The sequence below is a fragment of the Phaenicophaeus curvirostris genome, chromosome 5 (genome assembly GCF_032191515.1).
Source record: "Phaenicophaeus curvirostris isolate KB17595 chromosome 5, BPBGC_Pcur_1.0, whole genome shotgun sequence".
NCBI classification, from domain to species: domain Eukaryota; kingdom Metazoa; phylum Chordata; class Aves; order Cuculiformes; family Cuculidae; genus Phaenicophaeus; species Phaenicophaeus curvirostris.
Genome location: NC_091396.1, coordinates 31677778 through 31738725, shown reverse-complemented (window position 1 = coordinate 31738725; position 60948 = coordinate 31677778). Strand labels below are relative to the sequence as shown.

Genomic DNA, 60948 nt, shown 5'->3' with positions numbered 1-60948 from the left:
AGCTGGAGCTGCACTAGCACAGCCTGGGATGAAGCAACCCAAGAGTTGTGGGGCACCAGGTGAGAGCAGCAGTGTACAGCTGCCCTGCTGCAAGGCCAGCTTTGCCCCATGCATTTCTTTGTACAGGAATGGCAGAGAGCAATTCTTTCCTCGTTGAGGGTAGGGTCTAATGAGTTTTTGTCATAAGCTTATAATCTAGCCTCCTGTCCAATTTAAAGTTCCCACAGAATGATGAATTTGTGAATGGGTGGGGATGCTAGCCTGAGTTTTTCCAAAGTAATTGCTCCAATTTGGAAACTGTTCCCTGGCCAAATGTGTTGACCTTCATGAAAATCTTGCTGATGAACTGAAATGTTCAGAAAGCATGCAGAAATGCAACATTCTCAGTGTTGCTGGCCAGTTTTTCTGTTAGGCGTACTTCATTTATCACTCTAAATTGTTGCAAGTAAAATCGATTTTTTTAAAACTTCGGTTACCCATCGATCACCTGAATTTTTCCTGATATCATTGAACTGCGCTGGGGGGCATCTGGCATCTGTTTACTCTTGTCCTGTAAGCTTGCTTAAGTGAACTGCTGATGGAAGCATTCGGCATTTCGCTGCTCATCAGGGCTGGTTTATTTGTTTAATCAGCATCTCTGTGCTCTTGGCTGTCTGTACCCTGTTAGGCAGTGCCTGTGCTTCTGTGTCAGTATTGGATGAGGATTACACTGCAATTCAGCTTGATCTTCAATTCAACATGCAGTTACTTTTTTATTTGCATTAGGCCAGGCTATCACACTGCAACTGAGCTACATCAGTTTATGTCTGGAGAAGGGCCTTGCAAACGCAGCATTCTTCAAAATGCTGCCAAAAGGAGACACTGATAGATTAATCGCCTACAGCACTAGCAATGATCAAAGCAACCACTCTCAGGTGAGGTTGTGACGAGAAATAAGGAGAAGCCATGATGATTACACCGTTGCTTTCAGGAATAATGTGTGTGTGTGCGCCTCACTGAACTCTTCAGGGTAAACAACCACCCCTGGAGACTTGTTTTAGTAATGGCAGAAAGCTGGATAAGAGGTAAGAGAAGATTTGCTGCCTGCTTTCCCTTGCTGCTTGTTGTATTTTTAAGAAGTTACAGCAGGAGCTGGTGTTGAAGATGAGTGTTAAGACAGGGTGAAGAAAGAGATCTGCTGCTTCAATGAGGGTGTAGTTTTTAATGGGTCTTGTAGCAGCCATATTAAAATACATATATTGAAGAAAAAAAACCCCAAACCAGTACCTTCAATTTTCTCATTGCAGAAGGGGCAGATATAGAATAAATTTTAAGAGGCATTTAAATGCAGAGTTTGTTAAGGTACAGAGAGGGCATTTCAGACAGGACTGCAATGCTATGTATCCATAACAGATACAGCCTTCTAGACAAAAATTAATTCTTTGTGCTTCATTATCAAGTCCCACATAGATATCTGATGTCTGATCGTTGTGCTGATATTTTACTAATTCTTTTTGTGCCTAATTGAGGCTTGCTATTATCCTAGAGGAAGGCTAGGGGACATGGCATGACTAACAGACTGATCCACTGGGTTTTCTGTATTCATGAGGCTCCACTTCCATAAAAAGGAGTTGGAAATCCTTTTCACCAGGGAATAATATATGAGGCTCAGAGTGGATGAAGTTTGTGTGCTCTTTTTGATAAGCACTGCTTTTCTTTCTGTAGACACTCAAGCTCCCTGAATTGGAGCACTGCCTGAAGGGACAGGTATTATGAAAAGAGCTACCAAAGCTTTTTTATGTCAGTGGGAAGCCCCTGATTATCACAAGAGGATCTAAATCGAAAGGTGACTTTCAGAAAGCCATTAAGATAAAAGCCAGGGTGAATTTCTCTCCAACCTCACTTAACAGAAACTTTTGTTTAAATTCACCTTTCCTGAGAGAAGGGAGGGAAGTCTGATCTATGTGATTTGATACAGACAGCTTACTCCTTAATTGGGTACAGTCAGCTGCTTAAGAAAGCAATAGCTTAGCCAAGAGAGGTAATTAGATTAATGACAGAGGTAATAAGAATGTCAATATATGTGACAAATAAGTGTTTCTAACCTTTCAGCCATGGAAGCCCAATGGAGAACATTGTACCAGCTACTTCCAGATGGTCTTCCAGGACAACAGGTACAGACATGATATAGATAAAATTGCCTCCACCAGGACAGCTGGCTTTCCTTGTGCATGGTTCTGTGGAACTTTAGGAAATTGAAACAGGTGTTTTTATGTCTACTTTTCTAATTTCTGATTGATTGTCCTGTGGATGCCCTACAAGATTCTTGCTGACAGTGTGTTATCCAATGCTCCTAGTTTTGAATGGAGTATGAGACTGGGCTGCGTCCCTTCTGCCTGAAACCTTTCCCACCCTTCAACAGTTGTCACTGCTTGGCCAGGGCCTGTAGCAGAGAAATGTTTCAGTTTTGTTCCATTTTTCCTATTCTAACCTCATGACTTTTCCCAGAAAAATACATAGTGGGGGGATGGTGTGTGTGACTGGTTCTTTTTTCTGTGAGCCTGAGACTTGAAAATGTGGATTGAGGAAAAATCAATCACAATCACTGTTAATAGTGACATTTGCCAAGCATAAAATTTATTAGGCCTGATTTCCACCTGGCCAGTCCTTCACGTGTACAGTTGGCAATGCTATAAGCCTAGGTGTTCCCTGGGAGCTGCTGCTGACTGAAGTTATCCCGCAGATTCAAGATGACTCTGGCCAAGATCTCAAAACCTGGACTAGTAACTAAACAGTGCTCTTCTCTGCTCTGATAACAGACACTTGCAGCAGTACAAATCTACCTTGCTGTGTCTTTGCTCTCCCCTCATATGCTAGCTGTGTCTAAGTCTCAGTAGCAGCAGAAACAAGCAGTAAATGGGTTGCTTAATTTGCTGAAGTCAGATCTGTCGGTATCTGCTTGGCTGTATGATGATGTGTGGTGCTGCACAACTGGGCCTCATAGTTCCCAGCTATCATTGAAGGAAATGTACTAAATGAGTAGATTGTATTATGTAGGATACGTACCAGTTCAAAGCTGCCTGCTGCCTTTGTGAGTTATAGCAGGGTTTTTTTTCATAATAATTTCTTTTTTTCTGAAGAGTTGTCTCTTTTTCTTGCAATGCTGGATGAGAGGTCCTAAAGCCCCTCCACCAAACCTGCAAACAGGTACAGAGACAGATTCGTGGTGTGTTACACTGTGCCTTAATTCAGATGCTGCAGAGGGTGTTTGCAGAGAGCTGCCCTTGACCCCTGCCTCCCACACAACTTCTTGGTTCACCACCATGTTAAGGCTGCTTGTAATTCAATACCTGGCTCAGCTTCTTTTCAAGGAAGCTGTTTTAACCTTTGGCAGTTTAAATAGTCATATTAAATTCTAACCATGGTAGGCTGTGATTTTTACTAACTGCACTTCGCTGTAGTCCCTGTTTCTGTGCACGAAACTTGTCTGCAGAGGAATTTGAGCACGAGATATAAGATGAAGCACACTTGGCAAACAGTCCTATTCCCAGTCATGTTATCAGGGTTGCTTCTGGGGAAGACAGAGGGAGTGATTTTGGCTTGTCCAGGAACTCAGTGATAGAGCCCATTACAGCCCAGCCCTGCTGCCTCTGTTGCCACAGGAGAGAGACTGTTTTGCAGCCTCTCATTTACAAAATACCTAGTTTAGTCTGGGACCAGAGAATATTGATAACACATCTCCATTATAAGAAGGACATCAAGGCACTGGAGTGCATCCAGGGAAGGGGCTGGCATACAAATGTTATGAGGAGCAGCTGAGGGAACCGGGGATGTTTAGCCTAGAGGAAAAGAAGCTGAGGGGAGACCTTATTGCTGTCTACAACTACCTGAAAGGAGGTTGTAGAGAGGTGGGTGCTGGTCTCTTCTCCCAAGTGACGGGTGATAGGATGAGAGGAAATGGCCTTGAGTTGCACCAGGTGAGGTTCAGATTAGATATTAGGAAAAATTTCTTCACTGAAAGGTTTATCAGGCACTGGAATGGGTTATCCAGAGAAGCAGTTGAGTCACCATCCCTGGAGTTATTTAAAATACAGTTAGATGAGGTGCTCAGATATATGGTTTGGTAGTGGACAGGTACATTTGGACTCAACGATGTAAAGGTCTTTTCCAACCAAAGGATTCTATGATTCTACATGGCACACTAGGGGCATATCAGCAATAGTTCATAGGTGTAAATTCCAGTTAGAGTGCTATAACGACTGTCTGTTATCCAGTAAACCAATTAGATCACCATATAAGTGTATATAACCTATTGTTTTCTTTTCCATCTGCTTCTAGATTTCTCTCTCACACAATTTTTATTTTAGATTTTTGCATTGTGTTAGCAACTCTTCAACTCTTGCTTTAGCAGAGTTGAAGAGCAGTCTCAGCCCTCTTGGTTTTTCCTATTCTTCATAAATCTGTCTGGCAAAATGCCAGAGCTAGTAGTGGGCACAGGTGTGACTCTTACATTCTATGGGGCGAACACTTTTTGTTTCCTGCTAAGTAAAGATCATACTAACAGCCAGCTCCAAGAAGATTAAAATAGCTTGAGCCTGTCTTCCTGCTGAAGCAGAACTGTTATCTTGTATTCACTCCCTATCGCTTTGTCCAACTTAATTTTAAATGTACCAAGCTGTGGAGTTTCTGCCGCTTTACTCTTGGGAGATAATTTTGCATATCTCACTGCCTCAAAGTCCTTCATGATACTCTAAGTTTTCCTTTCCTGTATTTACCCTTGAATGATAATTCTATCCTGGTCTGTTTTTCTAAGTGGCTCCTTGCTCTTCGTAGTGTTTAAAGCCTGTCAGGTCTTCTCTGTCATCACTTGATTGTGCTACAAGCATTAACTCTTTGAGCCTTGGTCTTTTTCTGCTTGCAAGCAATTAAAGTTTTTGCCACTGGCTTGGGAGGCAACACTGCAAATCTTCAAACCTGCCTCATAGGCAGAGTGGTGAACATTATTCATTGATTCGCTCTTTGTTACAAAAAAAAAAAAAAAAACAGAAAAAAAGAAAAAAAAAATCATGTCATCATAACTAGGGCAATTTCCTTCCATTCAAGGAATAATATATTCAATCATCATGTATATAAATTTCTCATTAAAATGTTGATTTTAATTGAAAAACAAAACTACTTTGCTTTTAGCAGTCCATTTGGATCTTCTTTGCAGTCATTCACTGCATTCTGTTTCATTCGTCCATGCCTCTCCACTAACTTCCAGCTACACGAGCTATTGAAAGGAGTGCTTAGCCATGCAGATCTTTAAATGTTTGCAGTACTCACAGGTAAGAAGGTTAATAGCCAAGATGATTTAGTGTTCACAGTCACCTACAGCATGAAAGATTTCGTTTGCTTTTTTATTGAGAAGCCACAATGTATCATTGCAAATACTGCAAGGAGATGCTTTTGGCATGTCTTGAAGGACACGCCCCTGTAGTGCTGAATGTGGCTGGTTTCTAGGGGCAGGTATGAAGCTCATCAGGGGTGTAGAGACTGGAGCTGTCCTAGTGACTGTTCACTGAAGTAGCTGGCTGAGAGAATTGGTCCATACCTACAAAGCTGTATTCAAACAGAATCCCTCAAACTGCTGTCAGGGAAGAACAGACAGAGGACTTGGGATATTTAAAAGTAATCTTCCGCAAGTGATTCTGGTACATCAAAAGTGCTGTCTGCACAGTGATGCATTCCTTTTGTCACTAACTGCTCACTCTTTCTGTGTTCAGCATCTGAGTATTTAGTGATCTGCTCTTCTCTACCAAAAAAATTTCTTCCCCTCTGCCATCCGCTGGGTCTTTCTATCACTTCCCAATTAGGATATCTGAATGCCTGGCAAACCATGATCATGCTAGGTAGACATATCACTTGGGAAGTGCAAGGTAGACACATCCTTCTCTCCTCACAGGGTGTACAGTTGCCACTTCAACATGCATCTACCATGGCCAAAGGGCCACCAGACCCAGGGCTATAGTCTGTCACATTTCAGTAATGTGGCTGTTAAGAGTTTAAACCATACTGTTATTCCTCTCTATTTGGCTATTTCTTTCATAGTTTTTTACACCTGGAGAGCTTTTTTAATTGGACTACTCTCTGAATAACAGAGCTATCTAAAGCAACGCTGAACAATTAATGTTTTGTACATATTTACAGACAGTCCAAAGCTTTTTCCTAATGTCCCAAGTGCTTAAAGAAAAGGATGTGTCTTCACTGGCATCAGATAAATATGTTAGTAGACCACCCATGTAAAGCTGTAGCCTAGTCTTTATTCCCTAAGGCAGGTCCTCTGGATGCTGTTCATCTGCCTGACTTGAGCTACCATGAGTTCCACGGCAATCACCAGGGCCAGGGAGAAACTGGAGTTCTTGCAGGACTCAGGAAAGTGGAGGATCAAGGTTTGGAACTTGCAATCACAATTGATTATATAGAATAAGCAGAAGACAGGAGTCTTTAACAAGCCTGTGACCCATCAGAAGGCAGCATTAAATTTGCAAACAGAGGTGAAATCGCTTTTAGTTAGTGAATCACCACAGGGGCTGGATGTGAACTAAACTGTGTTGGACTTCAGTCTTCAGACTTCCCAGTAAGAGGAGCTTGTCTAAAAGGCAGTTTCCTCAGTATATGAGATAAGCAGTCTAACAAATGTATTCAGAAAAATGAATTTTAAATGTATCTACTCATAAGCTTAGTAGATTCAGAGGGCATGTGGTAAGGTGGAATATATTTGGAACATTTCAAAAGAGTTCCTCAAAAATCATTCAAATTGCCTTGGCTCTGACAGAGACTTAGCAATTTTAAAAACTGCCCAAAGCATTGCTAGTAAAGGGCAGACTGTGGCAAGATATCAGTGGAGTGCACAAGAGAATTATGGAGTGGTGCCAAGACATGCAATGTTAAATAGTCTGCAATCTATATTGAAAAATATTCCTTTGCAGGAGCCAGGTGGAGCAATAAGCATTACCTGGCTGCTCTTACTGTGGAGTATTGGACAGGGAGGAGCTGTGGGCTCAGAGAAAGGAAAAATAGCTAGAAATAACATAGTGAAATTTGTGGAAAATGCAATCTGATCCCAAGATATAGCTACTTACTGGAGCAAGTCGGGGGGCAGAAATCCCAAAAGAGGTTTAATCTTGGTAACAAATAGTGAATGATACATAAAGCTGCAATGCAACAGGCTTGCCAAGGTGTTATTCTTTAATGATTTCCATGGTATCAGAGCACTGCAGAGATTATATAAATGGATACTTTCTGGAGAAACTCTTCTCCCTACTAGGTTATATTAGAAATTTTATTTACCAGCTTTCATGTTTTGCAGTGGAAGTGTGGGCTAAATTGAGGAGAAAGTGACTTATATTCAGGCTTGATTGCAGCCAGATCATCGCATTCTTGCAGAAGAAAACTGAAGGCTGTATTGAATAAATTGCTGGCAGCACTTTTCTGTCCTGAACCCACACAAGCTTCACACCAGTACAGAGAGGACCACTGCCCCTGGTAAATGCTGCTGATGTAAACGCTTGTCTCTGAAGCACGGCTCTGCTCTGGAGTGAGAGCTTGAATCTAATCTGCTACTGAAGGATCAGCCAGAGGACTGCCCAAAGTACTGGCGTGGTACCTTAGCAGCAGCATGTGTGGGAGAACCTGTGGGCTGCTGAATTTTCAGGCAGATGACACGATATTTTATTTCACTCTATTTTTAGAAACTCCAAACTTTCTTTCCTAAGTGGTGTACAGTGCATTAGTGATAGTAGGAGGTGGCAAATGCATGATTCAGTTTTGTACCCTTCAGTACAGGGCTGTCATACATGGAGGAAAGAGCTTTTAACTCAGGGTGGGAATGGGTTATTTGGCTGTAAGAGAGGTCCAGAAGGATGCTCCTGGGAGAGGGGCATGTGCCTCTGCATACCCTCTGGCTCTGTCCTGTAATATGCCCTTCTTCCTGACACATTACACCCCCTCACCTAGTTTTCAGTATGTTTTAGACCTGTTTCCTTTGGTAGGAAGTTTCATGTGATCTCTTGGACTATCCATTTTGTCAAGCCTGTTAGCCAATTTCAACCAAATTTGACTAAGGGGGCCTCAAAGATAGAAAAGGTACTGTAAGTTTCACCAAAAAAAGTTGCATGAAGGAGAGAGGAGGCATTGTTCCCAAGTTTGCCTCTGAATCTTCGGTGCTGCAGTGCATGTCAGCCTGCGAGTTGTCTCCAAAGCACTCTCAGGGATGAGCTGTAAGGCAGCAAGGAGCTGCATTTTATAAAGACAGGAGGATATAAGATGGAATCGTACTACAATTTAGTCCAAAAGCCAGTCAACCCCAAGGCACAAACCCCAGAAGAGCATGTCTGGTCATCTCTGTTGCTCTCTGGGCTGCTGCATCCCACTCCGGACTCGGGCTGGCCCTCAGCAGCTGTACAGTGCTGGCTGCGTGGGGTCAGGAACTGAAGTCAGGAACAGCTGAACAAACCCCATGTCTCTGAACAAAGAGATCTTAATAGGAGGAGGAGGAGGTGGCAGTGTCCAGGATGTTCCCAGATAGTACACTGATGTCCATGAATCATAAGTTGCTCTGTAATCACAAGGCTGAGTCCTGTCCTTTTCCCCCAGTATAATCCTATTAAAGATCACAGGGTTGCAGCTCGTTATGCGAGAATAATTTGACCTACGCTCCCCCCGAGCTTCTGTAATGAGGGCTAGTCTGTGTCGGGGGCTGTTGCTATGCTGAGAGGAAGGCAAATGAGGCAGATGTTTGGGGAAGACGTTGTGTTTTCTTTGTTTTTAACTGCTAATAATGCAGCAGAGGAGAACAGTACATTGACTGATTCAGTGTGTCTTGGGGCTGGAAACACCCTCCTGCTGCAGCTGCAGGAGCTGCTCGGCTCCGTTAGCCATCCACCCCCGGAAAAAAACAGGACATCAGGTGGAGAAGTGCAGCTTCTTCATGTTTCCTTTCACATAAACTCACAGTGGTGGGCTTTTTCCACGCTGCCTTAGTCTAGCTATAGTTCAAGTGTATTAAAGCCTCATCCTGGAAGAGGTTGAACTGGAGCTGAGGCAAGAACATTAAGTAGCATAGCAATGAAACTACACTCTTATGTGTGCTGGCCCATCACCAGCAGGCTGCTCTTGGAAGCAGCACAGTCTTCAGAGAACCAGGCAGAGAGAGTTTGTACCAGGAAGGCTTGTGCAAATCACAGTGCATCAGTTCATGAACATTAGAGGTCAATTAATAGTGAGGGTCATTTCATCCCCAAAGGTCCTTGAGCTTCCTGCCTTGCATTAAGCCAGATGCCTGCGAGGGTGTCATGCTTCACAAACACTGCCATCTGTGAAACAGCAAAGAAGAGAAATAAGCCAAATGATTTGCAACCACAATAACCTAGACATGAGAAATTATGAACAACAGCAGAGTCGTCAGTTCTACCCAAACCAAGCATTAACTGTTCCTGTGAGTACATACAAAGAAGAAAAGGTAATATTTTATGCTGCCCTGGGGTGTTCTGCTTGCATTCTATAAACACTGAATTTCACTAGACTTCACTCTGTCAAGCAGCTTGTACTATTGCTAATACACTGCCTGAGAGCCTGGCAGGCACCATCAGAATGCTTTGGCTAAGAATATGCAGCAAACCTCTGAAAGGTCTTCCAGCTCAGGCACTGCATCCTGGCCCTATAGCAGCCACCAGTCCCCTCCTGGCCTCTTAGGAAGGCTACCAGGATTCTGAACAGGCATGAAGCACTTAAAAACATACTTCAACCTGCAAGAGCAACACAACTTGCTGCTACTGAGGCAATGAAACAGTAATCAAAGAAAGCCACAGCTGCGACTAGTCCTGGTGAGTTTGTTTTAAGTGCATTACAGTAAGTCATTAAACATATTTCACTTTTACTCCTTTCTGTATTCTTCCCCCACGCCCCCGAGAAGAGCTAGCATTTCAGCTGTATTGAGAAGACACCTTCCCGCCTCAAGCCTGGCTGTGCAGGGAGCATCAAGCATGGCAGGGAAGATGCAAAGGGCTGCTCAAAACTTGACATTTACTGTTTGTATGAAGCCCTCATTCTTGGTTTTGTTTCAGTGCTTAAATGAACATGCTCTATTCAGAATTGCCCAGGAAACAGAAGTCACAGGAAATTCATACTGCAGATGTCCCTCCCTTTTTTTTGCCTCTGGTGAAACATGCTTCACAGACATGAGGTAGTTGCTGCTTCGATGTGACACAATTTCTGCTGTTGCACTGGAGAAGTTTGAGCGCAGATATTCAACTGTAAAGAGAGGTAGAGGTTAGAAGAACCATGCCAGTTTTCATCAGCAGTTGTAAAGGGCTTTGTGAATCTGTATCTCCCAGGAAACTATTTATCAGGGAGTACAAAAGCCCTGCTTTCCCAGCTATTGCATCTTTTTCAGGGAAGAGCTGTGGAAGTGTGGCAAATATTGGTGGGATCTCGAGGAGCAACAAAACTCGTTGGAAAATCCATGCACGGTACCGATGCAATGCTGCTTGCCAAGCAGCCTTTGAAAACTTCCTTCATGTTGTTTGAAAATCCATGAAAATTAAGTTGTTTCTGAGAAATATTAGCAAATTAGTATTTTACCACTGGAAAACATTTTATTGCAAAATTTATTACTGTTTCTCTTCATGCCAGTAGGGCCTTTATTTGGTGGAAAATGCATCTTAGCCAGTGTTATTTTCAAGTGGAGACATGCAAGTGTCTTCTTCAAATGAGCTAAGGATGAAACCCTGTGTCCCTGTGGATGTGGATAATTCCTGTTCAGGACAGACACTTGCACGTGGCAGCATTTACAGGCAGAGCAGACGCAGGCTTCCAAGCCAGACGTCAGCACAGAGGCAAGAGTTATTCTTCTGCTCTGCTACCCAGCTTACTGTCTCGCTGAATAACTTGGCTGCAGCTAAACTTGGCTCTGCCATCCAGACTTTTTTAATAAACTTAAGACTCCATCAGAGTGCTCCAGAAAGTTTGATATGACATCACTGCTGAATAAACAGAAACTGATAACGAGCGGATTTGCTGGAAAGTGCATTCAAGGCTTCAGGTATAATGCCAAAGTTCAGACTTATTCAAAATACCATAGATCCCTTGTGATTTACAACTATCTAATCAGTGCTTTAAAGCAGTTATGGGCAGGCAGAGAAAGCAAGGGTGACCCACCGCAAGGAATAGTTGCCTATAAGAAAAGGAAGGAAACAAAACAAGACAGCACCGTTCTGGAAGCAGTTTGAAGCCCTGATGTGCCTCTAGATACCTAACATAAAAGAGATGTCCCACAGCCCCAGACTCATGAGGCTAGTGGGGATATTTGTGCACTCACAGCCCAGAAGGCCAGTCATATCCTGGGCTGCATCAAAAGAAGTGTGACCAGCAGGTTGAGTGAGGCAGTTCTCCCCCTCTACTCTGCTCTTGTGAGACCCCATCTGGAGTATTGTGTCTGGTTCTGGAATCCCCAACATAAGGATATGGTACAGTTTGAATGGATCCAGAGGAGGGCCACAAAGGTGATCAGAAGGTTGGAGCACCTCCCATAGGAGGACAGGCCTAGAGAGTTGGGATTGTTCAGCCTGGAGAAGAGAAGGCTCTGAGGAGACCTTATAGCAGCCTTCCAGCACCTGAAGGGGGCCTACAGGAAAGCCAAGAAGGGATTTTTTTTTGAGAGGAGTTGTAGTGATAGGGGAAGGGGAATGACTTTAGTTTGGACATTAGGAAGAAATTCTTCACAATGAGGATGGTGAGGCACTGGCACAGGCTGCCCAGGGAAGCTGTGGATGCACCATCCCCGGAGTTGTTCAAAGACAGGTCAGATGGGGCCTTGGGCAGCCTGGTCTAGAGGGAGGTGTCCCTGCCTGTGGCAGGGGGTTTGGAATGAGGTGATCTTTAAGGTCCCTTCCAAACCAAACCGTTCTATGATTTGTATTCATTTTAATGGAGCAGGCTCCAAAGCAAATGCTCTCCTGTGTGGCCCTGCAGCACAGAGCAAAGGCAGCACTAAACCTCAGCCAGAAACGGGACAAGTTATTTGTAGTTAACTGCATCACTGTTTCTCCTCTTGACCCCTCAACTACCAGCATGTGCCAGTAAACTCTTACCTCTATTGTTCCTCCAACTCTGGATGATGTGGGCAAGTTGCATTTGTGTAGTTGCATTGACCGCTTGCACCTAGAAAACCTGTGTCACGCTGAGGGGGAGATAAAGCTGGAAGGAGCTGCACTTGGCAGGGGAAGTTTGAAGGAGACAAGTGTCCATGGAAAACCACCAGGGAAAAAATCTGAGTAACCATGCCAGCATGTTGGAGATGCTTAGACAAGCAGACCAAGAGCATTTACTAGTTGTTATTTGAATGTTTCTAAGCTCCCCATGGGCACCGGGGAAAATTTAATTGTCATTTAAAAGAGGATGCTGCATTTTGTGGGTCAAATAGTATTTCTCAATCTTGTGGTTAACAGAGTAGTCCCAAAGGGGCCATAGACTAGAGGAAAAGTGCATGGCAAGTGCAAACTGCTAGGGGAAGATGTGTCTGGTGAGTATATGCTTCTACTGCATGTGTGACAAAATGATCTTGCTTTTCCTTCTGCTTTCTGGCTGTCTCTAATGCAGGCAAATACAGGTTTATCACAGCATGCTGTTGCCATACAGCTCTCTAGGATGGCACTGTAGATGATTGTCAGGGACTGCTCTTCCAAGCAGCCTTCAGATGGGGAGTGTAGGAGAAGGTGCCCTTGGAAGAAGTGTCAGAGACAGAGGAACCAAAATGAACAAGCTGTGGGGGGAGGACCACAAACAAGGGAAAAGGATGCTGTAAGGTCAAGACAAAATTGGAGGGGAGATTAACAAGAACCTGAACAGGTGAGGAAGGAGACACCAAGGAGCACAAGGTACAGAACGAGGAGCCAGTGATGAGGTTAACGAGGTTTAAAAAATAGGATGGTGCTATAGGAGTGATGTGAATGTTGGGAAGAGATAGTTCCCAGCTTAGATTTAGACTCTAGGGTTAGCGTGTGTTGGAGCAATTCACAGAGAGGAGCTTTGGCATGATAAGCAACACCAACCTTATCAGTGTTAGCTAGGAAGCCCTCTGAGCAATCTGTAAAAGCATCAGAAAGACAGGTCAGTATTTGGATGCCCAGTCCTGCTGTGTCCTGCACTGACACAGCTGCTGCATATGCGAGGACTGTCAACAGCTCTGACAATAGCAAAGTCTTCCTTTAGCTCAGGGTCTGACCAGGCACTCTCCTCATACTGCCTCTGCTGGCACCACTTGCTTGCTCCAGCCCCAGAGTATCTAAATGTTGTAAGACTTCTTGCTCCAGCAAACCAGAAGAGTTAACTCCCCCTCAGTTCTTCTCCAAAAGAGAGAAGATGGAACTGTTTCATATTGTGCTATTTTTAAGCTGTTCAAGAAATGCATTACTAACAGAAGAACAGCATAACTGACATTTCCCAGAATCAGCTGTTAAAAGTGCACAACACAGCTCCTCTTAGGCAGTCCACGAAAGGTAGAACAACATAAAATGGACTGCAAATAGAAAGAAAAAGCAGGAAACCATTACAGAGCTCTGTAAGCAACACTCCAAAGTCCTTTTTAGCTGTTAGCCGTTTTACAATTGAGAGCAATTAAGCAACAAGACCACTGGAAGGTTTGTTTCCCCAGTGAATCCTAAAAATAGCTCAAGCTTATTGCCAGTGAAAGGTACCACGCTGACAAGGCCAGAGACCAAAGGCATCTGTGCAGATATTACATAAACCTCTTTAATGAGGATTTTCTTTAAAGTGCGTGGGGGCGCCAGCCATTTAGACTATGACCTTTCCTGCAGGATGGACCCTTGGGAGCACTCTGTGATGTTGGCATCTCTCCACTATGACCTGGGCTGGGTCCCACCAACCCACTTCACATGACCTGCCAAATGACGTCTTCCCTTATGGAGGCAGCATGTACCTAAAATTCACTCAGAAACAGGCACAGGTATGACAACCCCTAATAGCTGCACATGAAAGGAACTGCAGTGTTCCATATAATCAAATAATTACTGCTTCACTCAGACAGCAGAACATTGTCTTTCTGAGGGCTTATTATTTCTGAGGGCTGTTAAAGATGAATTTTGCAGTGGTTATTCCAGACTAATTTTCATGTAGGATAAATTCAGATATGAATGAACTCAGGCACTAGGAACTGCTTGGGGACCTGTTACAGGTTGTCCACTGAGCAGCTACTGTGCACAAAGACACAGGTATGTTTTGATTCAATCTTTTCGCTGCAGGGCACCTTGTGGATATAAGGAGCCTATCTACTTCAGGGCAAGTACTGCAAGTTAGTTAGAGGTGGTTGTTGAAAGATCAGTAACACACTTTGTTCTTCAGTAGAAACATTGTGTTTATCTTACCCAAGGTATGTAAAGCCCAGTGGTGACACTGGTTGTGATGATACTACATCTGCAAGAAAAAAGTACTCCTCCAAGAGATTTTAAGATTTGCTGCTTTCCTAACTGGAGGCTTGTCTCTGTACAAAACACAGTTTTTCTTTCATGATGAGTTGCTCTAAAGTGTCAGGCAAATTTGTACAAAATGATGGGGCCTATTTTCCTGTTTACTTCTGTTCTCCTACATGGACTCTGCCAATGCAGGCCACCGGTGGCTCCCTGGTATGGTCAGGCACCTTTGATAGGTGATGAGGTCATGCTACTCGGAGTTCCCCAAAGGCAGTTTTTTTCTGTTGTGCCTAGAGGTGAACAATCCAACGAACAGACTGGCCTGAACAAACTCTTAATCCTCTTCTGTCTGACAATTCCTGCCAAAGGAGGTCTAAGCTGCTCTGTGGACACTTAATCAATGAGCAGTGATGGGGTGGAAGGACACTGCTTGTGTCAGGGCCATATAGATGCAGAAGCTATCACAAAGAGTGGTTAAGAAATTTGCCCAGGGCTGCAAAGCAAGTGTGCAGCAGAGCCAGGAGCTCACTCTACTACTCCTCTGACCCAAGCATTAGAGTAATCTTCCCTCTTGTTGAAGAAGTAGCCCTAGGAAAACAGTGGAGAAGGAATGGGTGTTGGGAACGTTGTGTGCGGGAAACAAATGAACATATGCATTCTACATTTTGCCTGTGCAAAGTGGGAAGATGTGGTGCAATTTGCCTAGAGGGTGGTTTCCACGACTGGTAATATTTAATTAAGTGAATTATTTTCCTAGTAGTACTTTAAGAGGTTATATCCCCAATTAACCATGCATTAGACTTAGCCTGAGCTCCATTTTGATATGCTCAGTGGACTGTGAGGAATTTACTGTCAGCTTAAGAGAGACAAAAAAGGTAGAAGTCAAATTGGTGGCAAAATGCAGTTTCTGGCTCCTTGTCAAAGCACCTGCATGCCTCATTACCTTGGTTTAAAGCAAACAGACTAACTTAACAGGGCTGTTTATGTCTCCCTCCCATTTTGCCTATACCAAAAAGGAGGTTTAAGCTACAAATCCTCTCTTTGATAAATTGTACTTTGCTTTTTTTTTTTTTTTTTATATATACCCTTTCTTAGACCTCCTTACTCAAGCATGAGGTTTGCATACAGCTGATAAATGCCACCTGGTGAAGACGTGTCTCAGGCCATTTCAAACAATATCCCATGTCCATACCAGCTGTTTCTGCTGGGAACATTATTGTACCATGCTGCCAGACTTGGACTCAAATGATCCCAGGAAGTGGGGGGAGGGTGTTAATAAGATAATAAAAGTACGCACTCGCTGTTTCCTGCTCCAGTGTAAATGTGGCTTTTTCTTGACTATAAAGCCTGTTTAGGCATTGGAACATGGATCTTTCATAAAAAATGTTGATTCCTTTTTATTGCATCCTTCACAGCTTTGCACCACATCAATTGTCAGCCTCTTCTTCCTATCTTTCCCAGAAAGCATCTGCTCTGTTTTCCTCCAGGTCCTGTGGAGCACAAGACACCCAGCACGGTGTTCAGTTCCTTTGCACCAAACAATCCAGCAGACAGACATTCCCAGGGGGTGAATATTAACAAGGGACATAAGTGCCTCTGCTGCAGCAGCATCCCTTACCACTAAGGGGATGGGACCAGTTGAGTGTCTCCACAGAAAAAAAATAGCTTCAGAAAAGGAATTAGCTGTAATGTCCTAAAATTTTCTACCCATCTTAGGTACAGCAAATACTCAACAAGAAAAACAAAGTCCTGAAGCACAAGTGCTGCGGCTGGTGCTGGAGCAGCTCAGCCGCAGCCCCGCTCCCATTCCCTTCAGCATTGCCAGGGCAGTTTCACATATGGGAAGGTGTTAGAAAATGGGAGCAGAGAAACAAATGTCCTTTCTTTCCTGCTCATCACTCACTGAGAGTTTAACTCCCACCTCTGACTGCCTACAGTGCCATTGGCCATTACCCTCTAGGTTTATTTTCAACCAAGCGCTTTGTCCTATAGGGCTGTGCCAGGTCCCCATGGCCAAAGCCTCTCTCTTCTCTTTCTGCAAGCTGTGCTGAAGAAGGTGCTGCTTAGTCCATATGTACACCCTACTTCACAGTGTTTTACAGTGATTCAGCACTTGGTGTGTTTAGGCCACTGCCTGTTGCACTGACAGATACAGCCTCAGCAGCTCATTGTGGTTTTCTTCCCTTTTCAGGAAGCTGGGGAACCTTTCAGCTGAGAGGAGGCTTTAACAAGGTGTCTGCATGCTAACCCAGAACAGAGCAGTGAGGACTTCACTCAGCCTCCATGCTGCAACCTGCACGTAAGTGGAGATGTGAGTGGGTCCAGCAAAGGTCCAGTGTTGACTGGCAGAGTGAGCAAGACACTGAGATTACTTTTCCATCCTCACCTACTTCACTTTGGATTTAGCAGGGATTCAGCACAGCTATAAGTGCCACTCCAGTTCTTCTGAAGCATTGTGAAAGAAGGTGATGATGTAGCTTTATTGGTTTTAGCCTATTTTCCCTAGTGAATTATGCTTACACAACTATGTGTCTGCAACCCTACCCTCCCTCCCTGCCCCTCACATGCAAACACTCACAGCTTTTACATCCATACCCAGATTTTAAATAAATCTGAGAGGAAGCAGAGGTTTCAGAGGTGTGAAGGATAACTCGTGACACTGACATATGGACAGAGGAAAGACACACATATGCACCTGCTCATGAACCTACCGCTGGCGGGTAAGCAGCAATTACTCAGCCTTGGTCCTCTCCGGCCTGCCCTTGCCGGGACTTGCCCCTGCAGGCATGAAGGGGATGGGTGTGGAAAAGGCAGTGAAGGGTCAAGGATGGGACACGAGGGAAATTGCAGGCATGAAGGATGCAAATGTGTGGCAGACTGTACTTCGACAGTGTTGGCATTGAAGAGCTTCCTGCTTTGTCTGAGAGCGGCTGGTGCATTCGGCACAGGTCTGAAGCGGTTTGGCTAAAGAAGTTCTCAGCAGGATGAATCTCTGCTTGGTTGGATTAGAGAAACAGCGATGGAACTTTCTTCAGCATGTTTGCTGATTCTGTTTCTAGCTTAGACAGGACAAAGAGCAACCTGTGCTGAGGGAAATGAAAGAGGGAAATGAGTGTGCAGGTCATTCACTTTTCCTGTGAAGAATGAGCCTGAAAATGTAAAAGAAAATCCAAAGACACTGACTCCCAGGCTTTATACTTCCAGGTGAAGATTGTTCATTCCTAATGTGCAAAGACTACTAAAGCTGTGAAGCATGTTAAAACTCCCACAAAGCTCTGGTGAGGTGAGAAATAATTTGCATAGCAATTGTAAAAGGGGTTGAGCAAGTGTGTGTGTGAGTTTCTGCCTTGCTGGGCAGGGGATCCCAAGCTCCCCATAATACCAGGCCAGCCTGGCAAAGCAGCGATGCTGATGTACAGGAGGCACCTGCCAGCAATGTCAACAGCCTCACTCTGGTTTCTGAGGCTTGGCAAGCCAGTGTGAATGGGTGATGGGACTTTCTGTGCATAAATGGGTACATGGGTGCCTGTGTCACTGTTCATTATGGCCTGGGCATTTGATATTTAACATTCACCTAAAGTGTGACGGTCATTAGATATAAGACTTACTGTACACAAAAGATGAAGAGATAACCAGGTTCAAAGGGCTTATGACGAGTTGATGAAACATTCCATATGCATATACATGGTGTGCAATATTTATTTACTAAACCAAATAACGAATAAAAGTTGTTATTTTCTCAAAAATGAAGCAATTGCGATATTTATCCTGATGGAAAACAGAGTACAGTTTAAATGGGTGATTGCCACTGTAATCTATTACACTGGGTAGTTGATGGCAGAATTACACCCTGTCTTTGCCTTGTGCGATCAGTATGGTATTGGCTGTCCAAACAGTCCAAGGCAGCCCTTGTTCTTTCAGTGTGGGCTTTTCTTTTTTCAAGAGATGCAACCACAGCAGTTTGGCCTTTTATTTCTGCCGAAGTATTGTTCTTTCTACATTTTACCCAGCAGAGTGATCCTGCTGAAAAAATGGGCTCTCTGAGGGGGTTATTGCTTTGAGGGTGCTGGATACAAGCTGATATTTAAAGGCAGAACCACAGTTAACACTGTCTGGTGACATTAGAGACAGCTGAGTATAAGCTTTGCTGTACGTTTTATAATTCAGACCCTTTTTAATTTTTTTTTTAAAGTTACTATGGCCAATAGCCAATCTTTCAACAACTAGGACATTATTTCACTCCATCAAGCATAAAGCTTAGAGGAAACTCAATTCCATTTCAGGCACCATAGTATGAAAGAAACTCTTACCTTGAAACTGGAGTGCTGCTGACTGTCAGGAGATCTGATTTGCCTGTGGGGTCAGCCTGCATGTGCCCTGGAGAAAATTATTGGGATAGAGCTCTTTTCTGAATAACCTCTTATTCTGGAAGTTTCGGTATTTGTGTGCCTTTCCTGAAGCTTTGATTTTCATTGTCAAAGTTGCTGACAATTTTCAGCTTCTATTGTCCTCAGCCGCTTCTGGAAATACAGCTTTGTGTAATTGTACTCCCATGACTATACTACAGTTAACTTTTATAATCACAAGAAGCTCAAAGAGAAAAGTAAAATTACTAAAATATCAGTTTAGCTGTTGTTTTTAAACTAAGGAAAACAGTTACATAAGAAACCTACTTGAAACCAGTCAACTTGTTCTGACATTGCAATTTCACACTAGGTCAGATCCAAGCCTTATTAGAAAGCTGTAGAAGATGATGCCTCAGTGACATAAAGCAGAAGTGCCATTTCTCAGTGGTTAACTGGAGTTCAAAGGCAGCCCTTTCTGCATTCAAAATGCCAAATTCTGATAAAAAAATACTTAGACTACTCATCAAAACAAAACAAATCCTCTTTCCCTACCATGACGGCAAGATATAGCAACTCTTTCATATTTTGCCCCTTTAGAAGGTATACTGGATACCACTGGGCAATGGCATTCTAAGAAAGACAAAATAAAAGCCACTAAAATCAGAACAGTCAAGTCATCAATGACTCAGGCAGCTAAAATCCAGGAATTAACTGAAAGCACAGTAGCTTTTAAAACCATAATCCACTACAAAGATCAGTTTCTATCCATTGTAGAGGGTGGTAAATGGTGATAATGGCTGTATGTGCCTCCTGTTATCATTTCTTTGCAAAAGGGGAAATTCCCAAAGCAGCATAAGAAAGGCTAAGGCATGTAAATGGGACCTGCAGGGATCTCTTCAAGCAGCAAGGGGAACAATGGAATAAGGGGAGGCAAGGGGAGATGCAGAGCAGCAGGTGCTTGGCCAAAGCTTGATCCTGCTATACCTCATCCTTGCTGGCTGGACCTTAAACTGCTCAGCTCACCTGTGCTGAGCAGTTTCCAGGCATGAACAAATGGTAAGCTGTGACTCCTGGAGCTGGGACATATCTGAGCTCTGCATCTAAATTCTTTGCCTTTCAATATGCAGGTGAAACATAATAGAAAAAGCGTATTCCTCTTGTCCTGATCAGTCTGCCCATTCCCATGGTCTCTTGAGGTAGTGTGGCCAGATCCAGAAACACCACTTCATGTCAGTGAAACGTCACCTCTGAGAGCCCCTGCGGCAAGTCCTTTGAATGAGAGTTCAGCTTCCCCATGGCGAGGAAAAGGGACATATTGATGGGAAAAACTTCACTGGAATGATACATGCTCTAACAGTGTTTGAATGAAAAATGAGAAAATCCCCTTATGGTCTTTCCCCTCTTAGTCCCATGTAATAAGTTTGGCTCTCTGTCCCTTCACAATTATAACCCCACCAGTAAAGGAACTGCAGGCTCATTACCTAGCTGCATAATGAAGTACATTAGCAGGATAGATGGATAGCAGGCAGAAGAGGCTGAAACAGGCTAATATCCAAAGTGTTCTGAAATATGCCCTTGGGCTTTCTCCAAAGCCTATTTATTTTTGTAAGAAGATTTTAACGTTCAGGAGTTCATAGGAAGCTTGCCTGCTTCCAGAATGTGTTATCATCCATGGCATAGAAGCCCCAACATTTGTGAGCGGATACTGATAGTCATTATGCTGTCACAACGATTTTAAAGTTCAGTCACCCAGAAAGCAGCACCATTAGTGAAGGGCTGCACCCTCTGCGCTAGGGAGCACTGTCTGGAAACCCCGCAGAGACCAACGACCCTTTGGACAGAATCTTCTCAAAATGATTCTGTGGTCCTCAGACCTTAAAGTAATGTTTTTAAAAGTCTTCCTCTTTTTTCCTCAACTATTGTGGCAGCTATGCCTGTTTCTTTGTCAGGAGAGGAATGCCACTGACAGGCAGCACAGGGCTATGTACAGAACAGCTTGTAGTCAGACACATCCGACAGTCTCTTGTTTAACATTTTCCTTGTCCCCTTTAAGGCACAAGAACAATCCTTACTGATCCCTTTGCTCACTATACAGTGAGGTTTCATGTCACTGGCAAACCCCATACTTCTATTGGACTGTGCAGAACATGCCTTGAATAGAGACACATCCTTCCACTGCCTGCAGGGGCAAGGTGTGCTCCCTTGACAGATCCACCTTTCTGCACTGTACCTGGCAGGTTGGTGCCTTCTGCCAGAAAGGTATCCAACTTACTGCACCACTGACCATTTCTGTTCTCCTGAGCAGGACCACAGAATTGCACTGCTGAGTCACATGAAACTCAGGAGCTATATACCATCAACCTAGATGATGGCTACAAACAAGACCACTAAAGCCAGCTGCATGGATATTTGCCTGTACCTCACTAAAGCACATCCCATTCGGGCTAATGAGAGATAATCTCAATGCCATCACCAAGTTCCTTTGTCATCATTTGACCATATGGCATCTCAAACTTTCTTTATCTATTACTTCAAAAGTGTTTCTCTTTGCAATGCTAACTTGAGCTAGAGCACAGGTGTTGCCCTACTTTAGCTGCCATCTGTACACAAAACCTTTGTGTAGCTTGGATCAGCTGGCTTAGGTGGTCAAGCAGCCCTACTGTATTGCTTTGTAAGAGTGGCTGCAGGCTACTGCCGTAGACCACCCTTGGTCCTCCATGGCCTTACCAGAATTTGCTGCCAAGTGTCCAGAAAGGAGAAGCGAATTCTCCTGCAGAGCTATGAAAAGCCCTTTTAGTGCATTTTAGCCTACCATATGTCTGCAGTTCCTGCTAGACCTGAAATTGCACAAAAATAAGTGCAGGGCTGGTATGGACTATGTAGTGATTCTGCTGTCGTGGGTGCCAGGCTCGCTCAAGATCAGTGATATGATCATAAGCAACTCAGGCTGCCTTCCCTGGGAGGACTTTACAAAAATACAGCAGCCAAGACCAGGACTATCTTCATGAAAAGTTTGTGTTACATAATTGGTTTAACAAAAAAAAAAAAAAAAGGAAGAAATCAAGCAAAATCATTACAAAAACCAACAGAGCACAAAGAAGGTTCCTTGAAACCGTAGCACCATAAATGACTTTATTTATTTGACTGAAGCCCACGAAAATACAATTAAGAGCTTGTTCTTGCTGTTTCAAGGAGTGATGGAGGTTGCTTGCCCCTCTGCTAAGTGTTTGGATGAAGTACTGTAATAATATAGCCAGTAAAAAACGTGAAACTGTTTTACTGAGGGAGGAGGATAGTCAGTGCAATTAATTTGCCAGAGGCAATCTTCTTCATTACAGTGAGTAAGTGTTTATGGTTCCTGAATGGGGTACAGGTGATGTGTACTTTATGGCAGACAAAGATGAATTATTTGGAATAGATAGCAGACATTTGAGCTTACTAGGGAGGTGAGGGTTCTATTTGTTTTATCTGCAGCTGTTTCTCTGCTGGGCTGTGAGTAAACTGGCCAGCAGTTCAATGTCATTCTACCTAGTCCAAAGACAGGTTAACTACTTTTACTCCTTACTAAGGTACTAGTGAGTAAAATTGCATTCAGTGTTGTCAAGAGGACAAGGGTATGACTCAGGGTTTGTTTTTTCCCCCTTTCTTTATTTTGATTTCTTTTTTAGGTAGATGGCCTTGTTCCAATCTGCTTGTAATGAGCATGCTGATAGTAAACTAAAAATAAGTTTGGGGGCGTATTTTACAGAAGTCTCTATAACAACAAAACATAGAGGTATGTCACAGTAAATCCTCACTAAACGTGTGGACTTTATTACCTAGGAAGGGACAAGCAGCAATAAAATACTGAATGCAGTCCATATGTTTGAAAGCATTGTTTGTTTGTAAGATAGAGGATATACTGATGATTCTTTCTGATTTTCATCAGTTTACATTTTCCTCTGTTTCCACTTAACCTGCTACGCCGTATTACTTTTACACTGAAAGTCAGTAAGGTTCAGGCTTCTAAATCACACAGTTTCCTAAAGGCTCTAAGGATGAAATTGGCATCCCCGCAGAGTAGCTGGACAAGATTCTTTATACCCTCTCAGATGTGGGCTGAATATTAGGGCTGAGGAGTAGGTGAGAATCATAGAATCACCAGGTTGGAAAACACCCACTGGATCATCGAGTCCAAACATTTCTATCAAATACTAAACCATGCCCCTCAGTGCCTCGTCCACCTGTCCCTTAAACACCTCCAGGGAAGGTGACTCAACCACCTCCCTGGGCAGAAGTCACAGAAGGATGAAGGGTTTGACCATAGAAACAGGTTGACCATAAGTAAGTTTTGGAGGAGATAGCTGAATCCATGCTTAAAATCATGGTTTCTTTTTTCAAGATATATATCAAATGCACAATGTTAGGTGGTTTTCCTTAAAGCTGCAGTTCTGCAGAGCAAAGGTGAAATACAGTGGCTCAGACAGTGAAAAAACACAACGCTTTTTGTTTTAAGACGCTGGTAATTAAGCCGTTAAAGTTTGCTAGGGTTGGCAACACCATGTCTACAGGGAGCTAATTACTTGTACAACTGGTAAAATATGTCACATTTTATAGCCAAGTAACAATGACGAGCTCCTGCCTTGCAGCATGCAGCTGGAAAGGCCAGCTTGTACCCTCCCAAGTCAGTGGGATGTCTCAAGTTGGAACCCACATTTGTGCTGTGAAAGTGATTAGAAAGGGTACAGTAAACTGATAAAATATACTGACTAGAGACATGTCAATCAGTGTGGATGCACTGCAGCTGTACAGTCTGCATGGCTAGATACCGCTTCAACAGCAGAGCAATGGGCCCACGGGCTTGCCGATTCATTCTTGCCTGTTCTTTGTTTTTCTTTTTCATAGAGATTGAAGTTTCGGTCTACAAGTCTCTCCAAGGGATGGAAAGACTGGAACTTTGGTGATTTTTTTTTTCTTGTTTCTTTTCTCATCAGTACCCCCAAAGGACTTCTTCTTTCCCTTTCTGTGCAACAACAGCAATACAGAGGCTCTAATTTGTTTGCTGGAAGTGTATTTTCATGATGAGATTGGCGTGTCTTCCTCTGAGACATTTTAAGAGTCCCACCTTGCATAACTGCAGGATTTCAGCTCAGATCTGACTACTGAATTGTCCCTTTTTACTCAGTAACCTAATATCACTTACATTTTTCACAACCTATAAAAGCCTTGATTTTTAATTCATGTAATTTTCCCACTGAGAACAAAGATCAGTTAAGACATCTGCTAAAATCTATTAATGTAGTTATTTGCTGGAAAAGAATTCAAAACAAATTTCTGTGAGGCGGAAGCTTAAAAGCCTTAAGGGAACTGGCAATAAAACATACAATTTCATTTATAGGACACCTGTCAAAATTCAGGAAGCTCCAGAAGTTGACCACTCTCTGTGTAAAGCTGAACTTTGAATTATCTGTTTTGCATGGATCTCCTACTGGATTCATGGAGTGCTCCACCCTCAACTTCTTGTTTTGTGGGGTTTCATGAACATCTCTATATTCATGTTTTATCTACTGTGTCCATGGTTTTATAAACCTTGATCATATTCAACCTTGGTTTTCTCTTAAAACAGAGGAGTACTAGGCTTTTTCGTCTCTTCTCATGAGGCAGCTTCCCCATCCTCTCAGCTCTTTTTTGGCTGACCTTCTTTAACCCTGCTGCATCCTTCCTGAGATGTGGAGGCCTGAGCTGCTGTGGGTGTACTGGGATATTATAAAGCAGTAAAACAGCAGCTTTGGCCTTGACACTGTTCCTGGTGAGACAGAAGTGTCTTCATGGTGTATGGTGGATATCCGTGTTGCCATATACATGCCAAGACTAATAGTGCAAAACTGCAGTTGTTTGCCTGTCAATACAGCACAAAAATCCCTGAAAAACCTATTGGGGATATATGGATGCTCCTGACGAATGAATTAGCTGCTTAACCTGATGGCTGCTGTTTTCAAATGGAGTAAAGGGGGAAGGAAAAGAAAGAAGCTTTAAAACCTGCCTGAAGTTCTTTCATAAAGTCACACTTCTTTTTTCATTGTGGAAAAAGAATGCTCGCCAGGAAGGGCTCATATTCTGAATGCATGCAAAATTGCCAGGAGTAGTTTGAAATGAAGAATGTTAAAGTCTCTTACATCTGGACTTCAGCTGCCTTCCTGTTATCCCTCCTTTTCCTTGTCCCTCTGGGCAGCATAAGGGATCCAGAGAAAGAAAGAAGCTGTGGTAACTGAGGCCCCAACTATGGGCTCCTATTTGTGGGGACCAGTTGTTAATCTGCTTCAAATTAATACCAAGGGTTTTTTTTTTCCTTTTAAAATGATACTCCAAAAAGGCAGCAGCCAGAAGCAGAACTTGTGACAATCTCACTCTGCTGAAAACCTGGTTTGTGAGCTTCAGTAGAGGGAGAGCCATTCAAAATTGCGAGACAGAAAGCTGTTGCAGAAACCACAGTCTTCCTGGCCTTCTCTGATGGATTTTTCCACCAAAATAAAAAAGGATGCTTTGACCTAGCAGCAGTACCTTGAGGTTCTGTATGCCCAGCAAAGAGCTGTCTGTACCAGTCTTGCTGTGGAACCCACAGGAGGAGAAGCTGATCTGTTCCACGTGGACACATGGACTGAAGGCTTGACCATGTTGCTAACTAAACTTTCTATAACTTCAGCAGCTGCACAGCTGAACTTGCATGAACTCATTTTTCTCTGGTCTCTCCTTAATGCAGACTTCTGACCCTAAGCAGCAATGAGCTCCCAAAGACTCCCTAGCTCATGCTGAGCAGGCACAGTCAGCTGGGAGTGCTATGTGCTTTTGTAGTCACATGGAGGAGGATGTTTGGCTGAGCTCTTTCCAAGAGTGCTGTGTGCTTGCTTATCCGCTGTCTCTTCCATAGCAGTGAGGAGCAGGACCAGCTCTGACAGCTTGTGAAGGCACCTGAAGGCAAACGCGGTGCCTGCTCCTCACTCCTCCACACTACTTAAAAGGACAGAGTGGGAACAAGTTACAGAAAGACAAGCCTCTTGCCTCACAGACCCGTGTTCTGTAAAACTGGGAGTTAGCATTTTGTACCCTCGTACAAAATCCCTTGCAGAGGACACATCCATGGGACGGGCTACCTACAGAGGTCAGGATCCTTGTTTTCTGCAGTTATTCTTTGCAAAGCCTTGCTTTGCCTTGCCTATGGCTTTTTTTCATACTCTTCAGTAAAGCTCCTGATCCTCCATTCCCTGCTCAATCCCATCTCCATCCTGTGGGAATGCTTGAATTCTCAAAGCAGGGCTGGCTCTGGGGCCACAGTTTCAAGGTTATCAGCTACTTCATCCATTATGTGTCAAACATCCTCACTGACTTGTTCTTCCTTGATGCTGGCAGCTCCAACCAAAGAAATATTTAATAGATTATGTTGGTGGGAACTCTTCAAAATTTTTTGTCCTTGCTAATGTCCCCCAGACAAGATGAAAAATCTGTCACTCCAAGGATGCTAACAAATGCTGAAAGCCCCAGGGTTGCATTTTGTGGCTTAAACGCTAGTGACTGGGTGAGATGCATATAAACACACATGTTCTGCTTTTTGCCTCGCCTGGGGCTAATCTGAGCACTCCTCACTTTGCAACCTCCCTACACACATATAGAATAGTTCTTACAGTCCAGGTTTTGCATCCCAGGTGTGCACAATGCCTCTGCCTTGTTTGCTGCAGCTAGAATTTGCAAGTGTTCAAATGGCCTTTCTCCACACAAAAGATGGATGGATTCCTACTGGGTTGAGCTCTGCAAGACAATCTGCTGAAGACTGGCAGACATGACAGCCCATGCACAAATAGACATTCACAGTGAGAATGTGTGCTAACATCATGAAGTCACTCTGGCTTTGAAGACTGACCTTCGTGCTGCACAAGATAAATAGGACTTCTGTATATTTTTTTTAATTCTGTAGAGTTACACGTGTCTCAGAACATCTCCTGTTTCACACGCCTGATAGGTCCCTATTGGTAATGAAGGACTGGATACAGTTACTAGAGCACAGTACTTTTTGTTGACTTTTTTTTCTGTTGGGCAGGAAGGATTGGCACTGGCTATTTAACCCTTGTGTTTAATGACTATATTGTGTTTCCATATGCAGACTTGACTCTGTGCTTTTGTGCCTCTTGATGGTTGTCTGGTCAAAGGCATTCCCACGTTTTCTCTGAGACATTTGTTAACATGTGTAAATATACTTCACAGCAATGCTGTCCATCATGCTCTCCTCCTGTCTTCTTTCTGTAAATGCCCAAAATGAGCAATGCAAACTTGCATTATCGCTTTATGAGATGCATATGAGCCTTGCACTGTGCATAGGGATGGAAAACCAGGGTCAGCAGCTTCGGAGCTTGCAGACAGCTGAAGGAAGACAGCCATATGAGAAAGAAATCATGCAAAAGAGTATATAATGCAGGAAAAGGCAACCAGTAATATTGGAGCTAAGGACTGGAAATTAGATCTCTAGAAAAAACAGTGAAGAGAATCAAACAGAAATTGAACTAAAACCCCACAGTTTTTCATATTTATATCAACTCATCATTATTTCCAGGCTTCTTAACCCAGCACTTAGTAAAGGAAAGAGCATCTTTGCATCCTCTCTTTTCCTATTCAATTTGAACACTGCATCTTGACCACAAACTATTACTGTCACTGTGATTTACCTTTCTGACATTAGTTACGGCCTTTGCATCCATTTCCAGCTCACTGGGTGGCTAGTTTAGCCTTCTGGCATTTAGGGGGAAAATTCAGTGAGCAGAAGTTTCAGCAGTGGCAAATCCAAACATTTAAAGAAAGAATATCAAAAAAGAAAGACTTTTAAAAGGGAGGGGAATTATCTGCATTTAATTTTTGTGTATGAGCTTTTAAAATTCACTCTACCTAGTTTGTCCTTACAACTCTGAGGGCAAAGAATGCAGATCTTCAACCCAACTACAAACTACATGACTCGTCTTCACTTTAAAATGGCAAAGCAAAACAGAACACCAATGCTCATTTTCTCTCTTCCTTCCCAAGGTCTATAACAGCTTCACCTGTTGCTTCTAGATGCCCATAACTACTTCATCACTCGGTAACTACAAAGAGCAGAGCACAGGGTCTTTTGGGAGCACTAGTAAGGCACTGTAAATGCACATAATTTTTTTTTCTGGCAACCTCTAACACTGAAGTCCTGAGAGGAGATGTACAACTGGTAAGCAACCTTCCTACAACTGGGCAACAGTGATCTGAAAGTGGTCCAGGCATCTTAATGCTGGATTTTGCAGGTGGTGAAGCAACCAGGAGAAGCTAAGCCCTCCCCAAAAGCCCTGCATGGTTGGAGATCTGGTGAGGGATGCTGCCCTGGCTGCTTGCTGGGAGTTCCCTGTAGCAAGAGCAGCAGTAGCTGTTATGGCTGAGGTTGGGAGTGGGATCAGTCTGCCCCAGAGCTCCTGGGAGCCTGCATTTCACAGGCATGTAACTGGTTGACCTGGAGGCTAACAAGGCTGTAAAAATGCTGGACTTCTGGGCCTGCTTTCAGAGAGTGACTGTATTGATTGTCTGCAAATGTATAATTGCGCTCTAGTGGCCTGTGGACAGTGGTAGAGCCAGAAGTGTGCAGATGTGATTACAAATATTGCTACATGGGCAGTTTCATTTACTTACAAATTCTACCATGCTTTTATATTGAATTCCCATTTTAAGGTCACCGGAGCACATTAAACTTGAGCTCTGTCCTGCTGGAGTGCGGGGGCTGCTTCCTAACGTTCTCTGTGGGTCTTGTGTGCCATAAGGACAGAACAAAGGAGCCAAATACTGAGCTGGTGTATTCTTATAAATACCAGTCCAAGAGTCAGAAAAAACTCCAACCTATTCCACCAATGTCCCTTTGCTCAGTTATGTAAATGATCAGAACCCCTAATTTGCTGCCAGAAGCTTCCCGGAGCTCTAATGAACTTTGTAGTCCACTTCTCTCTAGCTTGTTACTTTTTACTACAGCCTTGTTTAATCCTTCTCTAGCTTTACCTTTGTCATCAACTGTTTTCATTTTATCTACATTTTGAAAAAAATGAATCTTATCTGCTTTCACAGTCTTCTTCACATGGTTAGAATCCTGATGACAAAAAGAAGCCTCTTAGTCATTCACATAATCATGAAAGCCACAGAGGGGACTAAGGAAAGCAGGGAATTTGCTTGCTGAGGGTGTCACATGCTGCAGCATTTGTGTGTTGTCTGCAATTCTGAAAGATGCAATATATACAATAAGCAAAGAACAAGCAATGATGTCGTTTTTGTAGATTTATTCAAAAATAGTACGCAGAATTAATTACTTCAAATGGTTAGGCAAGCTGACACAATTTAACATCTGTGGATTCTTTTTTTTTTTTTCCTGTATCTTAGCAGAGGCAGCAGTGATTGGCCAGGCTTACCATGGCCATGTGCATGTCAACTAAATGCAAAACAGTTGTTAGCTCTAGATATTTGCTGAGGATAGGCTTTCTGAGCCACAGCAAAATTATGCTGACACAAATGTAGTGTGCGTGAGAGAGAGATATGCATTCAAAAGACAGGGCATCATACCCATGTATATGTACCCAGATACTTGCAATTCACTTGTGTTTTTAAACTTGACAAACTTTTAGCCCCTTTTAGTAAAGAGCTTTGGGATCTCTGCTATCTACCCATTAACTGCATTATTATGAAACAGTTCCCTTGACTGCCCTTTCCACAGGCAGATACTGGCCTTTTTCCAAAGGCATATTGTATTTGCATTGATCACACTGCTGACTATATGACCTTGTCATTAGAAAAATAATAAGTTACTTGCACTCCTTCTTCTAGTATTATTCATTGCTTTATTTTCTGATCTCAGAACCTGCAGGAGGTCTGTTTGAGACCTGCTGACACCATGGAATTTGTGGTACTTTAATTATACAAATGATCTAAACAAAAGAAGTTAACAACTGAGTAGTGTATGATTGATTGTTAGCTGTAAATTGGAAAAAAAACGGATTTGGCAGCTGGAACAGTTACATGAAACTCTGGAGGCTGCTTCTCCAACTCCCTGACTGGGGCATCAGATTCTATTTGCTGGGTGTAAATAAAGCTGGAAGAATTCACAGAAGATTGTTTCTGTACTCACAAACACCCTTTCCCCCTGTGACTACTCAATCATTGCAGTGGGCATCCTCATCATTCAGTGGTCAGCCAGTAACTTTGATACTTCCGGGACTGGGAAAGAAAGATCAGTGTAAGATCATGGGGAATTCAGGATTGAGGGAGACCTGGAGAATGTACAAAGCCAAGACTCACAGACTAGATACAACTCCATGAGAGTTAATAATTCCCAGCAAAACAGTGAAAGGCCTAGGGCTACAAGACCAGCACTTGCTGTTGATCTGTTGGTAGCAGAACATCAGTGACAATAAAGGAGAGCCAGGTGAGATCATGGTCCATGCATCGCTCTTCCTCCCGAGTGTTTACAATTTTGTATGCACTTAACATTCACACTGATGCATCAAGCCCAGCCAGTATGCACATTCAAAAGCTCAGAGGGCAATGCTTTCTCCCATAGCACATTAGTCTATGGCTGTGAGTTCTGATTTGCCCTGGATCCTAGAAGAATATACATATTAAAAAAACACACACACACACACCCTCCAAATAAACAAAAAATTAACCCCCAAATCCCCAAACAAACAAAAAGCAACTTATTGTTTATATTGTGGTAGAAAAGCATATCAAGGAAGGTTCAGCGGATGCAGGTACAATAAAGCTCAGTAAGTCCTTCAGATGCAGCTTGCTAGAGAGATTCCTGGGATAGAATAGCCCTCTGCTTGCCCTTTACTAAGCACCCCTTACTGGCTGTGGGATCTTGGCCTTTTCTGGCACCCTGTGTGGCTACCCTCATCTTCTTAGGTCTTTATCTCAAAGGTGGAAGGAAAGCTTTGGTCACAAGGACGCTTTTCCCCTTTCACCTCACTACCAGCCTTCTCTCAAGAGCCAGGTCAGGGAGCATTAGGAAACACACTTTGTCAGCAAACATAAAAGCAAGACTAGCTATGTAATTTGCAGTTTTTAGTGAAGTGCTTTAATTTTCTTCCTTGAAATTGTGTTTAAGGAAATCCTCATAGAGCTAATTACTTGAGTGCCCACAGAGATTTTCCTCAAACTCAAGATATGCAAAGCATCCTACCAAAAATCACAGAAATCTGCCATGATGCAGTGCTTGCAACAACATCCTGTGACAGAAGTTGATCTCAGGACTTATTTGCGTATTTTTAGCATGTAAAAATGCGTTTGTCAAAGTTTGCAGTGCTGCAACTACATACGACTTTTAATTCATCTCACAAGACAGAGTATTTTCATTAGCCAGAATTGCTACAATGGGTTTCTTAGGAGAATCTCCATGTTCTGAAAATAGACACTAATGGGTGGTCATGAAAACTGAATCAGACAAGGAGATGGGGAAGAGGAATCTGAAGCTGACTTGGCAAAGATAGTAAATATTAGGAGCAAGGAAGACAGAGCTTAAAAGAAGCCAAGATTCAAAGGCAGAGTTCACATGGTTTAGGAGAGTCAACTAAGGAACTGGCTAGGATGACTAACAAAATTGTGCAGGGTGGCCTAGATGGGAAACTGGCTGTTAGCCAGAATATGAGGGTGAAGCTGACAATAGAAACAAACACAAAGTTAGAGAAAAAAGTTAGAGAATAATCTGAGATGGAGAGGAGGAAGAGCAAAGACAGTTTGGGAAGAAGGCACAGAGGGGAAAAAATACTGGATGGAGAATATTTTTCTGTATGTAATCACCTTCCCCCAAGAAAGCCAAGATTTCTGTACTTTCTCATCATTCCACATCACAAGGGTGACAGATTGTTATTGCAGTCAGTGTAGGGGACACAAGCACCCCAGACGGTGTATATCAGCTTGATGCTACAATATGGAATTTCTACTTTTATAATGTGGATATCTGCACCCTCTCTGTCCTCACCAAAAAGATTTCAAAGCCAGGCCTTTCAGAATATGGAAATGCCAGGGTTGAGATTGCCTGTATGTGTGTATTAAAAGACCACAGTTAATTTTATGATCACATAGCACTGCACAGAACCCTTGCCTCACCCAGTGCACGAGATTGATGATGCTCACTTAATGAGCAGCTGCTTAGTATTTTCCCCCTTGTCGTTTGGAGTGTGTATCTGTGCCTTATTGACTGCATATTATCTGTGTTGAAGGCAATTACTTTCCTCATGAGTTTTTCTGTGCTGCTTATTGCTATAGTAACTGTGCCTCACAAATACCAACTCATCTGTTTTGTCTCTTCCCCTCTGAGATGGCAGGGCACTACCTGTGTTCCGTGAATGTGGAGCTGCGTTTGATGAATGAAGAGCTGAGGAAAGGAGAGCAGAAGCTAAAGAGAAGTCAGTAATTTCAAGTGTCCATATTAGAGTGGGACTTCACGTTTCACAGCACTTGGTGACTCACGGCACCTTGCATGCTCCAGCTTGCTTTGCCTTCAGTCCTTCAGTACCTCCTGCAATTTCAAAGCTTCAAGTCAAGCTCCCCGAAAATAATCAACATGTAATGACTGACCATCCCGGAAAAGTTTGAACGAGTTAACCAACATCAGGTACAAAATCTGTTTCACAGATTGCGACAGTATCTATTTGTGCAGTTTGATGTCCATCTTTCCCTAACCATGTCACCAGCCAGTCTCTCATCTCATTCATCATGCGCCACATGTTCTAGGTGCATTGTCATGGATTACAGGCAAGGAAAGTATCAGCAAATACAGTAATACAGTGAACTGAAAAAACCTGTTGCCAAATAAGTTTTGTAAACATTACAGAACAAGCCAGTTAGCTATGCACTAGCAGTGTGATTACTCTGCTTGCCTGCACATTTGTCCTTTTACTCTTCTCCATTATGTGTTCTAATTCTTTGCGTATTACACCCCTTGGGGTTGGGACTGCCATTTTCTGGATTTGCAAATCACCCTGCATATGCTTGAAATGATCAAAAAGCCTGTGACACAGATAAATATCACCATTTTATGCAAGGGGAAAGTTAAAGTATGGGACCTAATTTTAAAAAAATGGAGGGGGGAGGCTTTTTTAATGATTATATGTTTCTTGTTTGTACAAGACAAGAGGCCATCTGTGAGTGCACAGTTTTGCTCCTGTGGCAGGCTGGACACACAGCTTTTTGGGCAGTGCTATGCAGAGGGTGTAAATAATTTAGCACATACCTATTTTGAGGGTATAGATATATGTGAGTAAAAAGTAACATAGGAAGTCAATCAATCTTGTCATCTAATCAGTATAATAAAGGAAAAATGTGTTTCCCTAAAATAGCAAGCAAATAAGTCATGTGAGAGATAATACTTTCAATTTTCCTGAGAATCTGTGAGTTCCAATAGGCACCAATCGTTCTCACCTAATTAGCCTCCTTAGGGAGCTATGTTGCAGGTGTTTTTCATTATTTTCAGCAGAAGTTTAGCAATTTCTCTCCATATTGCGGTTCCAGGACAAACCTCTGCTTTCCAGCTGTGGATAGTTTTGTTTCTAAATTATTCCTCTCTTTATCCCTCCCAGATCATCAGAGTGAAAAGCACTTTCTTCTCCTGGATCCTTCTCATGTATTAATACCTTCCTGGAGAAGTAAAAGCAAATGTAGGCTGGAGAAACAGTGCCACTGCCTGAAATCTCATCTATCTGGATGATTACCAGAAGAACAAATCAATGAAGGAAGGGATCTTTTTTGTATCATTAGTAAAAGTACATTCCTGGCCAGATGCAGGGGAAAAATAAGGGTTTCTCATTAGAAGGTTTGACCAACCCTCTGAAAGATTATACTAAGCTGTTTTCAAGGGCTTCTCTCTTATTTTAGTAAGTCACACACTCACATGCCCAGCTGCCCCCTACTCACACAATTCAGGGTGGGTCATATTACTTCATATGCCAGTGGGAATAATTTATTGGCTACAGAGAGTATTTGGGAATGTAGTTATGCAGAGCAATCAGTCACAGGCTTTCTGTGGGCCAGTTCTTCAGTTCAAGAAGCATTCAAACTCTCTAGTTGGCTTTGGTTTTTGCTATTGCATCCTAGCCTTTGAGATGGGCCTGAAACACAAATTTTGTGCATTCATTCCTATCCTCCCAGGATGTTTGGGATTTGAAAATTTATGGCAAGATTTGTTGTAGGAAAATGTTAAAGAAATGAGTGCTTTCCATTGACTTTGCTGAAAACTGAGTGCCTCTGAAAATGCTACTCTATGCCCTATATTTCTAGGCAAGCTGAATAAGTGACCTCTGTAAACTATGGGGTCTGAAACTGCAAAACACTTCATGGTTTGTTCAAAACACAAACATAATCCCAGCTCTGTAGGTTGGGAGCTTCCCTGAGATCCTCCCCAAGGCAAGTGAGAATCTGATGGGAGGCATGGAGGACTGTGGAAGTGGGTAAGTGTGAAACAGATAGAGAACTGTAGACTTACAGTTAACAGTATTAATCTTCCTTCCTGGCAGGCAAAAAGGCAGAAGGTCTGTTTAGTGAACTCCTCTGGGATCTGTGGCAAGAGGTAGCTTGGAATGGGGTTTAGCAGCCTTATCTGCAGACACTCCTGTATTTTAACCTACTGACACTCTGTAAGGGGAGGTTTGTGAACCTTATCAGCTGCCCAACTCTGACCTCAGAGCAGGGCTTTGAGTTTATAGTCCTCTCCTAGCCTGAAAACTCTCCTAGCCCATTGACTAATTTACAGAAGCATTAAGCCCTGTTTTTTAAACCTGGCATTGAAATGCGGCCACTGAAACGTTCCTGCCTCCATCTCCAAGTTTGCTTCTGCCAACATTAAGCATAATATAAACCAGTGAATCTCTGATAAGCTGCCTGTTTAATATCTGCATACTGGCATGTGGGAGCAGGCAAAAGAAGGTGTGTGCATGGGACGTGAACAGAAAACAAACAGGCTGACATGCCCTTTTCTGTCTGCTCCCTGAGGTAGCCAGGTGCACTGCTTGCTCCTCTTGGCTGTGGGCAGCTACCCCGTCCCACCTGGCTGGAGGGGCTAGCAGTGCCCCAACTGTGCTGGGGCACCTGTGCTCCCTTCCCAGGCAGGGCCACACAGGCAAATAATAGCCCACTGCTGTGCTGGGGTGTCTCCCAGGCTGGAAACCCGGATGGAGCCCAGCAAGGGCAGTCCAGAAAAAAGCCTCTTGTGTACTGGATATTGCTATATGTTGTATTTCCCCCATGGTGCTGTGCTGGCTGAGATCTGTCAAGGCCATCTTCTTTTTCAAAATTGTGACTTACATCCCTTTTGCAATGGAAAGAAATGGTGACTATGGCTTAGTACTTACCCTTTTTGACCTGCCTGGGAAGACACTTTGCAGCCTTTACCTTAAAGACAAAGAGGCAGATCTGAAGATAGATATTCAGCTGGTAAGTCCTTGATAGCTACTTTGCACAAACGCTGTGCAGAGGTAAGGAAGTGGAGAAGCCCTGAGGAGCAGCTGGGGGGACCTTTTTGTTGGATACTGCCATTCACAGGAGTTCATCCCAGCTGGGACCTGGCCCAGCAGCAGTTTGTAGTCCCTGTGTCTTCCTTGGGAACCAGAGAATCTCTGATGCAGTTGGGAATCAAACTCTGATCTAAATTCCGTAGCTTTTCTGGTCTTAGCTGAACCTTAGTTTTATCATTTACATTTTTGTCCACACTGTTAGAATACATTTTGTTGCTAAAACCCATCCTGGATATAACAGGTCTCTTAAAAAGTTTGTAGGCAATGTTCAGGAAATTTCTATATGGTATTTTCTAGGTCATCTTATGATATTGATAAGAGCAGTGGGGAAACAATCATTGGGTCCCTCTTTGGCATTAGTTGTTCATTGTAAAGTAATTTAAAGAATGGATACAATATAATGAGCGTGTGTATGTTTGCATGTGTATACATTAGGACGTGCTCATATGTACACATGATAAATATATTAATTAGTGACAGAGTGGCAGGATTAATTTTATTTTTCAAGATCTCTTTTACGGAATTTATTTAGGACTGTAGCAGCCAGTCTACAGCAGCTAGCTTCCAGTGCAGCCAAATGAGTCATTTCCACCTACACTAACACATGTCAAAACGGTCCCTACTATGCGTCTACCTACTAGAAATAAAGAGATAATAACTATATTAGTCTCAACTTCTGCAGCTTCTTTTAGCTGAGGGTCTTAACATAGTGTAGAAATGGAGACCTCCCAGCCCTGCTATGGTGGTAAGGTGTATTATATGCATGGAGGCTATACCATATATATTTTTAGTGGTGAAACTGAGGCACAAAATAGTTCATTTGCCTAATGTCACATAGCAACTCTGCAAAATGAGGAAAACTAGATACTGCCTGCTCCCGTAGCTATGCTGCCTACCCACTGGACAACATTGCCATTAAATCCCAGAAATGTTGGGGTTTTGCTTTATTTCCAGCTGGAAAGTGATGGAAGATTTTTCTTTTCTGTTGCTTAGCTACCTTGTGACCTTTGGATAGTCTTTCTTATTGGCTGGGGGAATGCTTTTCCCTCCAGCTGCCTGGATGCGGACGTGTCTCAGACCTCCCCCTCCGGCAGGATTTCATCAGCTGCCCTGCCTCAACCATGTGCTTCTCCTCCCATCTTGCTGAAAGAAATTTTGTTCTTTTTCCTCTAGCATATATCAAAAGATGCTAGGAAAAAAAAAAAGCAGAAAAAGCCTTCAAGACTGATGCATATTTTATTGATTCATTGTATTACTTAACTCAGTGTTAATTAAATCTAACCCAGTAATTACAGTAACTCTGCTACTCTGGACTTTTCCACAACCTGCAGATCAGTGGGATTTCCTGTTCAAAACAGCTAAACCTCTGAACAAACAGGAGTCTGAACTTGGCAACATGAACATGCACCCACTTGACACATGACCTTATGACTACTGAACCCATCTTACTAATAAAAATATGTATGAGAAGTCTAGTTGATACAAAGTGGTTTAATTCTTTAATTAAGCCATTTGGTGGTGAAACATTTGGTTTAATGGTATAGCATCATTTCATACTGATACTTTGAAGATTTGAATTCTAAACCCATTCTCAGTTTTGACTGCTGAAATAAAAGCAGCTAGAATAATCAGGGATGGTGTGGGTGGTTTTTTTTAACCTAACAGCTTTTATTGGTCACATCAAATGGGACAAAAATGTGTTATGTCTGGAAATAGCTTGTGAATAATCACCTTTGCTGGAGGTAGAGAAGCATTGACTGGAACAGAAGACACAAAAGAAAGAGAAGAAACATGCCTTGTCAAGCCATTCTGCAGCTTTTCTTGAATTACTTCATCATGGAGAAAGAGATCAAATGGACAGCATAAAATCTAGAGCCCTGTGTTAGGCATCAGAGTACTAGATACATTGCAAGGACAGAGTTATATTTCCTTTTTAATGGAACCTCAACAAACCATAGAATGAAGCTTTCTATGTTCAGGATAGGTGAGCTTTAAATCCAGCACCTTGGTAGACTACCAGGAGGCATATTTATCTGTTTGGGATCTGCTATCTACAGCCTCTCTGAAAAGACTCAGAAAAGGTCACCCTTTTCCAGACTGCCAGAGTGCAAGGTGGAATATCTTCTTTCCCCCATCAGCGCTCACTTTTGTGGAGAGGACCTGCCCAAAATACTGGGCAATGGGGATCGATTCTCGCTCCAGTCAGAAGTGCTCAAAGGTCTGTCTGACCTCTTGGGAATGTGTCCTTGTTACTCGGGTATTGGGTATTTATCAGAAGTAGCCCACTTGTGAGAGACTGAACCTAATTCACAAGAATCTGTACAAACAGAGGAGATCTTCAGATGGAAGATACTACAGAACTGCAAATTATTATATTTAATCATAGAACTCATGAGACTCTGCCCTTTGAAGCCTAAAGGCATTCATTAGCAACATCCTCGTGTAATGCTGAGCTCTTAGCAGGACATAATGAAGATATCCTCTGGATGAGGGGAAAAAAGTAACACCGTATTTCCTCCCACAAGAGAGAGTGTAAGAACTAGATGTACAATCCTAACAGATACTTTCCTTCAGAGAGACGATTTTGTGTATTTCTTCGAGTACCAAAATGAATTTGCCAGAAATTTTAAGGCAACCTTGAGCTCCTGCTGATTAGGCTCTCGGGAGGAATTCCTCTTTGTAAGGAAGTGCATCCTGTCTCCCTAATGGACTATGCCAAAATCCCATCTACAAGCATCCCTAAACACCAGGAAAGTATTGGTGGGATTTACATTCAGTCTCCTGTGTTAACATCCATCCTGTGGCAGGAAAGCAATGCTGGAAAGCTCTCTTCAAGAAGATGTGCTTCCCAGCTTTGAATCTGGGGTCCCTACACACTTGCAACCCTGTCTGCTGACAAAAGGGGCTCATTGCTACAGCAAACTCTTAGCTGTGGCACACCCAGGGACAAAGAAAGGACCCACAGGTACAGGCTGTGCTCTAATCTACTCAGGCCAGAAGCCAAGCAGAAGGGCAGGGAGCTGGAAGAAATCAGCAGTACAGGAATGAGAATTAGTCCCAGTTTTCTGTGTGTACAATTGAAAAACATGGATTTGAAACTAGTTTGCTGCAAGGAGCAAAGTGAGTAAAGAAAGGGTATACCTAGGGTGCAGTTAGAAGTGCAGGCACAGCATAGGCAAACATAGCACATGCTGGCAGCAGAGCAGCTGTAACAGCATGAACTTCGGCTGACATAAACTTCCAAGTTATTTTCTTTTTCCTTAATATTTGTCACCAACCCACTCATCCAAACAAAAGAAGAAGGCCGGAAAAGGCTGTCAGCTACAGCATGTTTGCAAATTCTCGTCTTATCAGCCATCTGATGAGTCCAATGGGATGAGGTTTAACAAGGCAAAGTGCCGGGTCCTGCACTTGGGGCACAACAACCCTATGCAGTGCTACAGACTAGGAGAAGTCTGGCTAGAAAGCTGCCTGGAGGAGAAGGACCTGGGGGTGTTGGTTGACAGCGACTGAACATGAGCCAGCAGTGTGCCCAGGTGGCCAAGAAGGCCAATGGCATCTTGGCTTGTATCAGAAATGGCGCAACCAGTACGTCCAGGGAGGTTATTGTCCCTCTTTACTCGGCACTGGTGAGACCGCTCCTTGAATGCTGTGTTCAGTTCTGGGCCCCTCACCACAAGAAGGATGTTGAGGCTCTGGAGCGAGTCCAGAGAAGAGCAACAAAGCTGGTGAGGGGGCTGGAGAACAGGCCTTATGAGGAGCGGCTGAGAGAGCTGGGGTTGTTTAGCCTGGAGAAGAGGAGGCTGAGGGGAGACCTCATTGCTCTCTACAACTACCTGAAAGGAGGTTGTGGAGAGGAGGGAGCTGGCCTCTTCTCCCAAGTGACAGGGGACAGGACAAGAGGGAATGGCCTCAAGCTCCGCCAGGGGAGCTTGAGGCTGGACATTAGGAAAAAATTTTTCACAGAAAGGGTCATTGGGCACTGGAACAGGCTGCCCAGGGAGGTGGTTGATTCACCTTCCCTGGAGGTGTTTAAGGCCTGGGTGGAGGAGGTGCTAAGGGGCATGGTTTAGTGTTTGATAGGAATGGTTGGACTCAATGATCCTGTGGGTCTCTTCCAACCTGGTTATTCTATGATTCTATGATCTTTACTGCTGTAAACAATTTTTTTGTGTTATTAGCATTTAAAATACTGTACACATGGAAAAATCACAACCAAAATGAACTAGTCAGGGAACTAGTCCCAAGGATCTCAAAAATATCAGTAACTCCTTTGAAGCCTTAGGATTCTCTGGATAAAAAATTAGTGGAGTGGCTACAAGCTTTCTCCTGGAAGGAAAACAGCTAGCAGGAGGAGAGAAGGTTTGTGAGATTTTTGACATTGACGGGATTCTGGAAAGCAGAGTATTTACTTATAATTATTTGAGGGGCTTGGCAAATGGAACAGCCAGGGTCTTAGTCATCTTTGTGTGGGAATGGTGTACGCTATTTGCATAGCAGCCTTGAAATGCAAGGCTCTCCTGCCTTTGTGCGGAGCAGTAGGGCTGCGAGCTGAGTCAAGATGGAGGCACTGCTCGTTCTGGTCCAGAGTCATATTTTACTTTTCTGTCAGTTCTTTGACTTTATGTTAACCTGAAGTAAATCATCCAGTCTGGAAATACATGGTTTTCCCTTTGCATTTGGAAACTGTCATTCTAGAAAGCCCTACTTTCAGCACTGAGCTACTTAAGCTGATGTGTCTGTAAGCATTACAGATTATTGAAAGTTTAAGGGAGAGCGTGGGGATACCTGTAGGCAACTTCTCTAAACAGACAGATGAACTGGCAGTATCTTGATTCCATCTTTCTAGGTGGAGAGCTAATAAGTTGAGCGACAACTGGTACCTATGGAGCAGCAGGCAGCATGTTGACAGTAGCCTTGCCAGCGCCCGGACACTGCTCTCCACAATTCTTCCTCCACCACTGTACATCTGACACCCTGCTTTAAATCTCAGGGATATATTGTTTTGCCAACCACAGGAAAATTATTTGAGTGGCATTACATTGAAACTGTATGTATGTCCAACTTTAGTTTAAGTTGGTTTTAGCTTGCCTGGCCTTTTTTTTTCAAAACTCTCTGCAAGGATTTTTTTTTTCTGACCTGACAGCACAAAAGATGTCCCTTTATTATTTTTTATTCCTAAAATTGGAATGCTTTGGCTATGTAATTAATAACATGGAGAGGGTGTGTGTTTATTAATCCTATACATTCTGATTTATCCATCTCCTACACCTGCTGGAATCCATTCTGGAATTCCAGAATGCAAAGAAGGGAAGGGGTGTCTGCCTCTCTTCATTGCCTATTTTTGGCTTTTCCTCTTTCCTTCTTTTCTTTGTTTTTCTTTTCTTTTTTAAAAAAAAAAAAAGTTGATAAAAGTAAAGTAATGGCTCTTGTGATGCCTCTGACAGGATGGTTTATCACGATTGTGTAAGGATTAGCTGAATGGGTGCGTTTGGGTGTTATAAATGGGATGTGAAAGTCTGGATTCATGGCTGTAAACTCGGCAGGGTTAACTTGCTTGGCCCTTTGTTCTTGTTAGACAAATAAAACAAGTTTGCTCTGAGTGGGTGGCAGAAGGATGTATTTTGGATAAAATCTCAAACATGAGGTTCTGCATGGATATTCAAATACTCTCTGGCGTGTTGTGTGAGAGGAAGGATGGGCAAGGGGAGGAGTGAAGCTCTGCGGCTGCAGGAAGCAGTCTAGCCCTGCAGCTGGAAACAGCTTTGGAGACAGCCCACCAGGCAAATATTTGACTGCTGAGAAACCCAGGCCACCGTGTTATGTCCTTATACAGTGAAAACAGAGCTGAGTCCTTCTGTGGGGTCCATCTTGCCTTTCTGTATGTACGCAGGGAGGTTAGGGAGAAGCAGTCTGCAATTTTCCATGCTCCACAGCCCACCCACAGCAAGGCCAGCTAGGGCTGTGACAAAACATCCCACTGGTGCAGAGGTGGTAGCTGAGCTGTCTTCTAGGCTCTGGAGGGGTTTTTCAGCCTCCAGGTCATTCTGCTCTCCTGCTGGTGTGCAGCAACAGGGACTGGGGATCCTGTGTGCTGCTTCTTCCTGGACCAAACCCAAGGAAGGTGGCTGCATGCACTGTCCCGAGGGCCCCTAAACCAACTTGCATGGCTGAGACACGAAGAAAGTGTCCAGGAATCTCTCTTGACCACCACAGGTCTACCGTCCTCATTGCTCTAGGCAATGGGAATGGTATTGGGGTAGTGGGGCCAATGCTTTGGGAGCAAGGACTAGAGCTTACTCTGGTCAGCAGTTTCTGTGTAGCAAAAATTATTTTTAATATGGGAACAAAGAGAAATGTGATAAAAATAATATTAACAATGTGCAAATCCTCCTGCAATGCAATGAGAAGAGTGAGGAGGGACACTCCAACAGAAGGGAGAAGTACAACTTGGTGAACTGAAGAGAATAGACTATAAAAACATTGCAATCAATATCTAATAATCAATAACAAAGAGAAACAGAGTGATGATTAACTTTCTAGCAGTATGTAATCAAAGGTTGATCCTTCAAGCAAAAGGAAGTCTGAGCAGAATTCAGCTTTCTAACCTTCAGAAGTAGGAGTTGGAGCCAGAACTGAACCAGTAATTTCTGATTTTTTTCCTTGATGGTTCATAAAGTTAAAAGAAAAAAACAAACAGAAAAGCACCCTGTGATACTTTAATAAATGCTTTGTAAAGGTTACAGTGCTTTTACAGTGTGAAGCTTCCTCTTGTTCCCTGTTCCCAGGTGGTGCTTTATTTAAAGGAACAGGTGACCTCTGCAATCCTGCCAAAGTCACCACAACCTGCTCATGAGGAGACATACTGAAGAGGCATCATGGCGAGTTTATGCAGGTCACTGCTCTGTGCTTGGAGGATACGAGATTTGTTTCTGCATTCTGCTCTCCCCTCTGAAGAAACAGGCTTGAGCCGACTTGTCTTACTCAGGGTTGGTGGCTGTGTCAAACTCAACGGGATAATCCATGTGAGTAACTGCATCACCAAGTGAGTTACAGTCAGAAGTGGTTTATCGTGATTAGAAGTGAAAGAATTGATTTCATTGCTCCTCATCCTTAACAGCTTGATACATTTTTTCACAGAGTGGGTATGGGAAGAAGAGATGCTCAGGTAAAAGAGCAGCTTAATGATCACAGCAACTAAGGGCAGGTCTGATCTTCCAAACTCACTCATCAGAGTGATAGTGAGTGCTTCTCTGCTTTGTGCTGCCGAGGCTTCCTCTTCCAATGGCATCAAGCACACGAAGAGTCAGGCATTTCCTGTGGCTTTTCTAAAAAGTGCATCTGTATCTATTGAATCTTTGGAGTGTTTAAAAATCGATGCTAAGCCAACTTCCACAGCCTTTCCCAGCAACATCATATTAAAGGAAGGCATGGTGCCATAATTTCCCATAGCGGTGTATACTGTGTTACAAATAGAAAGCCTACTCATTATTAATAACCAACTAAATTATAGAATATCTGAGTCTCTCACACATTTCTTTAACATGTAGGTTACCTTTTTTGGGCTAGTTATTCTGAAAGCCAGACTTTTAAAGCAAGACTCTACTGTAAGATAAACGATGATCACTCCTCATTCTACTAGCAATTACTTCACCAATTCCTCTCCAAATGTGCAATATACTAATATATGAAGATTATATTCAGCAGCGAGACACACTGAACACTGCAAGGGAAGTAATTAGTTTTGGATATAATTTCGCAGATATTATGAAGTCTCTGTTAAATGAATTTATGAATTTTATCAGAGCTGATGTAAGCACATTTGTTACCAACTTTATTTAACTACATGCAAACTGCTTAGTGACACCACTTATACTGACAAATATTTAAAATCTCTGCAATTTACAAGATAAGTTTAGTCCTGAAGAGACCAAACTTTATTATTTAAAAGTATAAATTTTTCAATAAAAGGCAAAATTTAAAACTATTTTTTTATTGTACCAGTAATTATTGCTCTGTGTGGAAGACAGCAGAATAAAGGGAGTCATGCCTCAACAGAAAATGTCTGGGTAGAAGAGACATAATTATAATTCCCTTGACTGGAAATCTGTTTTTAATAAGGCACTTTGGTTTGGCTAAATTTCTTAGAAAAGATAGTGTGCTAAGTTAATTGTTTCCCCCAAATTAATAACCAACTGAGAGACTGTTGATCTGTGGGAACAGAAGCATTTGCACAGGACAGTCATGGAAACATAGAATAAGTTAAAGTAAGTGATCTTTTGTTTGTCTATAGTTATTCATAGTTGTATAAAAATGCTGGTATTTACAGTGCAATTATTATGCTGTAGAAATAATGAAAAGTATATGGTAATAATAAAATGAATTTTTCATCCATAGCAGTGTGGGTTGTTGTCACCCCAAGCTTTAACAAACTAGGTAGGCTGTGGTATAGCTGGTGCTCTGCCTAAAACAGAGATCCTTCAAAGGATTTGAAATTCATGAATAAGTTGCCCTCCTGAGGCACTAGGGGAGCTCCCAGTATGAGCAGTGAGCGTAACCACTCCTCAGGTGATCCCAGGAAGGGGGTTAACTAATGAGGGGTCTGTGAAACCTGAGTGTTGGGCTCTCCCAATAGCCCTTTCCAGCCTAATTATTGCTGGTTCATTCTTGCTTGCAATAACCTGCTTAATAGAGGAGGCCTGGAGGGAGCCTGCTCTTCCTTTGCCATTGCAAAGGAAGGAGACAGTTACATTCTCCTTTACATTCTCCTGTGTAGTTCTGTCTTGTTCTCCTGAGGGGAAATTATGGCTCACATCAGCAGAGGAGGCTCCAGACCAAAGGAGAAGTTGCAACTGGTAACCTTTTTCCATGCTAGTTTGCAAAGATTAATATTTATTGCACCTAATAGCTACAGCACGTTGACCAAAACTGTAGAAACTTACGCTTTTATTTCTGGAGGTGTGTGGATCAGCTGTTCTTCCTGTTGGCCAAATGTCCTTACGTGTCTCCATTTCTCTATAAGAAAAGAAAACAAGTCTGTCCTGTAAAGATTTTATCTGAGCGCTCTAGATTTCTGCTAAGACCATATTTGCAGCATTAAGTTTTTAAGTTACTTGCTAAGTAATCCTTACTTGCTATGTTTCCTCCGTTTAAACAAAATATCTTGAAAATAATAGAACTAAGGTTTTTTAGGCTCCTAATATTAAGGATGCTGCTTTTTAAAGAAACATAAGAGAAAGGAAATCTTCAGCCAAGAAACTGCTTAGGTGAGAGGTTTTTGTGCTGGAGCCCAAAAGAATTTAACTCAGATTTCATGAGTCATCTGTTGTTTGTTGCATGTTGAGGTATATCTTGCTTTTGGGCTTTGGGTTGAAATGTGAGCTTTCTAACATAAATAAGCATGCAGGGATTGGCTTTTTAACTGGCAGGTCTTAAACTGTCACTGGCTTTGGATTATATCCAAGTGTGACGTACTGTGGGGAACTGAATGCTTTTGATAGTGGATGGTAAACCAGCACCATAATATTAACAGGTTTCTAAATGCCCACAGTACTAAATTTGTTACCAAAACTAAGAAGATATTCTGCTAAAATATTTACAAGAGCCTTATCTCCACACTGCACTGTCTGCAATGACACTACTTGGCTTCATTTTGCTCTCGCCTTTACCCTGCTTCTGCCTTCACTCTGCTCTACAGCACTAGTGTGCTACTATATCCATGATGTCCTCACTCGAGCAATGGAGACAGAAGTAAGCAGACCAGAGTTGCTTCAGGTATCAGCTCAACAAGGCTCTATAGGTCCTTGGGGCAGGCAGTGTTGGGGAGATAAATGACATAAGGTGGGATGGTCTAGGAGGAGAGCCCCATCCAGCTGCAGTCTTCTCCAAGGGATGACATTCTCCTAAGCTTCAGATCAGCTGGAAAGTGACTATTAGGGAGAGGAAAGGAAGAAATTCCCTACCCATGTGGACCACCTGTGGAGAGTTCACTGATTCTGTCTGAAGGAGTTAATAGTGTTGAAATAGCTAGTGGTATTGTGATACTGTGCTTTGTTTTTTTTACTGAGAAAGAATCAGATGTTATTGCCTGTCACTACTTAGTCCCTGGTAGGCAACACTCAGCATGTGATAGGAAAAAGACCAGTAATTCCAGCATGGAAAATCTCAGGACCAATCTTTCCTATACAAGAAATAGAAAGCCCAGCTTGAATGCCTGAGATTACAGCTCCAGAAAAATATCTCTAGACGTTATGAAAGTCAAGAGACTGACAGAAAACATCCTTTTGTGTGAGGCGTGCTGTTTTCCATGTGGTGATGAACAGCATCTCTTTCTTTATCAAACACTGGGACATTTTGAGGCGTACCTGTTGATGCTCTTCAGGGCAAATAAAGCAATGCTAAAGCAACAGACTTGTGCATACATTCAGCACTGGAATTCTTTTTTCAGTTATTGCAGCTGCTATGGTTACCAGTCACACGGTTGGCCACCTTCTGTAGTGGAAGTACAAAGTGATTACGCTGTACATTGTGTGAAGAACTCTGAGAAACCTTGTGTGTGTGTGATGGGTGTGAGCTTCCTTCCCATAGCAGAAGGAGCTAGAAGGCAAGTTCTCTGAAAGGAATACATTTAAACACTAATACTGCCTATGTGTTTGTCATTGACTTTTTGTTACTTCTGAGGAAAAAACCCAAGGAAAGTGGGTATACCAAAATAACTAGCTAACCTTGCAGCTAATGCAAATTAATGTTGAACTTCTTATGCATTTGATGGTATAGTGACCTTAGTGCAGCTGATACTATGTACATTTGCCCTGCTAAGTAAGTAGTTCCCCTAACTGACAGTATCCCCCTGTATTAACCAAATACTGGAGGGAAACGATAGATGCTGCAGGAGGTTATCTGTGGGCCTGTGTAAACTTGTATTGTCATATGTTCTTCCCTTCACCAAAGTCCACTTTTTGATTTGGTCAGCGGCATCTCTCTCAAAAAAACCCCAACCCTAATTAAAAAGCTTTTGTCATACAGAAAAGGTACTAAGCACTTTATCCAAAGGCATTACTTATCTACTGATGTGTCCAATTGACCCTCTGCAATGAGGTAATAGCTATTCATGAGTTAACACATAGCTACAGCTAGTAACTCTTTACAATTATCAGATATTTGTCACTGTAGTGTAAAAGGCTGAATTTTTCTGAAGTCAGCACTATAAGATCTTTGGGTACTAGGGTGCGTGCTGCAGGACCAGGAGAGCACAATGGTTGTGTCTCTGAACAAAAATTGTCCCTTAGAGAAAGTATAGAGTGGATTTCCTCAGAACTCTGTTGGATATCCTAATATTATTTTAAGTGTATCTACACTGCTGGAGGCTCTGGATTTACTGAAAAAAGCTCAGGATCTCAGTCTCCAGAATCCTTAGCTGGATTGTGACATCACATCACCATTAGAGATAAGCTGGAGTGTCTTTCTATGAGTCATGCAACAAATGCCCTTCTTTCCTTCACTTTTTCTTAGCCTAATTGGTCTAAGGCTGCTGGAGTATGTACAGTCCTCTTTGTTTCTTCTTGTCATGAATAAACAACCAAGACTCTGCTTTGCTGACAAAGGTCTGCTGCTTCTCTGGACAAGGGCACTGCTGCCATTTGTCTGACCCTGTACAGACACGAAAGCTCATTCAGGACTATTTGGCATCGCCCACCAGCCCTGCAGAGGCGGGAGATGCTGCCTTGCCAGGCACTTATGCTAAAAGTCAGGGACAACTTCTACAGTGGCTTCTAGACTGACATGGTCTCACCTCACTCTGTACTACAACAAACCTCCAGGTTAAAATTAGACTGTCTCTGGAAAGTCTTTCTTCTGATTCTATAAAAAGCAACTGCAGATTGGGCTTGAGGAAGGAGAGAAGCACTTCGTGCTCAGACTTCATTGTTTAAATAATCATTTTAATGAAAAAGCTGTTCACTTGGCCTGCCTGTGGATATTCTTCCTGACTTTAAGCTGGCAGTAGGCAGTTGCTGATAGAAACTTGAATTTATTCTTCTTGATGACATTGCAGCTGTTTACAAGATAGGCTGCTTCCAGGTAGCTCAACATCCTGTCTTTTGTTGCCAGGAACAAATGGTGCTGACATTTGCGCAGCTTTGATTGAACTTTTACAAAACCTGTCGCTGTGGATTAGACTGCCTTTGATTTTTTTTCATTGTTCATCAGTGATGCCTGATTATGGTTTTGCCTCCAGCTTGTGGTATCGCCTTGGGTTTCAGTAGCCTCCACCCAAGTCTTACGCTTACCATGACCTAAGTTCAACTGTTGGTGATGGCTTTTGTTAGCCCACTGCTGCCAGTAAGCCCTCCAAGCTTTCCCACGTTCTTTCCAATTCACACTTCCACTTCCCATTCCTTTACTGGCATATTAACTGAGTTAAAATAGCCATGTTTATTAGACTGCACAACATGTAAGATGGCTAGCAGTAATGGCCTGAAATCTTGCAGTTACCTGCTTTCTTACCCTACACAGGATTTTCTCTATGCACACACACCCACAAAGGCACAGTTTTATGTGTACTTCTCTAGCTGCCTGATAATCAAGGCAGTTCATGGAAACTTAAGGTATCCTTAAGGCATCTTACAGAGGCAATAGAGGTTCTATACTCTAAAGGGAACAAAGGCAAAAATGTACAGTTATGTCAATAATGATTTGCTCGGCAAGGAAATTGCACATAAAATGTTGAGAGGGAAATGGTAATAAATGCACAAGAATATTTTTTTTCATTTATGAAGTAGTCTCATATATTCATCTTGTCAGTTTTCCCTTCTCCGTGAGAGTATGAAGAATCCTGCTTTTAAAAATTTCATTTTGCAAGTTTATTTTCAAAAAGACTGCTGGCAGGTTGTCACAGAAGGGGAAGATTATGATTAACTGAAATGTCATCAGCCTGTTATTCTCCACAGAGGCGATATGAATGAGAATTAAGTAATGAACTTCTGCAAACAGATGATAGGAGAAGAAGTAACAGGCTGATTTCTCAGTTAATGCAGGCTCCACTGAAGGAATGGAAATGGTGAGATTTCCCTTTTAACTTCTTACAACTCATCAACTCTTATTACCAAAAAAAGGAGATGAAACTCACTCATCAAAAAGAAATCTCCAAGATCATACAGAAAGGGAAAGGTGAATTCCTCTTTATTTATCCAAAAGTGTTTTATTTGTAAGGTTCTCTGTTAATATTGCTGTAGCATACATGCTGCTGATCTCTTTTCCAATGTTGCATGATTAAATCACTGCAATGGCAACTGATGCGCTAGCAGAATGCTGTTTAATTTTATCCTGTGGGAAGTTCCTATCTGGTTCAGTCAGGCATTCTTTAACATTTTTGTTGTTGTTTTATCAAAGGAAAGACAGAACAGTACATGTTAGTCTATTATGTTACATTATAACTCAAGACAAGTTCAAGCCATAGAATCTGGATATGAATTTCAAACATGCAACACAATGAGAAAGGCCATTTTCATAATGCTGGTTTGGGTATATGGCTGGTGTTTGAAGCTTTAGGGGGTTTTAGAGGTGAAGTCTCCAGAACTGTCTGCCCTTCTTTCTTGGAGAAGATATGAAACTTTGCAGATGCCACAACAGCGACAGTAATGCAGCCATGGAACACAAAATGGGCGAGGAAGCCTCATTTCAAATGGCAATAAAATTGCCTTCTGGCTAGAGGTTAACATATCTCTGCAAGTCATTGTTGACAAATTAGTTCCTCTGTCTGCGAGGAAGCAAACTGCACTCCAATATCCTTTGAAATCTCTGTCCTGTCATTTGAGGGCTGAGGAGCCCTTTGGTGTGTGACATCCATGGGCCTGGATCCCAACAGCCCTCTGCCAGGCAGAGCAGCTTTGCTGTGCAGGAGCATTTACTCTGGCTGTGTGTTATGGGTGAAAACCACCTGATGGCTGGGCTGATGGGAAGGCTGCAAGGTTAATACCTTGAGTCAGGTTCCTTCTTTCATTCCTGTTCTTTTAGGGGTACTTACTTGAACACACAGGCAGAAGAAACCATCTGCAAGACCACTGATAGCATTCTCAGGGTACAATGGAGATTCTTGTGACTGTCCCTGTTTTTCTGCTCATCCTGGGCAGGTGTTGAAAAAGCCTGGCTCATGCATTGGTGCTCCTGATGGTGCCCCCGATGTGTTTTGCAACAGCCCCCACTAGAGCACAGCCCTTTGGGAACCAGAGTTGATGAGTTCAGTGTAGATCAGCCACACTGGGTCAGACCTGCAGTGGGGGATCAGCTTGTCTTTGCCTTCCCCTTCTCCTTTTCTTGGCAGTTCCGTGTGAAAAGCAGTTCCCTCACTACTGGCCAAACCAATTGGGTTTCCATGTTGCATTTTGTAAGCCTTCCTTACATTATATGGGAAGCAACCAACTTCATGATCCACTGCTGTCATCTCCACTCCCCTGGAGATACAGAAAGCAGCCTGTGGGAATGCGAAGAATCCACTACAGCACAAACCAGGTTGCCCCAGCTGCTGAGTTACATCTGAGCTGCTCTGGGTAATCTACTTGTGGTGGACATTGTGAGGGGCTCCCCATCTCCGGAAAACCAATGAAATAACAGGGTTGGTTAAATCATGCATTTCAAAACCTTCAGCACCACATCCAAGGACTTGTGATTTTGTATTAAGAATGTAGTATTTCTTCTCTCCAGCTGGCAGCACATTTTCCAAGATCGTAAGTGGCTCTGTAGGTCAGTGGCAGTTCAGCAGTGACATCCGTTGACACAGCAAAGAGTATTTTGTCCTAATTACTTAATATAAAATGCTACTAATATTATTTTATATAACAAAGTCTTATAATAACACTCTTAAACCTTGCTGGATTTAAGCACCAAGATTCCATAAAAGGTCACTTTTTCTCTGTTAGTTGCTTTCTTTTCTTCTAAGCTGTGGTAATTAGAATCTAAAGAGGCTCTAAGCTGAATAGGGGACTTGAAATCTTACAATTGCTCACAATCACATATCTTAGTGCTTTGAATAAGGCAAATCAATTTTTGACAATGTTGTCTTTGTGATCTCTCCAAAATGCCTTTCCATCCTTCCCCCAGCCCTAGTGTAGCTCTCTTCAAATATTTTCTTTTTTCTTTATTTTTTTTTTTTTGGCCTGATAAGTAATTTTACATTCATTGGCACTGCTTGCTTGTAATCAGAGAGCCATTCCAGCAGCCGGCAGATGTTTAGAGACAGCGTCTGCCATTCTTGCTTAAACCAGGGAAGGTTTGATCCCAGGAGATGTCCTAGCAAAATCAGTGGGACTGTCTGCTGTAAAAGAAATGTAAGATAGGAACAGAGCTCCAGAGGTTTCAAGGGAATTAAGCAGGTATGCAGAATGAATTGGCACAAACTATTTTCACAACAGTAATTCACTCAGTGGTATTGATGTAGGAGAGCATTTCAGATGTATTGTGGAATAAACTGAGCTACTGGCAGCATTCATTCCTTCCTGGACACTGCAATGAGAGCAAAACTGTTTCTGGACAAAGACCTCCAGTTTCCTATTTCTGTTGCAGCTTCAGTAATATGACAAAGGACAGTATACTGTAAAGTAGTCTACAGCAAGGCCAGGTGTGGAGATTGTGGTAAAGAGGGTTGCACCTTTGTAGAAGAATGAGGAGCTCAGACACTCTTTTTATATCTTTATGTGATGGCGGGTTCTGTAACAGGGCTCCCAGATAACTGACAGCCATATAACTTCATACCTGTGGCTGAAGTTTGTAATATGCAGCACGTTGCAAAGAGGTGTTTGTGTACTTTGGTTGTTGCTGAAATACATAACACAGTGTAAGAGTTTAGTGATGCCCTGTTGTTTGAATCTTCACAGCAGAGGAAATGAAATGCTACCTCCTCTAGAGAAGCTGCTGAGATATATTTAAAGCCTCCACTAATATATCACACAGATGCCTGTTTCAACAACTTGTAACAATTCTCTGTGGCCATTGGCACCCGCTTTTCAGGAATGTGGAGCCCACATGAGGTTTTCTTCAAGATGAATGAGATGTTTGTTAATCCAGCCTGATATTACAGAACATCTCATCTGCTCATTTTAAATTGCTTGTAAGCTTTTTTAGTTAGCTTTTTTTGGTCAGTCCAAAGAAAGAGTGTTATACAAGTTGTTACTCCTTCACATGTTTCTATCTTTAAGACATTAAATCTACCTTTAAGATGGGTAAATTTTACTACACCAGATTATAATATACAGTTTCAAAACTCTGCTTATTCAGGCTTACTATGTTGATATTTGCTTGTTGGCATCTTTTATTTGTGATAACCAGCTACTTACTAGTCTTGCTTCTCCCCTTGTTTTGGTTTTGTTTTTTTTTTTTTTTTGTCTGACTAGGTCTTACAAAATTTTCAAATCCCACGTTTCCCTTTCATGCTTTTCCATATTGTTTTAAGCCATGACATCAGATGCACGTTATAGACATGGCTGCTTGGAAATACTGAATTGCCCCTTTTACAGCACTCTGGTAATGTCATTTAAACACACTCTTCAGGATGTCAGAGCCACAGAAGCATCTTGTGTAAGTGACAATCAGGTCCCATAAGTCCAGGTGTGAGATCCTCTTGGCTACAGCTGTGTTTTTTCGAGTATGAAAACAGAAATAACGTTAAACAAAATGAGCAAATGGTGGGTCGTCCAGCATCATGTCAGCAGTGCTTTGGGTTGCCGTGCAGGAAAGCAGGATGATGGGAAGACTTAGTTTCAGAGTGGTGGGAAGCCAGGGTCGTCAGGGACGACAAATGATTTAACGTGGCCCTTCATGGTAAGGGCCTGCAGCTAGATGATTGCTAAAACAGCATAGAGGAGATTACAAAATCAACCAAGCCAGCTAAGCAAAAAGTCTGCTGTGATGGCAACCGTTGCAACAGTTTCCTTAGGAAAGAGGCTGATTCCTGCTAGCATTGCTCTTAGACCTCTACAGATCACTTAGAGAAAGTATTACCTAGTTTACCTTGTTTGTAAGCTTTTTTAGTTTGCTTTCTTTTTGTCAGAATTGTTGTTCCTTAACATGTTTCTATCAGCAATCTTTAAGACGAACCTTCCAGTTTCAGCTGCATCCAGTGACTTGAACCCTGAGCACTTGAACTGTAAGATGAATATTGATCTCTGCGGGACTGTCCATGATTAAAGCAAAGCATGTGTCTGTCCTCTGGGGAAAGAAATGACAGAGGAAAGCCTATCCTGACAACCCATATTTGATCAGCCAACATAAGTAGGTAGCTACAGAGTTGCTGGTCTTCAGGTAGCATTCTTAAAATCAAATAACTGAAATTTTACAGTTGCTGCACAGAACGCTATCAACAGAAAATGAAGCCAATCCATGCAAGCAGAGTTAATGACAATTTTTGATTTTTTTTCAAATGTGGTTTTCAAACCACCAACCATAAAGAGTATTAATAGTCTCAAAAATAGCAGATAGAAAGTGTTTTATTCTTGCCTGGTCCTGGGCTTTGATGTTGGAATCACTGGCAAGCACTAAACACTAAAGGATTGCATATAGTTTATACGAAACACGCTGACAGAGTCAAGATTGGTTTCTGTGTAGGTTCAACAGTATGGTAACTTGTGTCGTATAGCTTTACTATGTTACCTAGAAATCCTTCTACAGCCAGTAAGAAATTACTGTAAATGACAAAGGCATGCCAAGAGCCACAAAGCACTGTACAAACCCAATCCCCTTCCTGTCCCAGCTCAGATGAGTAGTGACTCCTGCTGAACTGAGCTGTCATATGCATTAAGCTGTGATAGTTTGTCCATATTGACATAAGAAGTGCCTAAATCAATACAGCCACTTGCAAAATGAAGGGTACAGACTGAAATGGAACTAATATTACATAATGCAAGAGAGGAAGTTTGAGCCAAAGACATTAATGTAAATACTGAAGACAGGCAGAAGCATTATGGGAAGTTCAATTTCCACACAGAGCACAGTGCTAGAGCATTAAAGCTCTCACCTGGAAAATAATGTCAGGAATATTTCACTCCATGTGCTTGCATTAATTGTGTGATTACATTTTTAAAAGGGCAGCAGGAACCTCTCTAAAAGCAGACAGAAAAGAATCCTCCACCAGCAACCTTCTAGGCAAAGGTGTTTTTCTGATGTCAGAACAGGAATCCAACTTTTATTAAACCAGCATAAAACTCAAAAACCTGTGTAAGTTAAATTTTGTTGGTGATGGATTTCACTGAGCAATATTCATTCCCCTATTTCTCTGAAGCATTAAAGGTAGATGAAAAAAAAATGCTGGAGGATTTGCAGCAGGGAAATCTGCAAAATTTTCACATGTGCATTTTCAGACATGATGGTCATATATTCTCTGACTGCTTGCAAAAATATGTCTAGCATTATTTGTTCCTTACAGAATTGCTATATTTATTTCATCAAGGCATAGAATTATTACTATAACTAAATTTTAAAACAGTGACCCAGTAGAAAAATAACTAATTTTTATGCTCTTTGTCAATAAATTATAATGAAGAGACCATAAAGACATGAAACAAAGAGGGGAAAGCAAATTAGAAAAGCAGACAAGAAGTATTTGCGCACAAAAACAATTTCTGTAATTTTGAAACTCTGATCTCAGTAAAGGCCATTTAAGCATTTAGGCAAGAAATACAAGCTAGGAAAAATGCACTGCTGCCTTTACAACTATCGCTTTCAATTTGGAGGGCATTGCCAACAATGCCACTTACAGGGAACTTTAATCTCCTTAAGTACAGATTTTCTAATGACTACCCAAGGGCAACTACCACAGAGAATGGCCACATATAGGATGTCTAGGCGACTAACACTTACCTCATTTTTACAATGCGCTCAGATTTTCACTGAGTCTAGAGATCACAGGAGGCCAGAACAGAAAAGTTACTAATCCATTCATGTTCCCCATTTGTTTCATGTGAAGGTTATGAATTGCTGCAGTGTTGAAATACAGTGACTTCAGGGGTTATCAACAGATGTCTCAGAATAATGAGTCATAGTTACTGTGATTCAACCATGTTATGTTTTTTTACAGAAATTAAATTAACTCCACCACACAATATTATAGCACAGCCACTGTAAATTTAACTGTAATATATGCCTACCAGGGCAAGAATATGTGTATTGCAGTATAAAAATGAACAATACAAAATAAAAATTGTGGGGAAAAAAGGCACAAATCATAAAACTTGTAAGGAAGATGTGAAGATGAGAAGTCCTTCAATCCATGTGCCTTATAAATATATCAGCAGATGCTCCTGTGTCATTAGGTGACTTAAGGAATGCTGAACTGAAAGAACATATATTACTCTGCTAAATGTCATGAAAAACCCTGGAGTTTCTTTAAACACAGAAGATTGGAATATAGAAAGGAAGGATAATATTTTGTTGAAACTCGAAATAGCTAAAGAGCCAGTGCTGAAAATATGAGGTATTTCAGGCCTTTCACAGTGAAGGGAAATGTAAAGTAAGTTTGTAAATTATGCTGGCTATAGATACAGGTTAATATAGGTCTCACAGGTGAAGTGGCGATTGGAGGCTGCCTTGGACACAGCAACCATGAAGCAGTCAAGTTTAACCTCTATGGTAGCAGAATGAAAACTAACAGCAAGACCTCAACTCTGGATATGAGGAGAGAAGACTTCAGGTTGCTCAGGGAACTGCTTAGTAAGGTCCCCTGGGAAAAAGCTTTTGAAGGTGCTGGGATCCATCAGTGCTGGTAACTTTTTAAGTATCACCTCCAAAGAGCACAAGACCATAAAACTCATAAACAGGGATACAGACAAAGCAGACACTTCTAATGCATTTTTCACCTTTGTCTTCAATACTGATGATGGGCTTACCCCGACCCACCCCCCGCCTCGACCCCTGAGCTAGAGGACCAAGACTATGCAAATGATAAACTCTCTATCAACCCAGAATTTGTGCAGGATTTCCTGCTCCAGATGGATCCCTATAAGTTGATGAGGCCTAATGGGATTCATCCAAAGGTACTTAAAGAACTGGCTGATGTCATGGTGAGACCTCTCTCAATATTTTTTTATGTTCTTGGAAATCTGTAGAGGTACCAGTTCATTGGAAGCTGGCAAATGTTGTCCCAGTCTTCAAAGAAAGACTATAGGGATAGCCCCAGTAACTACAGGCCTGTTAGTCTCATTTCAGTGCTGGTAAGATTATTGAGAAGATTATCCTGGAAGCTACTGGAAAACACCTGACAGACAACATAGCCATAGGTCCCAGACAGCACAGGTTTATAAAGGGAACAGCCTGCCTGACAAATTTAATTTCTTTCTATGACAAGTTTACCCACCTAGTTGATCAAGGAAAACCAGTTGACATAATCTTTCTGGATTTCGGCAAGACCTCTGATACTGTCTCTCACAGTATGCTCCTAAACAGAATGTTCAGCATACAGCTGGATAAACAGATAATGCACTAAGTGAACAACTGGCTGATAGGTCATGCTCAAAGGATCACAGTGAATGGGGTTGCATCAGGTTAGTGACCAGTCACCAGCGGAGTTCCACAGGGGTCCCTCTTAGCACCAGTACTCTTATATCTTCACAAATGATCTGGATGGAGTTCGTGAAGGTTTACTAACCAAGATCACTGATAACATGAAACTGAGGGGAGCTGTTGACACTCAAGGGCAAAGAGGCCCTGCAGAGGGATCCAGACAAATGGGAGAGCTGGGCAATGCCAACCACATGAAGTTTAACAAAGGCAAGTGTAGGGTTCTGCACCTTGGACACAGCAACCCTGGCTATACTTACAGAGTGGGGAAGTGAGAGGCTGGAGAGCAGCCCTGTGGAAAGGGATCTGGGGGTTCTGGATGATGGCAAGTTGAACATGAGCCAGCAGTGTGCCCTGGCAGCCAAGAGGGCCAACCATATTGTGGGGTGCATCAAGCATGGCATTGCTAGCTGGTCAAGGGGGGTGATTATCCCACTCTACTTCTCACTGGTGCAACCCCACCTCAGGTATTGGTGCAGTTTTAGGCACCACAGTATAAAAAGGATATCAAGCTTTTGGAGAGCATCCAGAGGAGGGCCACAAAGTTGGTGAAGGGTCTAGAGGGGAAGTTGTATGAGGAGTAGCTGAAGTCACTTGGTCTATTCAGTCTGGAGAACAGGAAACTGAGAGGGGACCTCATAGCAGTTTACTGCTTCCTCACAAGGGAAGGAGGAGGAGCAGGTGCTGATCTCTTCTCTCTGGTGACCAATAATAGGACCTGACAGAATGGCAAGAAGATGTGCCAGGGGAGGTTTAGGCTGGATATTAGGAAAAGGTTCTTCACTCAGAGGGTGGTGGTGCACTGGAACAGGCTCCCCAGGGAAGTAGTCATGGTGCCAAGCCTAACAATATTCAAGAAGCATTTGGACAATGCCCTCAGACACGTGGTGTGGATGTTGTAGTTGTCCTGTGCAGGGACAGGAGTCAGTCTCAGTGATCCTTGTGAGTCTCTTCTGAGTCAGGTCATTCTGTGTGTGTGATTCTTACAGCATGTTGAAAAGTATTATGGTGAAGAAGTTCTTTGGCACAAGACAAAACTGCAATTCTCCCTGTTTTATATCTATCATATGAAATGTAAACTGCAAAAAAAGGGAAAAAGAGATGTTCATATACCTGCCACTTTTCCTTTACAGATCTCTGCACTTGTCCTTTAAAGATTATTTCCATTTCCTATTTGTTCCTAAGGTGAATTCCAATCATTCAAATTGCAGTTGTAAGTTGAATTGCAATTGCAGTTCTAACATGCTTCTTTTCAGTGGAGGTTACTTTGGTAAAATATCTGGAAGACGACTTCAAACCAGCTGAAGCCTGATGCACACACAGCAAGAGAAGAGGAAAATGGATATCAAGTTTTGGACTGCATGAAGTGATCTTATAAGATCTTAATTTGTCAAACTCTTCCAGGTAACCTTCTAAATCCTGTTAAGGACTTTCAGACCCTGTGGACGCAGAAAGGCCTGCTGGAACCTAGGGACGCAAAGGTGATGGCTGGAGACAAATCACCTGGCTTATGGAAACACTACAAAATGGATACTGAGGGAGAGGAAATACTGGTCTGTACCTCCAGCCCCGAACATCTTTGTGTTGACAAAGTGGACACAAAATGGGAAGGTCTCAACAGAGAAGGTGGAATTCAAGCCCAAGATTTAAACGAAAAAAATGGTGACCCAGGACCAATCTAGGGCAAGCCATGCACAAATGAATAGCCAAAACAGAAGCACAGATAGTTAGCACAACTTGCTTCATTGATTTAATGTACTCTGTGAGTATAAATATACTTCTATAGCATATATAGTAACTACTGGAGGCTTAACTCTTTAAAGAAAGTGTGGAAAATAATTTCATCTTTTAGCCATACTCTGGAATCTTTTTGTCAGATTTTGGATTTCAAGAATCACAAGCAGTTTTCCCTCTTCCTTCTAGTATATGAAATCCTCAGACAAACAACAGAATGACTAACAACCTTTGCTATGGAAAGAATGAAACTGAGTATTCAGAGAGTTGCCAAAAGCAGAATAAGTAAACTGATATAACAATTTTTCCCCTTACTTTCTATTATGGTGATCTCAGTTTGAGTTTCAACATCAGTACAGAAACCCCCAGACAGAACAGATTTCCAAACAGATAACATTTCTTTATATGTCATATTAAAAGAAGCAACTTACTCTGCTGAATAATCAAACTTACTGATACCACATTGGTAACAGTACCATCTCCTTCTCTGCAAAGTAATTGTTTCTTCCACAACAATTTAAGCCACAGAAATCTGCAACTGCAGTTTGTGCTTCTAAAGGAGTTCTCAGAATATATCTCAGAACTCCTGGAGACTGGCAGCTCTGTTAAAAGCGATAGCTAGCCCAACTATCCATCAAACAAATGAGTGGTAAGTCATTTGGAATTTCTCCCAATGCTATTCAGTTTTCTCTAGAATTTAATTCTGTTGTGTGTAGGAGAGGTTTCCCAAAGGTTAATAACTATGTCATTTTATATTTTGCTCAGAAAACTGAGAGCTAGAAAACCATATTTCAGGCTAATTGCGTATAAAATAGTTTAGAAAATAGTCACCTTGAATTATGGACTTATAAAAATGAAATGTATCTGAAGCATTTTTATTTTATATTTGCTTCAGAATGAATAATTCAAGTTTGTTTAAGAATTCTGCCCAAAATTACCAGACATTGCTAAGGATACTTGTTTTTGTTTTCCTCTCTTTTAAAATAGGCCTACTATTGAAGTCCATGATTAGACTAGGACATACCTCCATTCCTTGGTATTCAGAGCATGGAATTATTTGCTGAAGATAAATAGTTATTACCAGCAGAAAGGAAAGGTCACACTTTCATTTTCAGACTTTGCCAGCAGGAGGGCTGCTGCTTTTTTCTGCCTGGACAAAACTTGCCCTGAATGTGGGGCACTTGGGTTACATGTTGACTTCAGACCATATGAATCTCCAGCTACATTCCCCACTTCCCAGGCACATGCTGTAAGCTGACCTGGAACTGTGTCCTTTCCACTCCTACCATGCCTTGTTCCAGCTTCTGTCTTTTCTCTTTAAGTTTAGTCCTTGAACAAAACAAATGTGTTTGTGCCGTTCATGCTAAGTGGTGCTTCTATCCAAAGTAAGCTAGTGCTACCGTTGAGCTGCCTACCTGTCCTCCTGGCAGCCTGTTTCTGCTCCTGTATCATGTTCACTCTTTCACCAAGACAGGCATTTATGAGACTCCACTCTAAACAGAATCAGGAAACTCATCTGGCTGAAAGCTAGTGGTATTTTTCCTGCTGGGTTAGTTTCAGTTGGAGCAGTCTTCTGAGTCAGTTGGCCGTAGAGTCACATGAACATCTATGCAGCACAAAGGTTGGGGCAGCACGTGGGCAGGAATAGGCAGCTAGAAGGGAGAAGGAGCGGGGTGTGGAATAGACAGATTTACTTCTTCCACTAGCAGTGCCTATGCATGCTGTCTTTAAGTATTGTTTAAGCCACAGCCTTCCTCCAAGGTGCCTGGGGTTTGATCTGCAGAAGCGTTCACAATTACAAGTGAATTCCTGGGGAGATGTGCTTCCTTGAAAAGAAGAGCTATCTATCCCTTGCTAATTGTATTGAAAAACCAGGTGCTAGCTATTTGATCTGCAAAATGGGGATAATAATATTACCTTACAGGAAAGGGGTTAAAATGCATCTATTGCTGTTTTTGAAATAGTGTGCACAAAGAAAGGTGTGGAGCTGTGCTCCAGTTCCCCAGGCTTCAGAGAAACTGTGGAGAAAGTTGTATAATCCTGTAACTGCAATTTACATCATAAAGCGTGTGTTCCCAAGAAATCTGAAGTAAAGGTATAAGCAGATGGCATCTGGCATTTATTACTTTTGAGTGTTTGACTATTCACCCCTAATCTTTTAATGCATGAGGCTGGGAGATTTTTGTTAACTACAGTTAAAAAGCACTTTGGAATTTTGCTTATGTTTATTTCGAAGTACTTTTAACGGTATGATTTGACAACTGACATCGTATCAGATTTGAAAATCCTCTTTCCACAAGCATTCCTTTTACCTTATCTTCTAGTTTTTCTTCTCTTTCTTTACACTTTCTCCTAAGCCTGTATGACTATGACTACTCGATTCATTATGCTGAATTAGTGAGCATTGATCTAAACAGATATGTCCTTGTTCCAGGAACTGAATTAGAAACAAAAGGTGACATCAAAATAATATTCTTAAATATTCTGATGTGCATCCAAATATAATGTGGGTTTTGTTGTTTTTTTCTTTTAAATTAGTCAATTCTTAACTGTGCCTTTACTATTGAAAAGCATTATTGATTTCTAAAGTAAAGGTCTACGTGCATATGACTGTAGATTCCAGACATGTCCTGAGTGTGTATTTTGAGATTTCTTTTCTGAGGATTATATAGTTGTCTAGCTAGTGGCTCCGACTTTAGTTCAGTTTCCGAGCCTCTCTTCTCTCTTCCAGTAGCTTGCCCGTCCACTGAAATGCAAAAGAACAATGTAGATCCTTGCAAATTACGAGAAAGAGCCTACTGACTGCAAAGCAGGAAAGACAGGCTTGGTAGGAGGAAACTGCAATGTGGATGGATGCCTCTGTGAGCCCATGTGCAGCTGAGAGGTCGCAACTCCAGCCAGTCAGACTTGACACTGACCATTTTGTTCTGTACCTCCTACTTGGCATTCCTTGTACCAGTTTGCAGGTTTACCTGCACGCTTTCTTCCACGGTGCTGCTTTGTTGCAAATGCTCCTGCAGCCTTTCTTTCTTTTCAAGTCCTTTGTGAGAGATATTTAATATTTCTATTAAGTTAAATGTACCAAAGTCAGAAATGTTTCTTTGCATTTATTAAAAAACCACATTTTCCCCACTTGAAACTAATGTCTATTTCTCATTTTGAGTTTAAATTACTTCAAATACTTTATGCTCAATTAGTGATTACCCATGCCAGTAAATGGAATAGGCTTACTTCAGGGTGAATTCTTGTAAGTTGCAGAGAGGGTTGCTTTAAAATGCCTGTGAAATCCCTTAGAGAGTTCAAAGATGACTGTATGAGCTGCACAGTTATAACTGGTGAAGTTAGGGAGTG

At 42.3% G+C, this 60948-nt stretch overlaps 1 long non-coding RNA gene across 2 annotated transcripts; it reads left to right on the top strand.

The window, feature by feature from the left end:
* Positions 1-787: 787 nt before the first annotated feature.
* LOC138720665 (uncharacterized) lies at positions 788-32811 on the top strand. 2 transcript variants are annotated; one of them, XR_011337452.1, is made up of 4 exons: positions 788-914; positions 2092-2153; positions 16639-16746; positions 32133-32811. It is a non-coding gene; the product is annotated as an uncharacterized lncRNA (long non-coding RNA). The 2 variants fall into 2 exon arrangements; XR_011337453.1 differs by lacking the exon at positions 32133-32811 and adding an exon at positions 22822-22908.
* Positions 32812-60948: the final 28137 nt, after the last annotated feature.